The sequence below is a fragment of the Grampus griseus genome, assembly GCF_964374135.1.
Source record: "Grampus griseus genome assembly, chromosome: X".
Classification (NCBI taxonomy): domain Eukaryota; kingdom Metazoa; phylum Chordata; class Mammalia; order Artiodactyla; family Delphinidae; genus Grampus; species Grampus griseus.
The window spans coordinates 111,126,814-111,198,902 of NC_138999.1; the positions used below are offsets into that span (position 1 = coordinate 111,126,814).

The 72,089-nt window shown below is 37.9% G+C and overlaps 1 protein-coding gene across 1 annotated transcript; it reads right to left on the bottom strand.

Annotated features, from left to right (window-relative positions):
* Window positions 1–492: 492 nt before the first annotated feature.
* ZNF280C (zinc finger protein 280C) lies at window positions 493–44,087 on the bottom strand (the record flags this gene model as incomplete). Its single annotated transcript, XM_082681465.1, has 18 exons — window positions 44,051–44,087; window positions 43,882–43,928; window positions 39,456–39,602; window positions 36,774–36,833; window positions 36,538–36,674; window positions 30,727–30,838; window positions 27,653–27,826; window positions 27,394–27,503; window positions 25,597–25,817; window positions 21,911–22,068; window positions 21,126–21,226; window positions 20,215–20,361; window positions 14,407–14,538; window positions 9,973–10,268; window positions 9,370–9,510; window positions 4,918–4,980; window positions 930–1,048; window positions 493–533 (listed from the first exon to the last, which is right to left on the bottom strand). The coding sequence occupies exons 2-18, from the start codon at window positions 43,910–43,912 to the stop codon at window positions 493–495; spliced, it is 2,190 nt and encodes a 729-aa protein (XP_082537591.1). The 5' UTR covers window positions 43,913–43,928; window positions 44,051–44,087.
* Between the last annotated feature and the right edge of the window lie 28,002 nt (window positions 44,088–72,089).

Below are 72,089 nucleotides of genomic sequence, written 5' to 3' on the forward strand. Positions count from 1 at the left end.
AGCAAGTATAGCAGAGAAAAACACAAATTATTTTAAGCAAAGCAAGAAAAGACCATAGCAACAAAAGTTATTTTTGAAGAGAGCCAACTGGAGAGAAAAACATATGTTAAGATATGTTAACCTGACACAAAGATAAGGTGGAATAAGACTCTAGTGCCATCTGAAAGCTGAAAAGAGCTGAATAATGAGAACTAGTGTCATGAACTTGGCTGTTTAACCGCCTTCGTATGAGAAAACACTTCAGAACTTTGAACTTAGGAAACTGCCTTTGTGTAAGAAAACACTTCAGAACTTTGAACTTAGGAAATTCCAACTTGTCTTGCACCAGGTTGCACGAGCTCCATAGAGCAGGAATCTATTTCAACAAGCGGCTTTAAAAACAAAAACAAAAACAAAATACTTTAATATTTTTCATTTCTATTAATGATACATTTAAAAAATGCAACAGTGCTAAAATCCATCAAAGAAAAATGCACTAAATGAATATTAAACTTACGCAGAAGTGGGTCCAGAAGCTGAGATACTCCCAGGAACTGAAATTAGAAGAGTTTTACATTTAAAATAGAATATATGAGGAATGAAAAGGGGAAAGGGAGGAAGGGATAAATTAGGAGTTTGGGATTAGCAGATACAAACTACTATATATAAAACAGATAAACAACAAGGTCCCACTGTATAGCACAGGGAACTATATTCAATATCTTGTAATAAACTATAGTGGAAAAGAATCTATGTGTATAACTGAATCACTTTGCTGTACACCAGAGACTAACACAACACTGTAAATCAACTATACTTCAATAAAAAAAATTCTTAAAGAATATATGAGGAATGAAACTGTCATTTTAATATGTAAGAGCCGTATTGTGGCTGATCAAAAACACTGGAATAAGTATCAGAAATCCAAAGTAACACAATTATATACGTACCATTCTCTATTATAACTTGGCAAGTATGAGTTTTACGTTGACTTAAGTGTTTAGCCATAAGATCTAAACCAGAAGAATCAGTTAGGAAATCACATTTAAGGCACACCAGAGTAATGCCCCTATGAAAAAAAGAAGACAGAAAGAAAAGGTTTTTATCTTTTATGAAAATCCATATACAAGTTCAATCATTATTTTTCCATGTAATAACTTGACTTGTTTTTTATGTGTCATGATCACCATTTGCAAATTTTGTTATATAAACCCGATATATATGAAATGGTATAACCATGTCTCTAGAAAATGGTATAGCCATGTCTAAATTATGCTAGCATTTAGTGCTCTATAAGCTTGTTCCCTCTGATGCCGGTGTCCAAAAGATATGAGTGAAGAGAACTAAAGCCCAGTCATGACTCCACTAACTTATATAACTTGTGCAAGGTACAATCTTTCCATGCCTTTGCCCACCTGCAAAGCAAGGCTACAATATTCATCCATTCAATACACATTTTCTGAGAACCTTCGTTACATACTCTGTACTACTAGGTCTTATGGATACAAGAGTGAACAAAAAAGGATACACTCTGTGAAGTCTACAATCTAATGTCCTATTTAATTGATGATGAAGTCAGAAAAGAAAGGAGGCCTTAAAAATAAATCATGCAGGGAGTTTCAAGATGGCGGAAGAGTAAGAAGTGGAGATCACCTTCCTCCCCACAAATACATCAGAAATACATCTACATGTGGAACAACTCCTACAGAACACCTACTGAACGCTGGCAGAAGACCTCAGACCTCCCAAAAGGCAAAAAACTCCCCACGTACCTGGGTAGGGCAAAAGAAAAAAGAAAAAACAGGGACAAAAGAATAAGGACTGGACCTGCACCAGTGGGAGGGAGCTGTGAAGGAGGAAAGGTGTCCACACACTAGAAGCCCCTTCGCGGGCGGAGACTGCGGGTGGCGGAGAGGGGAAGCTTCAGAGCCACGGAGGAGAGCGCAGCAACAGGGGTGCAGAGGGCAAAGCGGAGAGATTCCCGCACAGAGGATCGGTGCCGCACCAGCCCGAGAGGCTTGTCTGCTCACCCGCTGGGGCGGGCGGGGCTGGGAGCTGAGGCTCAGGCTTTGGTTGGAGCGCAGGGAGAGGACTGGGGTTGGCGGCGTGAACACAGCCTGAAGGGGGCTAGTGCACCACGGCTAGCTGGGAGGGAGTCCGGGAAAACGTCTGGATCTGTCTCTTTTTGAATTATGGTTTTCTCAGGGTATATGCCCAGTAGTGGGATTGCTGGATCGTATGTTAGTTCTATTTGTAGTTTTTTAAGGAGCCTTCATACTGTTCTCCATAGTGGCTGTATCAATTTACATTCCCACCAACAATTCAAGAGGGTTCCCTTTCAGAGCCCATATTCTTAAATGTGACATGACACCACCTCGCCACCTTAACCCAGGTTATCTTATTAAATCAGTGTTAACTACTGCAATAGTCTTAACCAGTCTATGTGCCTCATGTAGCTACAACTCACCTTGTATACCCCTCCAAATTGATCTTCTTTCAGTACCCTTGATTCTACACAAAACCGCAATGGCTTTCCCAACATCCTCAAATTAAAATTACGTCCAAATTCCCCAGCCTTTTTCAAGGATTCCACAATCTGCATCTCAGCTCAAAACCATTTCCCCAGACTCTGAACTTAATGCTATGTTATATGAACTTCATGCTCCATTCAAACTGTACTACTTGCCATTCATTGTGTATGTCTTCTGCTTTTTTCCTGTCTGCATTTTTATTCATGCTATTTCTTCCAACTAAAATGCCCCGTGCCTCTTCTTCTAAGTAGAAAACTTTCTTTCTTTTGAAATCAGTAACTCTCATTGCACTTATTACAAACCTCCTTGCATTAATTTCTGTAGTTATTTATGTTCACACCTTACTGTAAATGGTACATTCCTTGAAGGTTGGTACCAAGCCTTCTTCATCACTGTCATCTTTATAGGACTTGCTACACTGTGTTATACATAATAGATGTACAATAAACAGTTAAAAAATGAACACTGCATTTTAACAAAATATTAATTACAAAATTTATTTTGTAAAATTACAAGTATGAAACCTCCCATACACAGAAAATAACCAATTTTCTGTTTAAATTTGAGATCCACCCAAGGTAAGAAAAAAGCACCTCAGATCTTTAAAGTCATACAGTTAATTTAAGAATCAAGCACACAACTGTGTTTGACAATAGTGAGGTAAAAATCAAATTAAATTCTCATCTTTACAAATCTTTTTCATTACTATAAAAATTTTTAGTACAGGTTAATACCTAAATATAGTTTATTAGAATCTTCTAATGCCCTGAATTTAGTAATATTTTAAAAATAGCACTAATATATTTTAAAAATGGAATCAAACTTTCCTCTGCCTATGAGCTATTTGTCTATCGTCCACATACTCCACATATGTCACTTTCAATATTAATTTGCTCAACAAATATTTATGGAATGCCTATCATGTGCCAGGCACTATTCAATGCCCAGCAAATGTCTGGCATAGCTCAGTATCTGAACTACACACATTCTAGTGAGAAGATATAGACAATAAACAAGAGGGTGAAATACACAATATACAATACATTGAACAGTAAAAAGCTGCCATGAAGTAAAAACAAAGCAAGAAAGGGAAGAGAGGGAGTGCTGGGGGTGGGGCCTGGGGAAAGGATGCTACTTTATTATTATTATTTTTTATTTTTATTTTATTTTTTGCAGTACACGGGCCTCTCACTGTTGTGGCCTCTCCCGTTGCGGAGCACAGGCTCCAGACACACAGGCTCAGTGGCCATGGCTCACAGGCCTAGCCGCTCTGCGGCATGGGGGATCCTCCCAGACTGGGGCACGAACCCGAGTCCCCTGCATCGGCAGGTGGACTCTCAACCACTGCGCCACCAGGGAAGGCCGGATGCTACTATAAATGGGGCGGTCCAGGTAAGGCTCACTCATTGGAGGAGAGACCTAAAGGAGCTACCTAAAGGTAGCTACCATGGGAGCTAGCTACCCATACAGATATCTGGGGAAGAGGAAATGAGGCAAAAGGAATAATAAAATACAAAGGTCCTGAGACACAGCATTCCCTCTTCTACTTTTCCACTAACCCAAAGCATCAAAACAACTATTGGCTAAACTTAAGTCTATGTCTTAGCCTCCTGCTACAAAGATCTTGACACTGGTATTTCAAATAGCAATGAGAACACGAACAAAATAATTAAAGGAATATAGAGTGAAAAGGAATTAGAAGAATGTGAAAAAAATGGTTCTTAGTGGATTCTGAGCTAAGTGTGTGTGGTATAACCAAAATGAATTATCAATGCCTTTAGAAATGTTCACAATTCCTCTGAACAGTAAACAAGTTGTGTACTTTTATTTCAAAAATAAAAAAGCCCCAAGGATTATGAAGGCTATATACTGATCACAACCAAAGTAGTGTTAGTCACTTTACTAGGTATCTTAAAAGTCTTAAATTTTCAAATATTGCTGGAGAGCCTTATTTTTTTAATTTTATAATGCAAATTCATGAAAGTTTCACCTTAATGCCTGACATCACTGAAACAAGTTTAGCTAGAGAATACAGGCAATCCCCTCTTTGAGGTAAGGATATAAAGTACAGAACTCTATTATGTCTAGTAGCAATCACTTCATTTTCCAAACTAGGCACTCCAGCATCAGGTTAAAAAGCTACTATAATTTTTCAGTAGAGAGAATGAAAAAAGATCAAGTAGGGCTTCCCTGGTGGCGCAGTGGTTGAGAGTCCGCCTGCCGATGCAGGGGACACGGGTTCGTGCTCTGGTCCGGGAAGATCCCACAAGCTGCGGAGCGGCTGGGCCCATGAGCCATGGCCGCTGAGCCTGCGCATCCAGAGCCTGTGCTCCGCAACGGGAGAGGCCACAACAGTGAGAGGCCCGCGTACCGCAAAAAAAAAAAAAAAAAAAGATCGAGTAGTTACCTGAGAGTTCCAGAATGCTTCTTAAAAAGATAAAACCGTTTAGTTGGCTGGTTGCTATGAGAGCTGGAGAGACAAAAGACAAATGAGATTTTATTATACAATAAGTCATTAATTTTATGATCAGTTTTCAAGCCTATGCTTAGTTTTGAATAAAAGACCATGATTTAAATTATAAAACTCTATTAGCATCTCTGTTTAATTCAAGATTTTTATCTTACATTTCATTTTCCCTGTGTGTTTTCGAACAACATATTTCCCTGAGAATAATCTTAAATGATCATACCTCACCATTATAAAAAAAAAACCTTTAGAGTTAAAAATGCAAAGAGCATCAAGTTAAGTTTTTCAACTGTTAAGAGTTGAGAACAACTTAAAAGGTATTGGCTAATAATGTATTTTGCTATAATATAAATTGTTATGAATAATAATTATTACTTTCTAATCTTGATATACTTAGCCCAGGGGACCAATCTGAATGATCCTGGAAGTAAATGTTTCTTGGGCTAAATGACATTACTTACCATCAGTAAAATGAAACATTTAAAGAATCTTTTGCAATTACTAGGAGAGCTTTTAAAGAACGCGAATTAAAAACAGAGCTCATGAGTTAAAACAATACTTTCTCTCCGCACAGAACAGAAAACCACTAACCAAATTTTGCAGCCAATGCTAATAGCTTTTATACCCCCTTTTAAACTGATAAGGAAAGCTTTCCTGTATTAGAAAGTCAGGCAGAATTAGCTGGGATTAGTGTAGCACAGTATTACTCAAACTGTGGTCCATAGACCAGCAGCATCCGTATCACCTGGGAGCTTATTAGGAATACAAAGTCAGCTCCCACTCCAGACTTACTGAATTAATCTCTGGTGGTGGAGCCCAGAAATCATTTTCAACAAGTTTTTCAGATGATTCTTATGCAAGATAAAGTCTGAAAAGTACTAGCCCTAGCTTGCACTGACAGACCCAAACCAGACAACACATCAAGTCAATGGTTACCCTTAGACACACAGTAACTATCATCAGCATACCACGTATACATGGGAAAAGAATGGCTACCTATAATGCCAAGAAAAAATCCTCAGAATAGGTGCTATGGTGAATACAAAGAACTGCTCTCTCAAGTAGGTAAGACAGACACGTATTTAATATGAGGCAGAATAGCTGAGTAGTACAGAACTCAAAGAAACAACTGATTCCTACGAGTGGCTGTGGTGATCAGATACTTCACAGAAGGTAAAATGAAAGGGAAGGAGAAGGGCATTCCAAAGAATTAAGGAAAAGTCACTTTAGATATTGAATATGGGACAAACTATACATTGGGGAAGATTAATTAATCTGGGAGGCTTGACTTCTGTATGATTACAGAGTTGGTATGGGCTGAGAATAAAGATACTCAACCTCTGAGAAAAATGAAGCTTCTGTACATACAGAGCTTAATCCTATGACAAAAGTCCACACGGGTCGGAGTGAGGGTATCCAATTAACGGAGAGGTACTTGAGGCAACCAGGGAAGCAAGGCACCAATGAAGTAGGGGAAACAGAAGAGAGAGCTTCAAGGCCCTTAGAAGAGTAAAAGTGGAAGATTTCAGTTCTGTATGAGGCTAACGATGAGTAAGCAGTCAGTGTGTGTGATGACAATGCAGTGCAGGGTTGGGGCTAACTGGAAATTAGAAAAAGGCTATGAAGGAAGCCTGGAGCCAATTGGGAATATTTTGGGATAGAATGGGGTTAGAGGTCCTACAGGACAGTTGAGGAGCCTATGGAAAATGGGAAAGGAGAGGACAGAATGATCCATGGGTTTAAGAAACACCAAAGATAACTTCCAATTTAATCTCTTGGAAATTAGGGGCAGAATTAAAGCCCCACTGGGGCAGCCATGTGTTAGGCACAGAATAAGAGACCAGCATTCTCCCCAGCAGTATACTGAGAGAAAGGTTGGCTGTGGTCTGGTTTGGAACAACTGAGGTATGGGTGCAGAACCACTGCAGTAGTTGTGAGGCAGAGTGGTAAATTACAGAAGATGGACTTTCAGGAAGCCATGATGAATGGTGGCAGATCAAGAGAACTCCATAGGCTTCAGAAACTTAAAGTCTATTATTTCCAGGTGATGCTCCACATTTATGGAAATAATGCGTGGAGACAGACTGAGCTTAAAGGGTATTGGGGTGATAAGAGTTTGGATCCTAGACAGACAAAAATGTTTGACTTATTTGTGTCCTGTATAAATGCCAGTGAGTTAAAGGTGAAAATATCTATCAAATAGTTAGAGATGAAGAGTTGGATCTCAGGAAAACTCAGCACTGAAATTGGAGGATTTACAGTTGAAAGGTAAAAGATAAAACTCTGAGAGTGGTTGAAGTACCAAGAAAAGAAACGTAAAGAGGCAAGAAGAGCTGAAGAAAGAAAAGGTAATGAAATAGAGGAGTAGCAAACAAGAAAAAAATGGTGGTAATAGTTTAAGAGAAGTTGAGAAGAGTTTCAAAAGTGAGTGATCAAAAGTATCAAATACTCTAAAGAAGTCATGGAGGAGTAAGAATGAAAAGCAGTGAGTACACTGAGTGATTAGGACATGACTGATAACCTTCAAAGGGGCAGCTTGAACTGATAGATGGGGGTGATACTCAAATTACAAAGGGTAAAGAAACGACAAACAAGATAGTAAAGAATACTCTTTACAAATGTTGACAGTAAAAGGAAGATAAGAAAATATGCAAAGTAAAGGCAAATCTCCCTCATCCTAAAAAAAAAGAATACCTGAAAATATTTGCAGGCAGAAGGAATGTGGTAGAGAGAAAAATGAAATGAAGGTGCATAAGATTATGGAGGAAATGGAGGAGATGAGGGGCAGGATTAACTTTGAAAAAGAGGACATATCTTTTTCTGAGATTAATGTTTGGATGAAGGAAAACAAAAACGAGGTAGAAAGAGGTTAACCTTGGGAAAAATGAAAAGGATGACCTCTGAGTAATTAGTAGGCAAGGTTAACAACTGAGAGACTAGAATAAAATCTTGAAGGTACTGAAAAGGATTTAAACATGTTGTAGACAAAAACAAAGAGGTATTTTTTAAAAGACAGGACCACATTAAGGTTAAAGATCAGAAATTCAGAGCTGACTGAATCAAGCACAGTTTGGTGGTCTAGAATTGAGCATAGAAAAAGATCAAAAAGGATAAGAGAGTCAAGGATAGCAAGGTTAAGCATGATTGAAGATGTAAAGGATTCTAGAACAAAAAACAAAGCAACATTCAAAACAGATGAACTTGAGGGTGAAGTTGACTATACAATTGGATTGGTGATGCTGGACTGGAAAGAGGGGTCAAGACTGAAAGTCCTGGGGTAATGAGATTTCAAAACGAATGAATATTGTATATGATGAGGTAAAATTGGATGGTGGTAAAGAAGCGGGTACAACACCTCAGAGGTGGATGTGAAGTGCTGGCATTAAAGAAGTCAAGGCAACATGATGACAGGCTGATCATCAAGGGGAAACAAAAAAACTGAGAGCTAAGTTCTGAAGGCATTAAAAAATGTGGGCAAATCCTTGAAAGTGGTAGTTAACTATGACCATAAAGTAACGTAGAGGTCTTGTTATGATTTGCAAGAGAACCACTTTTATTGGTTATACCTTATTTTTGACTGAAAATAAATGGAACTACCTCAATCTGAATAATCAACTTATTTATATCTGAATAATTTTTGTCTATTAAAAAAAATCTATCCCGAAGGCATAAAGTACCAATGAGGTTCAAATGAAAGTAATGAGGGCTCTGAAGTCTTTCTCTAGCAATAGAGTACATGGTAGGTGCTCAAATAATGTAAATAGAATTGATATATGAAAAGAAATTCCAACAGTAGCGTCATGACCGGAATATCCCTGTACTCTCTCATTTCACATTCATCAAATGAATGCAAAGATAGATGGCTTGAAAGACAAATGGACAGACAGACGGATGAGAGAGAGAGAGAGAGTGCGAGAGAGTGAGCATGTGAGCACCGATGATGTTCCTAGCGTCTTTGACAAAGCTGAAGTCTCTAAAAGTTGACTGCTTTGAAGTGGATAACACTCACGTGGTTCCATGTATTTATTTGATAAATATTTTGGAAAAATTTTAAATTTTATGGACCACTTTCTGAAAGACTTTGAAAAATAGTTTCCCTAACAAACCTATTCTAATTTCATTAGTCTAACTGTTCTTAAAATTTTTGTTCCACTAATTTCATGAGTTATTATGCTGGAAAACAGTATTGGGTAATATCCTAGAAGTTCCCTGTTGCTAGATCTTTTTAAATCCTTGATGTGACAAACTGGCTTTGTTTTCAAAAACCAAATATCTAAATATTAAAAACGCATGAGAAATATTTTTTAAAAATAAAACAAACAAATAAAAAAAAAACCCAAACCAAATATCTTGAATGGCAGTTTTGACTGGCAGTGTACATGTTTAACTCACCTCACCATATGATTTATAAAGGCTTTGTTACAGTTTGTTTTGTATCTGCAAAAATTACAGTGGATATATATTGAAAAGTGGCTTGCAAAATCTTTTATTTTGGAACGACACTCAATGCACTTGTGAACTCCCCGAAGACACCTTATGGAGACAGGAAAAAATATATTGTAAAACAAAATAATATGGTAAAGTCTTATTAATGTTTTATTAATTGAAGCCAAGGTGTTTAAATTAAACCTTTAAATAGAGACTTATAATTTGAAAATCTGCTTGGAAACAACAAGCTAGAATAAGTAAAAAAAGTCTAATACCAGTTAATGTTTCCTTGGAATAAAAAGGATCACGTTAACAATTCAACTATCACAAGATATAAGCATAAAATATAAGATTAGTGTAAAAGATGACAATTATACAATAAACTCAGTAATTCAAGTTCTGTTCAGCAGTTGTAGAAAGTACCTTTTTATTATCTTCTTGGCCTACATGCCAGATAAGTGATTATCATGTAAATGTGCATACCTAGTGATATGCTAAGCTATATTAAAATAACCTTTAATATTTACTATTAAATTAGGATTGTATATCAGGAATAAAAGAGATTACCTTAAGTTCTTCAAAACTATGCCGATTTTATTCTTCTTGTTGCACTCTTTCTTTTGCTTGTGATAGGTTTTTGCTTTATATTCAAATACATCTCCACCTTGACTACTTGCAGTGGACGTAGTTGCATAAGACTTTCTTGTCTTATATTTACTTTCATAAGGTTTTGTAGGATCTTCAGCAGTTTCACTTGTAGACTTTGAAGGTGAGACCTGAAGAGAAGAAGTGCTTGGAGTATCCTTGGAAGATGTAGTTGATAGACTTGAACGAACAGGTCCAACTGAAGCTCGAATAGTAACCTATAAAAATGAAGGCAATATATATTTTTAGAAAATTAAGCATCACATTAATATTAAAAAGATCAAACATTATGCAGGCCATAATTGGTTTTTGACAAGGATGCCAAAACAATTCAGTGAGGGAAACAATAGTATTATCAACAAATGGTGCTGGGACAACTGGATATCTACATGCAAAAGAATGAATTTGGACCCCTACCTCATACTAAATACAAAAATTAACTCAAAATGTATCAAAGACCAGACTGTAAGAGCTCAAACTATAAAACTCTTAGAAGAAAACATAGGAGTAAATCTTCATGACCTTGGGTTAGGCAATGATTTCTTAAATATGATACTGAAAGCACAAGCAACCAAAGAAGAATAGATAAATGGACTTGGTAAAAATTAAGACTTTTGTGCTTTGAAGGACACTATTAAGAAAGATAAAAGATAACCACAGAATGAGAGAAAATATTTGCAAATCATATCTCTAATAAGGGACTTGTATACAGAATATATAAAGAACTCTTACAACTCAATAAAAAGACAAATAACCCAATTAACAAATGGGCAAATGATCTGAATAGACATTTCTTCAAAGAAGATATACACATGAAATAAGCACATGAAAAGATGCTCAACATCATTAGTCATTAAGGAAATGTAAATCAAAACTCCAGTAATGTATCACCTCAGACCAACTAAATGACTATAATGAAAAAGACAGGTAGCAGCACGTGTTAACAGGATGTGGAGAAACTGCAGCCCTCATATATTGCTGGTGGGAATGTACAGTGGTGCAGTAGCTTTGGAAAACAGTTTGGCAGTTCTTCAAAATGTTAAACATAAGAGTTATTATATAATCCTAGGTGTTCCACTCCTAGCAATTCCACTCAAGAGAAATGTACACACAAAAACTTGTACATGGGCTTCCCTGGTGGTGCAGTGGTTAAGAATCTGCCTGCCAATGCAGGGGACATGGGTTCAAGCCCCGGTCCGGGAAGATCCCACATGGCACAGAGCAACTAAGCCCGTGCATCACAACTACTGAGCCTGCACTCTAGAGCCCGCGAGCCACAACTACTGAAGCCCGCATGCCTAGAGCCTGTGCTCCACAACAAGAGAAGCCACCGCAATGAGAAGCCCGCGCACCGCAACGAAGAGTAGCACCCGTTCACCACAACTGAAAGCCCGCGCACAGCAACAAATACCCAACAGAGCCAAAAATAAATAAATAAAAATAAATAAAAATTTTAAAAAAAGAAAAACTTGTACATGAATTTTCATGAGAGCATTATTCATTACAGCCAAAAAGTGGAAACAACCCAAATGCTCATCAACTTATGAGTGAATAAATAAAATATGGTATATCCATACAATGGAATAATATTCAGCCATAAAAAAGAATAAAGTACTGATACCCAAGTACTAATACAGCCTTAAAAAGGAACAAAGTACTGATACAAGCTACAATATGGATGAACCTCAGAAACATTATGCTAAGTGAAAGAAACCAGTCATAAAAGACCACATATTGTATGATTCCATTTGTATGAAATGTCCAGAAGAGGAAAACCCACAGGGATGGAAAACAGATTAAAGTTTGCCTGTTGCTGGTGGAGGGGAAATTGGGAGGGACTACTAATGGTTATGGGGTCTCTTTAGGGGGTGATAAAATGTTCTAAAATAGATTGTAGTGATGTTTTCACAACTCTGTGAATATGCTAAAAATGCTAAAAACCCCTGAATTGTATACTTTAAATGGGTGAATCGTATGGTATATGAATTACATGTCAATAAAGCTGTTACCAAAAAAAAAATCACTGCAATACAAAAAGTTAAACATCAGGGTATAAACTACAATCAGGTAAGTCTCGCATTTATTCTAAATGGTCATACCAATTAAATGAAATTTACCCTCAGTATTTATTTACTGTTGTAATACTAGTTTTGTATTGATAGCATTTATATGTTAACACAGATAGTAATGGGTCAGAAGAGCACATTCCATGGCTATTTTATGCTCTGATATAACTAAATAGCTTTGGTAAATATAGAGGTCAAAATTTAAATCTCAAATCCTGAAATAACTCTTTGGTAACTATAAGACAGATCTCCAGAATCACTGTTAACACCTGAAACTTATATAATATTGTACATCAACTATACCTCAATTAAAAACAATAATGCACCCCCCCAAAAAAACCAGATCTCCAGTAAATGTGACCTCTCTCTGGGGGTTCTTTGGGCAAAGGTTACTGCGGAGGTTACATCAATTCATCATACAGCATGGAGAATTTAATAATATTCAGAATTTTCTTAGAGCGAACTAATATAAAATTTCTAATTTAATATTCAGAAAAAGAAATGTTTGATTATACCCATTGGTTGATAATGAAAAACAGTCACCTATATATTTGGTATCATACAAAAAGCACTGAACTAGGAGTCAAAAGACCTGAGGTTAAATTTCAGTACTACCTCTTCCTAGCCATGTGACCTTGAGTAAGTAACTTATCCTCTCTAAGCCTCATCTGTAATATGGGAATAATACCTGCCTTCTCTACCTCACTGGTTTGCTACAGGGATTAAATAACAGAATGTATGAAAAAGCAAATGGAAAGCTTAATTCTGAAGTGCTAACAAGACATTTAGTCTCATTTATTAATAATATCATAATTATAGTATATAATTATTACCATTATTATTAATAAGGGAAGATACGAGAGAGGATTGCACTGCTTATGTTAGTATTCTGCGTGTCTTGTTCCAGCATGGAATGAATGGACTACAGGGAAGGATACTGGATAGCTTCTCTCCCTCTAGAGCTTCAGAGCATTGCTTTACATTATTTTAATGAACTCAAATAGCAGACATACTCACATCAAAGTTTAGTACTCAAATATAAGTACTAAATGTTTGGGAATTATTTCACTTTGGATTGTGCATCCCTCTACTGGAGCAAATAGTCAAAAGCTGACTTTACATAGAAGAAGTCAAAGAAAACAGATGTACATAAGGCAGAGGGAAAATGAAATTTGTCGTCAGATGTGTGTTTGCTCACTTAACAGTGCAATGCTAATTAAGAGAATTTGCTTCTCTAAGAGTTGACTCAGTAATACCAACTTCAACAAACTACGGCATTCAAGGCATTATGACAGATGTTGGAGACACAAAGATAAACATGATTTCTCACCAGCTGAAGCAGACATGTACGCTGCCAACTGGAAAAGCTCAAAAACAGACTATAGAATATTTTTTTAAAGTATTTTTTAAAATTAATTAATTAATTAATTATTTTGCTGCGTTGGGTCTTTGCTGCTGTGCAGGCTTTCTCTAGTTGCGGCAAGCGGGGGCTACTCTTCATTGCGGTGAGTGGGCTTCTCATTGCGGTGGCTTCTCTTGTTGTGGAGCACGGGCTCTTAGGTGTGTGGGCTTCAGTAATTGTGGCTCACGGGCTCTAGAGCGTGGGGTCAGTAGCTGTGGCGCATAGGCTTAGCTGCTCCGCGCATGTGGGATCTTCCCGGACCGGGGCTTGAACCCGTGTCCCCTGCATTGGCAGGCAGATTCTTAACCACTGCGTCACCAGGGAAGTCCCCAGACTATAGAATATTGGAACAACACAATAACTCAGTCTACAGTTAATATAGTTGCACTCACTGCAAAGGAATATGCTCCAATATAGCACATTTCAATCAACTCAAAAAACAATGGATAGGGCTTCTGCCTGCCAATGCAGGGGACACGGGTTCGAGCCCTGGTCCGGGAAGATCCCACATGCCGCGGAGCAACTGGGCCCGTGAGCCACAGCTACTGAGCCTGAGCGTCTGGAGCCTGTGCTCCGCAACAGGAGAGGCTCCGACAGTGAGAGGCCCGCGCACCGCGATGAAGAGTGGCCCCTGCTCACTGCAACTAGAGAAAGCCCTCACACAGAAATGAAGACCCAACACAGCCAAATAAATAAATTAATTAATTAATTTAAAAAAAACAATGGATAAAAAATTTTCTTTCCAAGCATAAGAATGATAAAACCTAAAATTAAAATTTTAATGACAACCAGAAGTCAATTTTTAATATTATATTGAATAGATTAAAACAGGCAGGGGTTTATTTCTATTATCATACAATGTTAAAACACAACATATTTAAAACTCACTTTTGTACCAGGAGGCAATCCTTCTAGCTCTTTAGGCTTTATAAATGTCCGATGCTGGGTCCTGTGATCCAGTTTCTCTTTGTAGGTCAAAAACTGTAGTCTGCATTTTGTACAACGATGAACTCCTTTCTTCTGTTTACAATAAATATTAGAAATAATATTAGAAAATAATTTCTGCCACCACAAATCCCGAGGCCTGAAATTGCTCTTAATAGCTAAAGAATTTTAAAACCAGAATTTTACCACATCCTATCATAAATAATTCCAAAATATTTCATTTTTTACAAGTACTTCTTGCATTAGTATTTGAGTTTCAAAAGTATTTGTTATCATACAGGCAATCAATATGATAATTATATCAATTAGATTACAATGGGACAAGTCCTATACTATTTGTAGTGTGAGTTTACTTAATTATTAATTTGAAGTATAAACTATTCAAACATATGATATCATGAAAATGAGCTATATTATACTTTTATTCTTGGAAAGATCAAATAATTTTTGTTATTTCCATTTGTTTCACAAGTTGGTAACATATATTGAACTTTCTAAAACCAAACAAATTTAACCAGACACTCCCAAGAAACTTATGTTATAGAAATGGTTGTATATGTCAGTGTTTGTCCAACAGAACTTTAAACAGTGATGATAATGTGCTATACTGCACTGTCTGATATGGTATCCACTGCCACATGTGGTTACTGAGTGCTTGAAATGTGGCAAGTGCAACAGAGAAATCGATTTTAAAATTTCATTTAATTTTAATTTTAAATTAATTTAAATTTGAATAGACGCATGTGGCTAGTGACTGATATTGGACGGCATGGTTACAGAAGCATAAATCAGAACAACTGATCTGAATTTACTATTTGAGAACCCCTTGACTATGTTCCTTCTGAAACCTGGTCATATTATTACTTTACCAATAGGAAACAGGACCGAAGAGAGATGTAAGGCACTTGGCTCATAGCTAGTTAGTGTTCTTTCTACTACATACTAGCAACTGCAGTTTTTTTGTATATGCTGTCATCAATTAAAATATGTATTGTACATTCATCGGTAAATTTGGAACAACGTACAAATATAAAAATGTTTTCTCTAAAGCTGTATCTCCACAGGTTCATCACTATTTGCATTTAAAACACAAATAAACATTTAGGAAAAATCAAATGAGGTAACATACATTAAAGTACCTAGCCATTACTGGTGCACAGCAGGCATTTGATAAATAAAAATTCCTTACAAAGTTCAAAGCAATAGGTAAATATAATGTACTTGTATTACTATTTTAGTTTCATCTTAAGAAGTATGGTTAATTGGATCATATCATAGGTACAGCCAACATAAACAGATTCACCTATATGTACTCAAGAGAGGGGAAAGAGGGGGGAAAAAAAACTCAGTCAAGAAGCTGATAGCAAGGTAACATGACAGAAAGTTCCCCAGATATAGGTCCCAGAAATCTTTTCTCTACCTGTACCTATATCTCATCCAGTTTCATGACTTTAAATAGTATTCATCCAACTGCCTACTCAACATCATTACTTGATATCTAACATGCACTTCAAATCAACATGGACAAAATTAAACTCTAGATTTTCCCCCATCCACCCTTAAAAAAAATCTGTTCCTTCCATAGTCTTCCCAATATCTCAATATATGGGAACATCATTCTTGCAGCTGCTCAGGATGAAGGAATTTGGTCACTCTTAACTCTTTCTCTCACACCCCACTGATAAAACCTTTCAGCTCTACCTTCAAAAGCATAATCTTTCCACTTGTCATCACCTCCGACCACTGCCACCAGATGAGTCCAAGTCACTCACCCGCACTCTCTCACAATAGCCTCCTACCTTCTTGTTTCCACTCTTTCCTCCCAACAGTCTATTCTCTCCATAGCAGCCAGAATAATCTCTCACATGCCTAAACACTCCAATGGCTTCCCATAACCCTCCAAAATCCTGACTCTGGCTTACAAGGCCATATACTATCTTCCCCGCATTCTGTTGCTACAACCTCATCTCCTACTACTCTTTCTCCCACTTGTATACCATGCTCCAGGCACACTGGCCTCCTTGTTGCTTCTTGAACATCTAGATATATGCTCACCTCACTGCCTACTTACTGTTCCCTCTGCCTGGAACATTCACTCCCAGATAGCCACATGGCTTAATCCCTTATTTCCTCTGGAGAGACTTCTTTGACCACCCCACATAAAAAAACAGAAGCTACTCTTTCACCTCCTAAGCCCTGGCATTCCCTATCCTCATGTATTTCCTCCCTATGGTACTTATTACCAGCTGGCATACAGATACATTCAGACATAATACATATTCTCATTCTCTCTCCCACCTGCCACTATAATGCAAATTCCAGAGAGCACAAACTTTGTTTTGCTCACTTCTGTAAAACAGTCCCTGGCATATATTAAACAGTAAATAAGTATCTGTTTAATAACCAGTAAGGCAGGCAGCAAGAGACTGACAGAGAGTGCACATGAGAAGCAAGCACAATTAAACTAGTTCAAAATGTCTGCCATTCCATTCAATGAGCATTTGTCCAGAGCCCTGAGATGGGGACATTAACCTACTATTCCCTTAGATGGACTCAAGTCTTTCATATCTCTCTTATGCATGTATACCTGTGATGTGCTGAGAATAATACAGTACGTTTTTAAAATAACATGATGTTCAACCAAAAAAATGGTGACCTATTCCAAGGATAGAGACAAAAATTGTGTTGAACTCTTTGACAAGGATACTATATCTTTTGGGCGATTTGAAGGTTTTCAAGGCTAATTCTGACTCTCTGTAATATCTGCCTTTAGACCTAATGTCAGTGAAGAATGACTCTGAGGTAAAAGCTTGGGCCCTAGGTCAATTTTTGGCTCTGCCAACTATCAGCGAATGTGACACTCGGCAAGGTAACTTACTTTCTATAAAGCTTTGTTTCCTTATCTATGAAATGGAAATGATCGCATACCTGCTTTGTAGAGTGGTTGTAAGGATCAGACAAGATAATGCAAGTAAAAGCACTAGTGGCTGTCGTACAGCAAGTGATTAGTATATGTTAACTGCTTGTTATTACTATAAAGATCTAATGAGGCTATTTAACACATCTGAAATCCTTCATCCTTTCTTAAAAGTTGTACAAACTGTCCTATTAGCTCTGAAATCACTCAATACATAATAATCTATTCTTTTAAGGAAAAGGTTACAACCAAAGTCTTTAAAAAGAATAAAATGAGCCACAGACTCAACAATTCTTATGGTCTAAAATTGCCCTAATATCATCTCAATTACAAGCTTATAATCTTGCTCAGCTATGGTTTTTGAGTATTTTGTGAACAATTATATTCAAACTGAGAGTCTTCCTCTATTGATTGCTGACTGCCTACCTCTTAGGTACTCCAAACTTACAAAAAAACTGGGCACCCATGGTGTGTCAGTAGTCCCAAGACTACTCTCCGGTTTGATGATTCAATAGAAGGACTTATAGGGCTTAAAAGCTGTTATACTCACAGCTCTGATTTATTACAGTGACAGGATACAGAACAGGATTAATAAAGGAAAAAAGTGCATTGGGTGAAGTCTGGAGGATACTGGCACCAGTTTCCAAGTGCCCTCTCCCAGTGGAGTTGCATAGGACATGCTCATCAATCCCCCAGCAACTAACTGCAGCAACAGGTATGAAGTTTTTTGGTTTTGTTTTGTGTTGTTTTATTTGGTTTTCCAGGGAAGCTCTCTTTGAGTCTTAGAGCCCAGGTTTTTCATGGGGTTCAGTCACCAAACCTTCAGACTCCAGAAGAAAAGCAGGCATTCACCATAAACATATTTTTGCACAAGACCTAGAAAAGCTGGTACCACATGGCTCAAGGTTCCAGGCGTGTAAAACACTCATCAATTAATAACAAAGGCTCAGTTTCCAGAGTTAGCCAAGGGCTAGTTATGCAAGTAGACTCTTCTGAAAACGTGCATATTTGAGCAACTCAGACCTGCTGGGTTAACTAACGCTTTCCTATATATGTGGCAAGTTAAGACATACAACTCACGGTATGAAGAGTGACTACAGATCAGGTTAAACCATTTAGGAGACACAGTCCACATAGCAAGCCCATCCATCTCTTTCTTACCTTTCTAAGCATCTATTACTCCCTCCACATCTACACCTCACTCTGGAGCTTAGTAAAGCACAAGAGAAAGAATTACGTTAAAAGCTTCATAATAAAATAGAGCTACTGCTTTATATCTCATTCTTTCTTTCAAAATCAAAGGTCAAAGGATGAAATACAGAGTACCAAGATCAGTGTTTCAAAAACTCTATTCCTAAAGAAATGTTAGTATGTGTTGTGCAAATAAAGGATTCAATGGTCAAATAAGTTTTGGGAACAACATATACAATATCACTTGCTTGGAGATTTATGATCTTTAAAGCATTTTTTAGCATGTTAAAAGCTCTGAAAAATCCTATCAAAAAATAAACAAAAAACTATTCATTTTGTAAGTGCAGCCATTTACTGAATTTCTTTTTCCAGGAACAATTTTAGAGTAGAACATCTATTTGACGTCTGATGGAACATGGGGGAAACTCTAGAATAGAAAGATTTTGCCAGAGTTTAACAGTGAGGTGACATACCAGGATAAAAAAATAAGCATGTTGCCATAACACAGGTGATCTTGAATGCATCTGGATATTCTATATTTATGATTTTTTCCAATTAACAACTATAAGTTGATTTCATGATTATCTAATGACTGGAACTGAAAGCAATGTTAGCACAAGTGCTGAATAAAATGGCCATGATAACGCATTCAATAATAAGGAAATGTAATGAGCTGATCAGTGAGGAGGCAAAACCTCATTACATAATCAGATTCAGTAAATTCATTGACTTCTGATTTTGGCAAATGTATGACTGCTCTTTCAAGCACTCAAGAATAGGCTCACTGTTATCAAGTTTTCAGCCCAAATAAAGGATGGTCTAATTGTGTCAGGAAAAGAACCAGCAAGCATAAAATGAAAATTCAAGGGAAAGGTGCAAGCACTAGTACTGATATTCCAGAAATTACAAAAGCAGAACTGGTAAAAGTCATCTAAGAAACAAGTTATAACCTAAACACTGTTCTTTGGCATAGTTCACATATCTAGAAATGTGTCATTGCTGTTTACTTTGTCACTGTCTGCTACAAGAGACCATCCTGGATCACTGATGACAACCACATGTCTTCTCATAATAAAAAGTGGGCTAGGGAATTCCCTGGAGGGCCACTGGTTAGGACTCTGCGCTTCCACTACAGGGGCCTCTGGTTTGATCCCTGGTCAGGGAACTGGGATCCACAAGCCGTGGAGCGCAGGGGTGGCGGGGGGAAGGTGGACTAGAAAGTGGAGATAAAGTTTGAAGAGAAAGAGGAAAACAGAAGATTGTGAATCCTCAATCTTATCTTCCTTAGTTCAAACTTATCCTTTTCCCTGCTCTTTAAAATCATTCCCATTCTCACCACTCTTAAACCCTTGAAATGTCCAATATAAATATTCCACTCATCTTTCCTCTTCCCCTCCACACTAGGCTCCTATTTGTACCTACCTTTCAGAATTTTCACTATCCATGAGCCTCATCATCACCAGGAAGCAGACAAGGAGAAGAAGTGGAAGTTTCACAAGTATTTCAGCATAAATTATGAATTAATGGTGTCATTTGGAACAACTTTGCTTTCCTTCTAGAACAAATCTAACCAATGTTCTAAGTTTATATATATAACCTTTTCACTAAGACAAAATGAACAAATAAGAACTGCTAAACCTCACCTGATGCTTCATGTAATGATTCATGTAGGGGGTTGCCATTCTACTAACTTTGAGGCAAAATGGACATAGCAAGTTCTTAGTATTTTCATGGGATGCTCTAAAATGAGTTTCTACATCAGAAAATGTTGATGATCTAAACTGGCAAACCTAGAAATATAAAGAAGATTTAATTTAACTTGAAAATTTGTAACCGATACGCAATTATATCAAAGTAGCCACAATAAGTCATTTGTTTAGAGTAACATGATGTAGTACTAATTCAGCTCTGCTGCCTATACAACCAAGGATCCTGATACTGCAAGTAATACAGATAATCTCTGAAGCAGAAAAGTTGTCTTTCAAAGTTTAGGGATATTCCTAAACATCAGTAGATTCCCTTCTTTTCAGATCTACTACCCCCCATCCCCATCCTGACTTGAATTTTCAAAGTCTGACACCTCTTGACCAATAAAGTTTTTCCTGTTACATCAAATGAGGATCCTCTTCTTTGGATTTTAAATAGCATCCAGGCTGTAACAGAGGCAATTTATCTTTATCTTGCTATCTTACTGGGGACCACTTGAAATTCTGGAAAAATACTGGCTCCAAAGCCTTTAGTTGAGTTCCCCGTAACTAACAGTATTTCCGATTTCTCTAACACGTCTATATTCTTCCCTACAGGGTAAGAAAGTCAATATGTTTGTCTTTCTCCAGCAGGGCTTTTTGTTTGTCTAGCAGAGGGGTCAGCAAACTATGGCCCACAGGTCAAATCCAACCCACCACCCACACATACATGAGTTAAACCAAGAGTTTCAACTATTGAAGAGGGTCTTCATTTTAGTAATTCATTTTTATTTTTAAAAAAAAGAACAATACTATTTCATGGCATGTGAAAATTAAACACCTAAATACACAATAAAATGTGTGTGTACCTGGCAAACATATGGCATTTCACCGGGTTTATGAGTGTCCTTCATATGTTGTAAAAGAGTATGTTCTGTTTCAAATGATAATTCACAGATTTTACAAATAGCTGAAAGTGGAAAAAAACACATTACATCATTTTAAGGATGTATAAATCAAAGATTCAGTTTGCACATCCATAACAACAGCAGCAACAAGTTAATAATAATAATAGTGGTGATGGTGGTTCCAACAATTCTAGTGTGGTTAACTTTGTAACGCTGTTCTAAGGACTTTACTTAGTATTAGCTTGTTTCATTCTCATACCATCACTGAGAGCTGTACTGTTAATTTTTATCCCCATTTTTTCAGATGAGGAACCTGAGGCACAGAAAGATTAATTAAGTTGACTGACATCTCACAGCTGTATTAAGAGGCAGAGCTGGGATTTGAATCCAAGCTAACTCCAGACTCTGTGATTTTAACTATCACTGCAGTTACTTTTCTTATTAGAGTGTAAATGAAGACCATTAATTTTATATTTGCAAACCAGGGAATCTGAGTTTTGTAATTTACTTCCTACATACAATGCGTAAGTTATGCCAAGGAAGTTTCAATTTACAAGAGGGACTTCAATTTTAGTAAGTAATTTTATTGAAAAGTTTATACAAGTTAAAATATGCTTTCAACTTTGCCTCCAAATTACAAAATCTATTTCTTATTCTTATTTTTCCATCAGAATTCTTAAGGATTCCTCATAGGTTAGATAATCAAAATCATTAATGTTCAGGATTTTAATAAAATTGTGACTTACTAGAAAACTCATGGGGAGTGTGTGTGCTCTCAATGTGACACTGCAGCTGGAATGGTGTGGGATACTGACGGTAGCAGTGCTGGCAGGTGGTGTGGTTTTCCCAGCTCTCAGTGTTCTGCTTCTCAAGTTCCAAATGATGTTTCATGTGGTTCATAAACCTATAAATGATTGTGAACAGGTTCAAATATTCAAATTTATAACCAAAGACAAATCTCACAAATAAGTACCTGAACCTAAATGTTAAAAATGCAGTTGTATTACTCAAAGTAACACCTCTAAAGCCATATAGTCCTCTGGAAAAGTGTGCAATTCAAATGATCACTTTCATTAAGTGCATCAGTGAACATTCTTCTTTGCATCTTTGTTTTAAAATAATCCATTAATATAGTTAATACGAAATACTGCTAATTTGCTTCCTCACCATTATTTCAGATTAAAATTTTTTTGTAAAGAAAAACAGCAGGCTTCTTTTCCATACATGAAATACTATTTACATTTTAAAATAAAATACTTAAAGGAAACTCTACCACCAAGAGCAGCTACAGAATCATGAGAGAAATCTTTTGACGGCCTTGTGATATACAATAGCTTTCAGCTGCTTAAAAGACAAATTGTTAGTATTTTTATTTGTGTCTTGGTTTCTACATGCATGTAATAGCAATTTTAATACCTATAATTACAAGAATCTTTTATTTAATGATACAGGTTTACCGTTAGCACAAACAGTTCATTTTAACTCACAGACTGTGCCCTTTGTAGCACAGTCCATTTTTCAGTTCTACATTCTGCTATGTCAGATTCCCTAAAAGGCTTCTTATGAGAAGGAACTATGACCTTTAATGGCAGAGAGTACAATATAAACAGGCATATCTATTTCAAACGGCTTACTGAAATGTTTTACTGAATTTCAAAGTAAAGTTATTTAATCAAAATTACAATCTCAAGTCTGGGTCAAATATTAATAGCTAGTCACTATGAGTCCCTAAAGGAAATAATCTTGAAATGAAGTAATAATGTCAGCAACCTAGGCAGCACTTATTACAGAGGTTTTAACATTTATCTCTTCACACCTCCAAAACACCACTTATCTTTAGAGCTGCTTATGGTACACTTTGAAATATCTTTTTCCCCCTTTCATTTTAATATCATCTCTATTAAAATCTATTTAAAAATCCTAGTCTTGCCTAAATATTTACATATAAAGGTCATGAGCCATTAACCTTTCAGCTCACAACTTTAGTAAAATGTATTTGTATAAAATAATCTGTTAACTACCTATCTCTCAGTTATTACCCTGCCCCCATCAGCAGCTCACACCTCTTAAACCAGTAGATGGAGATGTGGAAAAAAGGAAACCCCTCACAAGGCTATTCTCAGAATAAAATAACCCTAACTGGTTTTGGTGACACTCGATGTAGGGAAAAATATACTACAATATGTTGACAGGGCTGAGAGGAGAAATCTTGAGCTATTAGGGTCTACCATCCCTTAAAACCACCACCTTTATCACATCAGATAATTATAATTTCTTTTTTTATGGTAGGAATAATTAAGATCTAGTCTCTTAGCAACTTCGAAGTTTATAACACAGTATTGTTGTCTATAACCATTATGCTGTGCATTAGATCTCCAGGACTTATTTATCTATAAAAAGTTCCAAGTTTGTGCCCCTAAATAACATATCCCCAATTCCCCCATCCCTGGTAACCACTGTTCTACTCTGTTTTTATGAGTTACAGAGTTTTTTGTGTTTTTTTTTTGCGGTACGCGGGCCTCACACTGTTGTGGCCTCTCCCGTTGTGGAGCACAGGCTCCGGATGCACAGGCTCAACGGCCGTGGCTCACGGGCCCAGCCGCTCCGCGGCATGTGGGATCCTCCTGGACCGGGGCATGAACCTGTGTCCCCTGCATCGGCAGACGGACTCTCAACCACTGCGCCACCAGGGAAGTCCTGAGTCACAGAGTTTTATCGTAACACTGTTTCAGTGTTACATAGCAAATAACAATTTCTCTTCTGTTAAGCTACTGGGACCATTAGCAATTGATGGCTGGTAGGGCTTGATAAAAGGAGGTAATGAAGTGTGAAAACTCATATGAATAATATAAGTGAAAGGTCTTTGAAAACTATAAAACGCTACCATAAATGTAGCATTCACAAGTGTTTTAGGCTTATATTACAGAGTATTTCAGTGTTTTTCTATGTACTTCATTTTGGACCCAAGAATTCACCAGGAAAAATAAATGCTGAGCTTAGAAATGACCTACCTATAGAATGTTTAAGAATGCTAGTTATAAATGATGGTTTTCAAGGGTAAATATTTTTAAAAGTTTATAAGCGTGTTATGTGTCACAATATAGGTACAGACATACATATGCATATATGTATCTGACCTAAGGGAAGTGCATTGATGTCTGCAATTTACTCTGGAAAGTATAAAAAACTCAGATGGATCTATGGATAAACAGATATGTAGTAATGCAAGTAGAGTAAAATATTAATGCTGGAATTGAGGTGGTAAATATATAGAGATGTTCACTGTAAAATTTTCTCAACTTTGCTGACTATTTGAAATTTTTTATAATAAAATATTGGAAAAGCAATGTCAGGCTATATAGCCAATTAAAAAATACCAATCAATATATCCCGTTACTTTGTTCTTGTTATATTTCACTTAGGATGATAGATATGTAATATGCCATATAACTCAAAGACTGCAAAGTATAAGCTCCTAAAATTTGAAGCATACATGTATAACTCCTCAGAATTCCATTGAGAATTGAATCTCTACTTTGAAAATCTGTTAAATTATAAAATCAAAGCAGACATGTTGCACAGAACTGGTACTTCTGGGCTTCCCTGGTGGCGCAGTGGTTAAGAATCTGCCTGTCAATGCAGGGGACACGGGTTCGAGCCCTGGTCCAGGAAGATCCCATATGCCACAGAGCAACTAAGCCCGTGTGCCCCAACTACTGAGCCTGCGCTCTAGAGCCCGCGAGCCACAACTACAGAGCCCACGTGCCACAACCACTGAAGCCCGCGTGCCTAGAGCCAGTGCTCTGCAACAAGAGAAGCCACCGCAATGAGAAGCCCGTGCACCGCAACGAAGAGTAGACCCTGCTCGCCGCAACTAGAGAAAGCCCGCGTGCAGCAACAAAAACCCAACACAGCCAAAAATAAATAATAAATTAAAAAAAAAAAGAACTGGTACTTCTCTAGATGATCCAAAAAAATCACTTCTTCTGTAAGGAAAATGTACTAAAATTATAAATATGAACTGTAAAAGAGAACATTAAATAAAACAAACATGGAGGAGGTAGAATTGGATAAAGTGGTTCTTCTTGTGATAGGAAAAATAAGATTCAGAAGCAGTTAAAATTTTAATAAAAATATCTCACGGAAATTCCTAGTTCAATGATAAATACAGAGAAAAGAATGATTTTCCCCTAGCTTAAAATAAATTTTGTCCTTTCTTAAGCTATCTGAAAGAAATACAACTAAAGTGGATCCAAGTGTCAAACTCCTAAAAATACAAGAAAAGATAAAAGCTTTTCAACATGAAAATCTGCCTTTATTCTTAGTAGAAAGTTAAAATTGCTTATCTAGGATGGCACAGAAAAAGAAATACAATATTTACATCTGTAGCATCCCAATTTTCAAATAGAAATAGAAATAAGTATTTACATACCTAAGATTATTTTTAAGAACTTTCAAGCAACTGAAGCATTTAAATGTTGTATAAGTCTTCTCTTCCTCATCAACAGCTCCTTCATGTCTTCCATAGTAAAAGTCACTAACTAACATAATCAATTTTCCTTTCTCTGCACCAGTCTCATTTTTATCTTCAGTACTGGAAAGTTCCACTTTAATCATTCCCAAAAATGCATTTACCATGTCTGGACAACAACGCTGAAAGAGAAAAAAATATATAAGCCTTATTTATATTTCTTTAAAAAATTAGACACCAAAAAATGATTCTGTGTTTATAACTAGGGCCAGCTCATGTGGAAAGACAGTCTCACATAGTTTTAATCACAAACAATAAATAAAAGCTACATTTTAGAAAAAGTCTGTCACTTTCTCCAGGTGCAGAAGTATATATAACATGCTATGATTTGTGTATATTAATAGATGGAAAATAAGAACATTCATGTGTGCTGGTATACACAGGAAGAAAATCAAAGAGGATACAAAACAAGTTAATAAAAAATGATTCCTTTGTGAGTTGTATTGAAAACTAGGCAAACAGGAGTCGGGGTGAGATTTTTTCACTGTATTCCTTCTTATACTTTTTGAATCATGTGACTATAATTACCCCAAAATTAAATAAACTAAAGATAACTAACAAACTCATTCCTTTCTTTTCTCTATCTATGATGCAAAACATAAAAACATCACTTGATTGTGTATCTCTACACAATATTACATAAATAGGAAACCTGAAAGCATTGTAGAAGTTACTTCTTACTTTTAAAACCAAAGCCCAAAGTCCAGTTAACAGAAGTCACACTCAGGGAGACGGAAATAGTGATAGATCAAATACAGTTTTGCCGAAGAATAAAGAGACTGTAATTGGAATTCCAGGATGCTCCTTTTCTTTCTACATTTTTTTGTAAAATGCTGAATTTCAATGAAAAAATTGCCAATCTTTGAAATAGTGAGCAATAACTTTTACTAAATAGTTTTCTTTACCTTGTATTCTTCTCATCCCTTCTTTTCTGCATATATCCTACACTACCTTTTTTCTTGCCTCCTTCCCCCCTTCCTGCCATTTATACTAGGCATACAAAAAGAATATGGACTATCTTTCCACAGACACAAAGGACACTGTAGTATCTACTAAAATATTTTAAAATATTTTCATTAGTACTTTGAAAATTACCTAAAACCTAATTACAAGAGCTTCTTACACCAATATAAATCTAGAATTAATTTATAACAACTACACATACTATATTCTGGATTGAGTTAAAAACTATCATTTCATATGAAATGCTCCACCATTAGGAGTTTATGTCTAAGTGCTAAAAATTAAAATGCAAGGCTAAGATTTTCATTGAGTAATGTGACATGCATATATCACCATGGACAAAAAATAACATAAAAAAAGAAATTAAGTTACATGAAAGATTAAGCACCTAATAAAATGCCTGCTTTACAAGAAGTTTGAAGAATGGCATGACCTAGTCAATAAAATATCCCGATTAATATATTATTTCATTAAAAATTAAAATATAATATGTAGTGTTTGTAAACTTAATTTTAATAATTTAATGATTGGGAAGGATTTTAAAATCTCTTATAAAGTTAATCATTATGAGTATCAATTTTTACTTAAGTTATATGAAAATACCAATGAGAAGATTTCTTATCTAAATATCTGGATAAACTAGCATTTACTATATATCAATCCTTAATATTTTAATATTAATATTTTCAGAGATTTGTGAATATTTTTAAAAATCAAATTTTGAAAAAGTTTTACCTTCATGTGAAATTTCAAAGGATCCAAAAGATTGAACTGAACATTGCACTTTGGACAAGATCTTACAAGAGGTGTTGCAGTTTTATGGAGAGTTGGTGAGGTATTTGTACCTAAAATAAATTAAGGAGTTTTATGAGTCAAATTCTCCTTTTTTAACCTTAAACCCAACCAGTAATAACAGTTTTAAACTTCATCACAATTTCTGAAATTTATGTATAAATAATACCATTTCTTTTTTATACACCAGATTCATATTTACCTTTCGATAGCAAGACAGGGGAGGATGTCACTGAAGGAGTGTTCATTAAAGACAATGAAGCACAAGGACTTATGTCAGAAACTCCTTCGGTGATCTTTGGCTTTTTTGGACTAACAACGTTTTGTTGAGAAAGAGAACAATATTCCATTATTATAGGCGGAGACTCTTCTAGATCTACAATGATTAAAATAGTGGGAAAGATATTTGAAATTGCTTTAGTATAGAATATTGTTTACAAATGCTACTAAAATGGCCTTACATTTAAAATTCAGTAAGAATACTTTGGAGATAAAGGTAATATAATTGAATTACCATATCATACAACTGACAATAAAGAATGACCAAAATTTATATGATCAATAGGTAGAAAGAAACCGCACAAATAACCATTATGGACAACACAGTTTGAACAATTCATGAAATAAACTTTTTATGCAAGAAAATTCTAAAGATGCTTTCAAATTAATATATAAATAGGTATCATGAAAGAAGTCGGACCAAAAAAACCCAAGCCACCCCCCCACCAAAAAAAAGGCAGAAGAGAGAATACTCTAAAAGCTCAGTTCCAAAAAATGAATTTCTCTTCAGATGCTTCAATGCATTTGAGCTTGTAAACAAAAACAATTTATATTCTAATCTAAAAACTTAGAGAAACTCCTTAAGATACTTGAAAAAAAGTCCTAAGATATCTAATGGAAAACCAAGTTGGTTCTTTTCCCACTTAACAACCTGATGGGTAGTTTAAATTATCTATTTAATTCCTACATGCAAAGTAGAAACAACTAATCTTAAATATCTTGAATGACAATACCTCACTTATTCATATGAAAAGGTTTGGAGTTAGTATGATGGCTTTCAAACTATGTTCCCCTGAGCCTAATGGTTCTGTTTTAGGGAATTCAGTGGGCATGTCAGACAGAGAAATTCTCATTTTACTTTAAAAAAAAAAATGAGACTTTTACATAAAATTCTGTTTGAATAGAGATTTCATTGCTGAAAATAGTTTTGAGTTTGAAAACCATCACTTAAAGGCTAAAGAATTATGCAATTCAGGGTATTTGCAAGAGAAGTGGGGCTATTTAGGCTATAACCAGACCCAGAAAAAGTCCCTTTTGAAAATAACACACAATTGTACTTTGTGATAAAGATTCTAAAACTGCACATGTTTTAATGCTCCCAACTGTATACTAATAGGAGAAGCAGAATAGGTATATGCCAGGAAAATAAGAGTATTACACCAGTGGGCTCCTCTGTCAAATCTGCGTTTCATTCTTTGAGATAACACAGAAATGATTTTTTTCCATCTTCAAGCACATGATTACTGACAGCTATATTACAGACACTTAGGACTGATTTCTGTGTAATCACACTAACATTCTTCTCAGTTGCTTAGGTTCACTGAACAACCAATGAGTGCTGGTATTTTGGACTAGGCAACTAGTTATCTAATAGGCTGTTTTATATATAATTTTTAAAGCATGCATAAATCTCCAAGTTAAATAAAATCACTCTGAGCTCAATAGTTTTAAATTCTGATTCTTCAACTTATTTATCTGTGTTGCCTCTGGCTTGTGCTGTTCGCTATCCTCAACAGTGCCAATAAAAATCCCATTCTCCTTCTTTAAAATCAAGTTCAAATCCAGCCATCTCCAATATCCTATGATGATCCTAGACAGGAGTCCATTAATCATGCTTCTGAACATATAGTCCATATTACTATTCATAATTATCATGCTAACAATGTTTATTGTCAAGTCTTTCAATGCTTTAATGAATTTTTCACTTCTCACTTATCTCATTTGAGCCTCAAAAAAGCCCTGAGATAAACAGAGCAAGAATCAAAATTATATAGCTAAACGGCTGATTTCAGGTCTAGAAAATGAATGCATTATGTGAGAAAAATAAAAATATCTATTTTAATAATATGAGAAAATTGAGGTGTAAAGAGGTTAGGTGATTTAATAAAGGCTACAAAAATATTTAGAATAGAGACTCAAGCCTATATCTTCCTAATCAACTATAAACCTATTTACCATTAGGGCAAAGTTCCACTCTTTGCAGTATAACAACTTAGAGAGAGAGGGAGAGTGGAAGCTTCAAGAATTCACAGATTTTTTCTATGAATAAAGACTGTGTGCATTATAAAATCAGACTTCAGACATCTATTTCATCTTATTTATTTTGGTTCTTGGTTATTTTACTCACTAGATAAGTGGCACCTAGATAAGTGATTATCAAACCAAATATTATCAAGGAAAAATGTTTTTGGCACACATATTACTATAAATTTCTTTCTATTTTGGTTTTGTAAATATATACTAATTTGTGAGTAAACAATTTAAATATTCACAAAAATTTTTGTGTACCTTTCTCCAGTTAGTGAAATACATCAAATTTGCTAACATAGAAACAATAATTGCTTTGATAACAGGGAATTTTTCAACTAGATAAAACTTCATGGCATACTATTTCAGGTTAATGAAGAACTTTGTTATGGTGTACAATCAAAGAACTATAATTCTTCTTTAACTGGAAATTTTCATTATTCCTTCAATGGATATTTACTGAGTAGTTACTATGTGCAAATCACTTATTTCTTTAGTATTGCCATTTTATACTACTACCCTATAACCATATTTAACTATCACATCTACAACATTAATTTTGATAGAAAGACTCTAGCCTATTAAGAAATCAACTATAACCATGCATTTTTTCTCATACTAATTACCAAGTAATTAATACTTTTTTTTTAAACCATAGTATTAGGGTATCAGGGGACTTCCCTGACTCACAGAAATTATATTAAGATTTTTCAGTGCATGGCTGGCTCCAAGTGAGAATGAGCTCAAAGAATATGTTAGTCAACTTAATAAAAAGAAATAAAATATTCTATCATTAAATACGATTTTATATAAAATCACCCAAGAAAGACATTCAGGAATGATTAGCTTCCATTTTACAATATATGAAAAACATAGCATGAAGATACAGGCTTCAAAATAGAAATCCATCGTATATATATATTCATCAAGTCTCTTTTTATTATATTTATAAAAACTGCCAAACCAAACCTATATAAACTGTTGTTCCATGTTTGCGTAGTGGTGTTGAATCCTGGGTCAAGTCTAACACCAGATCTGAAGAATCATCCGATTCATCTTGTGATGAAGTCTTTATAAAATCCTGTAATAAGTTATAATTATTTTGTTTTACAAAGTTTTATAAAGGTAAATTTAACTGTATGTCAATACTATAAAGATAACCTTAATGATTCAATTACTAATAAGTTATAAAACACAAAGATATTTATTACTTGCTGTCAAAATCAGCATCTACTAGGTAAAGGGTACATGAGAACTCTCTGGATTATTTTTGTAATTTTTCTGAAAATCTAAAGTTAGTTTTAAATAAACAGTTAACATTTAAAAATAATGATAATATTACTAGCAAAGTAGAGGTTATATTTTGGTACAACTTTTCTGCAAGAAAATTTTGGGAGTATCTATCAAGGGCTTTAAAAAGTTCATATCCTTTGATCCAATTATTCTAAATAGTCCATTTCCAAGACTTTATGCTAAGGAAATGAAAATATTTAATGGAGAATTATTTATAATAGCAAAAATTAAAAACCTGTATGTCCAACAATGGTGGAACGGTTAAATAAATTAAATAATAGACTATCATGCAACATTTTTTCAGAAACAGCCAATGACAAAGAAATGTTTCTAATATAAAGTTCAGTGGAAAAAAGAGGACCAGACACCTGTGTATAAAATATAGTCCTGATTGATGTACTCTATATACCACACTAACCATCTGCAGAAAACAAAATTCTCTTCCGTTTCTTTTCAACCCCTGTCCCGCTCTGCACCAAACCCCATACATATTACCTTTATCATGGGAATATAAGGATCCTGCTTGCGTGTTTTGTGCTTACAAGTTGAGAGAGACAATCATGTATTAAGAATTTTACTTTGCTACTAAGTTTTCTGTTGACAGAGACTTGTTATGGAGACAGATATTGAAGTGACACAAACCATTCTATTCCTAGAATTTGAGGCATAACAGGCAGATTTCTGCATTTGAGCTTTACCATGTATTATATAAAATCAATAATAGCTATATGACTTAATTGTAACCAAGCACAATCTAACTACAAGGTAAATATTTGCACTTAAAAATGGAAAATATTTACTAGCAATTCCCAAAATAGTTCTTTAACAGAAGTTCCTCCAAACAAACTTAACACTTTACTTTAAATCCTTTCCTAGGTGATAACTCTGGTCAATTAAGTACCACCGTTTCAGAAAGCAGATATATTATTAAACAAATAACTTGTTAAAATAATTCTCCAATTGGGATTTTTTAATATCTCATAAAGTAGTTCAGAAAGATACCAAATACAATGGTAAGGTACAAAAGGTGATAGACTAGGATTCGGAAGACTTGTCCATTTATTTAACTATGGAACCTTGGGTAAGTCACTTATGAGATTCAAGTTATTCCTTTGCAACTGAAATAGTAGCCACCAATTATTGTCTGTTTAAAATGTACTTGCCTCTTTCACAGTACACATGGTCCCAGACTTTCGATGGTTCAACTTACGATTTTCCATATTACGATGTTGTGAAAGCGATACGCATTCGGCAGAAACCATACTTCGAATTTTGATCTTTTCTCAGGCTAGTGATATGTGGTTTGATACTGGGCAGTGGCAGCAAGCCACAGCTCCCAGTCAGCCACGTGATCACGAGGGTAAGCAATCAATATACTTACAACCATTCTGTTTTTCACTTTCAGTACAGTATTCAATAAATTACATGAGATATTCAACATGTTATTATAACATAGGCTTTGTATTAGATGATTTTGCCCAACTACAGGCTAATGTAAGTGTTCTGAGCATGTTTAACATAGGCTAGGCTAAGTTATGACGCTTGGTAGGTTAAGTGTATTAAATGCATTTTTTTTTTTTTTTTTTGCGGTATGTGGGCCTCTCACTGTTGTGGCCTCTCCGGTTGCGGAGCACAGGCTCCAGATGCGCAGGCTCAACAGCCGTGGCTCACGGGCCCAGCCGCTCTGCGGCATGTGGGATCTTCCCGGACCGGGGCACGAACCCACGTCCCCTGCATCGGCAGGCGGACTCTCAACCACTGCGCCACCAGGGAAGCCCCCAAATACATTTTTAACTCAGGATATTTTCAACTTACGATGTGTTTATCAGGATGTAACCCCATCAAAGAAGTCAAAGAAGATCTGTACTACATGTATTCTGTTAAGAAGTTGTCACAGCAGTACTAATGAAGACCTAATATGATCTCCCATTTTATAAACAGGTAAGCTAAAGTATGGTTAAGTAAGGTTCCCAGTACAACCCAGCTTCTTACTGATGATGAAGCTGGAATTAGAACAAAGGTCGGCCTTATTACGAAGCCTGTGCCTTAAGCTATATCAGACTTACTTTAAAATGGATAATAATAATTATGTCCCTGCCTGCTGAAAAGAGTTATTGAGGTTAAAGAGAATGAAAAAGTTTAAGAATTTCAGAGAAAATTCCCTAACATAGGATTCTCAATTCATTTGAGAATATATGTCATCCTTAACTGTGGCTGCATAACAGAATCACCTGGAGATTTTTCTGTTTTAATCTATTATGCCCAGGTCTCACCCAAGACCAACTGACAAAAATCTCTATTTTTAAAAAACTCTCTAGGATTGGGAACCTGATTGAGTAACTTTGATGAAACAACCATGCCCACAGAAACAAAAAATTCTGAGTTTGGATGAGCTCTAGTTTCTAACTTTTCTAACATGAAAGATATCCCTCCTCCTTATTATTCTTCTTCCCTGGGTCCAACATAGAAATGATTTTCATCTATCTGTATTTAAATAATGATGTTTCCTTTATTGTTTTTCCTTTTTTCCCCCCTTTTTTTTGGCCTCACCACATGGCTTGTGGGATCTTAGTTCCCCGACCAGGGATTGAACCCAGGCCCACTGCAGTGAAAGCGCCGAGTCCTAACCACTGGACTGCCAGGGAATTCCCTGGTTTGTTTTTCCTAAATGCCAGACAGCTTATTACAGTATGAGGAAACCACTGAGTTAATCTGATTCCAGCTAAAATCAAATAATTTTTGCATTTCTTGTAGCCTGCAATTATCAGGTGCACCTATTAAGTTTATAAAAACATTAAGAACAGCCTGTGGATACTTAGAGAATCCAAGTTTGAGAGCCAGCGGTCTGGGTAAAGGTTGTCATTTTAGAAATGAAGAAAGTGAGGCCCACAGAGGTTGTGAAAATGCTCTACTTAGGAACAAAGACAGAATCAGCATTCAAGTCTCATTTTCAATCCAGGTTTCTTGGACCATTAGTCCAGGGCTATGATTGATAATAATCTCTGAATACAGATATAGGTTTTCCAAAATTGAATTTTTTGCTTGAAAGCTCAAATTTTATCATTGGCAAGAGTAGTATCAGTTTTCTTCCATGATAGGCATGCTTTGTATATTTCTGAGTACTGAAAAACTGTGTGTGGCAGATAGACTCTAAAGGTGGCCCCCATAACTTCCTCCTGATATTAAGACTTGTATAATCTCCCCTTGAGTGTGGGCGGGACCTGTGATTGCTTCTAACCAAGAGAATATGGCAAAAGTGACGGGATGTACATGATTATGTTACATAGGCCATCTTTCCCTTGCTGGCTTTGAGGAAGCAAGCAAGTCATGTTAGGAAGGCCTACACAGCAAGGAACTGAGGACGGTCTCCAGCTGACAGCAACAAGAACTGACACCTTCAGTCTGACAACCCACAAAGAACTGGATACTGCCAACAACAATGTGAGCTTGGGAGCAGTATTAACTGATACTGCAGCTCTGCTTGACACCTTGATTGCAGCCTGGCCCAGCAGAGGACCCAGTTAAGCCATACCCTGACTCCAGACTCATAGAAACCATGAAATAGTAAGTATATATTGCTTTAAGCTTCTAAGTTTGTGGTACTATTGTTAAGCAGCAATAAATAATTACTCCATGGTGCTTTATCAGTCATCCTTTCAAGTAAGAATGGCATTCTATTTAAAAAAAAACAGCTAGTTCAGCTTGCAATTCAATCTCACAAGTGCTTTTCCTCAAGAAAAACTCTATACTGCAGATAGAGAAATGCTTTATGATGCATACTACCCATTTCGTCACACAGAATATTTAAAAAGAAGTGTATTCAAGGGTTGAAAGTTAATAAAATTAGAAACAATTTATTATTTCCTCAAGAATATTCTTAAGTGAAAGTGAAATTTTTCTACTGTGAGTGCTTGGTGGCCACCGATACAAAAACTACTAGTAGGGTTGGGTGGCACTGCCTTGACTCATATTAAGGCACCAGCAGTTTCACCCTCCATTGCCTTTGTACCACTAGTGCAAATGTTAACAGAGTGAAAAGGGCAAATGTCTTAGTGTTAGTATGACAATGGTTTTGACCTCACAGACTACTGAGAGTCTCAGGGAACCCCAATGGTCTGTGAAATACACCACTGCTCCAAGGCAATGCTTCTATTTTTAAAAGCACATACTTAAATGTATGTATGATGTGTGTATGTGCATATTTTAAAAACTCTGGGCTAACCTGGATTGAAATCCCAGATCCATCATTACCAGCTGTGTGGCCTTGAGTGAATCATTTAGACTCTCTGAGCCTCAGTTTCCTCAACTATAAAATGGGGGAAATAACTGCGCTTACCTCATAAGAAAGTCATAAGAATTAAAAGAGATTAATTTATATATAGCATCTAGAACTAAGACTTACCCATGTTGACAGACTAACAAATGTTAAATATTACCATTATATATTATTTCTGTTAAAAGTTTTAAAAACTAAACTATGAAAGTATGTTTTCAAAATAAACAGCAATAATGACCTTGGAAAAATCTTCCCAATTAAGAATGCCTGGTTTAAGGGCTTCCCTGGTGGCGCAGTGGTTGAGAATCCGCTTGCCGATGCAGGGGACACGGGTTCATGCCCCGGTCCGGGAAGATCCCACGTGCCGCGGAGCGGCTGGGCCCGTGAGCCATGGCCGCTGAGCCTGCGCGTCCAGAGCCTGTACCCCACAACGGGAAAGGCCACAACAGTGAGAGGCCCGTGTACCGCAAAAAAAAAAAAAAAAAAGAATGCCTGGTTCAGTTTACTGTCTTAAGAATTTTGCCATTATGCAATTTTCATTACTGATTATACTTTTTTACTCACCTTTCGATAGCATAGTTTTCAATATTACACCTATTTAAGCATATTACCTGATTTATTGACAGGTTGGATAGTTAGTTCCTGCAGCTATTATTTTGGGTATTGGCTGAGCCATCATAAAGATGGTGACATTTTCTTTTTTTATACTCTAATAAAGATGTTAAAAAAATGGTATATATGTGTTAATCCCATTCTCCCAATCACAGACTCCTTGTTTGTAATAGCCCTTCCACTTTCCCTTGCTCCTTTTTTTTTTTAACATCTTTATTAGAGTATAATTGCTTTACAATGGTGTGCCAGTTTCTGCTTTATAACAAAGTGAATCAGTTATACATATACATATGTCCCCATATCTCTTCCCTCTTGCATCTCCCTCCCTCCCACCCTCCCTATCCCACCCCTCTAGGTGGTCACAAAGCACCGAGCTGATCTCCCTGTGCTATGTGGCTGCTTCCCACTAGCTATCTATTTTACGTTTGGTAGTGTATATATGTCCATGTCACTCTCTCACTTTGAAGATGGTGACATTTTCTGATAGTGATTATGTTTCTACTGGGATGGTGACTAACTATGATAGTCCACAATTCTGACTGGGTATTATAATATCCACTGTGTCCCTGATCTAATTCTGTAGTTTTAGAAACACTTACAGGTTTAGACATGCTCTGAACAGTATCAGAGCTATGTGAAGATTTAGATTCAGGATGAAGTCTAGGCAAGGCAGCCACTGGATCTGATGTCGGGTGTTTGTAGAATTCACTTGTAGGCTTGAAAACATCAGTAACACCTGTATTTTAAAATTACAAAAATATTGAATATTTCTCTACACAACCAATTTTGTCAAAATATTTCACTTTAAAATTAAAATAATACAATAATACTATACCTTGACTGACTGTCTTTAATTCCTTTGAAGATGAGCTGGGAGTACCTCTGTTCAAAATATCTGTAAAAATTATATTTATTTAAAAAATTTTTATTTGAATGAAATATATATTAAGATAATAGAAAAAACTTTCCAAAAATATATCCATATATAACCAATAGTTGAAGTATATTTTTTTCTCTTAATGGTGACAGGGTTGTATATAGACCTGGGTTATTGTGACTGGAAATCAAGTCCTTCCCCAATCTCCATGCCACATTCACACCCCTAAAAGCCTGGAAGCTTCATTATGGGCAAGCTGATGGATTATCTGTACCGTTACTCTTGACTTCTGAAAGGGATACCATCAGAGACTGCAGACTAAATTGAATCTAGAGTTTACAAAAGTATCTCATATCTACCTACTACACCAAAAGTCAATTTGAGCCTGACATGACCTTCTTTCTGTATCAGTTTAATATTGCTCACTCGTATACCCATGTGAACCCATAACTTCTAGGTTATTGAGAAATCAAATGAAAATTTAGAAAACTGCTAATCAGGAGAAGATACAAAGCAGACCAAAAAATCCCATAAGACATCAAAAAATTTCCTTTTTCCCCTCCTAGTAGAAAAGAACCAGATCTCATAAAATAATTCTATAAAGGGTCACACAAAAGTAGGGTTTCTGACTAAGCACTACAGAAGTCTTCTAGGAGAAAAATCTGCTCATTCAAACAACCTGGTATTGTTTTTGTTCAGAAATTCAAGGTAAGTATTTACCCAAACCAGTAAAGAGCTATTCCTATAGTACTTTTTGGTGACTGCAGTGTATCAAACACAAGTTTTTATCCCCCCTCTTACAGTGGTTCTTTTTAAATATTTAGCTCATGTTCCATATGCTAAAATATTTTATGGCTCACACATAAAACATCAATAAAATCATTTAAATTCTGAGTTATTTAGAAAAGAAATTTCACTGGGGTCAATTTTCTTTCTGACAGAATCACTTAAAACTAATACAGGACTTTCTTGGTGGTGCAGTGGTTAAGAATCCGCCTGCCAATGCAGGGGATAAGGGTTCGAGCCCTGGTCCCGGAAGGTCCCACATGCCGCGGAGCAACTAAGCCCGTGCACCACAACTATGGAACCTGCACTCTAGAGCCCATGAGCCACAACTACTGAGTCTGTGTGCCACAACTACTGAAGCCCGCACACCTAGAGCCCGTGCTGCACAACAAGAGAAGCCACTGCAATGAGAAGCCTGTACACCGCAATGAAGAGTAGCCCCTGCTTGCTGCAACTAGAGAAAGCCCACACGCAGCAATGAAGACCCAATGCAGTCAAAAATAAATAAATTAATTTTAAAAAACGGATATTAAAAAAAATACTAATACACATTATTCTAGTTGAGTACTAGTCATCTATAACTGATATAAATCCAATGTGAACTGTCATGCTTTCAATAAGATGATTTGAATAATATTGAAATATGGCAATATTTCAGTATAAAAATAATCACAGTGACTAGGGAACATTAAGAGAATATTCTGTTCCTCTATCGGCAGCAAATATGCCAACATGCCTACTTCTTTGAAGTTGCACTCCACTTAGCATCTCTCAATTTGCCACAGGAAGTGATACCGAGAATTAAACTAAATTAAATTATTCTACCTTTTATAAAACTGAATAGAAGTGCTATTCTAAGTTCAGAGTCAAGAGAAGTAAGAACTAGGCTTTCAGAAAGTTACAAACTTTTCTCTAAACTACACTATTATGCACTGCCATAGTAAGTAAGAAAACACTGGTATGCTGGCTACATTCTTTGGTAAATTCTCCTAGCTTAACAAAAGTAAGTATAATGAGAAAGAATCTGTTTCCTCATTCTCCACTGAAACTCAGTATGTTGTTCCTCTGCATTTTACACATTTCTGATTGGACATCATTAATATCTTCACTTTAACATTATAACAATGTCAAGTCTAATTACTCTACCAGAAATCCACAAAGGTACTGGACATATTCTCCTAGAAAGTGTGGATTAAGGATTAAGTGTGCTGACTGCCTGCATCATCCCAATATAGCAGCTGAAGATCAGGCCACTGTATATTCTTCATGAATATACAGTAATCAGGAGTTGCTGAAAGATGGGTGTGGCCAGAAGCTAATGGCCATGTTGGTACACAGACCAGCACCTTTTAATTTTTGTAGCCATGAATCAAGATGACTCTGATGAGGCACTTGCCTGGGTGTAAGAAACTCCATCAGAGACTAACACAAACTTATTTAGTAGTCTGATATTTTAAGCAAAGCATTCCAACACTTCCTTTTCCGGGTACATTTGGGCTTAAGGGAAAAAAAGAAAAATTAACAAATAAACAAGTAAATAGGCTACTTGGCTCCAATAAAATTATGATTTCTAATCTCAAAAGGCCTACAATGTTGTTAGGTAATCTTAACCTTTAGGTAATTTAGTTAACATTTTCCTTTTCTCTCATATGATATTTTTACCTCTCACATCTCCTTATTCAAGTCCCCAACCACATTCTCCCTCTGATTCTCACAAATTCTTATTGACCTCTATGCTCTCTCTCTCTCACCTCCAGCTCCTTATAGAGTAACAAGGACATATAAGACAGCCCCAGGTTTTCCATTAGAAGCAACATCTTATAAAACTTTGCTTCACTGAAAGTGAATGCTTACTTGAAATGGCTGGTTTTGAACTTTGTATCTCTCCAACAAAGATCAGCTCATCATCGTCTTCATCCTCAATTCCTTCTACTTTCTTCTGCCATGGTTCCAGATCTTCTTCTTCACATTCCATGAACAGTTCTGCCATTTTGGAATTATCTAATTTTTCAAAAAGAGAGAATCAAATTTTATTTTTTAAATACGTTTTTTTGCAATACATAGTATGATATTTAAGATGTACTTTAATATTCTGATAGCAATTACTGAACTGATATTTGTCAGTAAATGGTAACAGCAGTATGAAACTTGGAACTCAACCTCTAATATCTAAACTAGTAAAATTAATCTAGCTAGATAGATAATGGATGACAGTAGTTATTTACAGTGGCTAATAAATGTTAGGAACAATCAAATCCAATCAAAGTGAGTTTCAGTTTTATGACTAGAATATGATTATATCCATGAAAGGATTGTACCTATTATCTGAAAACCCCCCACAAACTTCTGTATTAACAAAAGGGAGATAAACTGAGAATAAGAAGCAACAGGTGGGAGATATGCTAGAAAAACTGAACCAGATTCAGGGATACCAGGCACAGGACAAGGCAGGGATGAAATGCTGGAACAAAAATAGGATAATTAAGTGAGGTTTATTCCATCCCAGAGCAGATTATGCATTTCTCACCTGAAGAAACTAAGTAAAGAACACACTGTGGATACCACCAGCCTACAAGTGCTGACCAATCACACAGAGCTACCAGGAAGCATTTTAGTGCCTCATTCTTAAATATGGATAGACACCCAATAAGCCCCAGAAATATGACTAAAATCTCCAATGTGAAAGACCAAAGTAATAAAATGGACCAAAAGATATTAAAGAAAACACAGATAATACAGAGAACAAGAGAAAACATTAGAGACTGTAATTAGCATTTTTAAAGAGATAAGATAAGAATGTTATAAAAAGTAATATTCTCAAAGCAAAAAGATTAAAAATAAAATAGCCAAAATTCAGTAAAGAAAAATAAAATGCCAAAATTGAGTAAACAGCCCGTAAGTGGAACTAAAAGTCAAAAAGTATACATATACTAAATAGAGAAGACAAGTTTGTTATAAAATCAATTTCAAAGGTACAACTCACGTAATAACGGCCCAGAAAAGAACAGAGAAAAAAGGGGATATAATCAAAGGAAAAATACAAGAAAAATTCCCAGTTCTAAAGGACATAAATCTCTAGATGGAAAGGATCCACCAGCACCTAGCACAATGATCAAGAAAAAAACCTACAGTAGATGGACAAATCATGAAATTTCAGAATGCTGGAAATAAAGAGAATATCCTAAAGTCTGAGAGAGAGAGAGAGAGAGAGAGAGAGAGAGAGAGAGAGAGAGAGAGAGAGAGAGGAAGAGAAGAAAGTTGGAATAATGATTTCAAAAGTCTTAGTAAAAATAATTTTCAATTTAGAATTCTATACCCAGCCAAGATTTTCGTCAAGCATGAAGTTACACATTCTTTCATCAAGAATAAAGATCCATGGGACTTCCCTGGCGGTGCAGTGGTTAAGAATCCGCCTGCCAATGCAAGGGACACAGGCTTGAGCCCTGGTCCGGGAAGATCCCACATGCCACGGAGCAAATAAGCCCGTGCACCACAACTACTGAGACTGCGTGCCACAACTACTGAAGCCAGTGTGCCTAGAGCCTGTGCTCCGCAATAAGAGAAGCCACCACAGTGAGAAGCCAGCGCACTGCAATGAAGCATAGCCCCCGCTCGCCGTAACTAGAGAAAGCCCATGCACAGCAACAAAGACCCAACACAGCCAAAAATAAATAATGAATAAAATAAATAAAAACGCAACCTTTAAAAAGAAAAAAGAATAAAGACCAGCAACATCACACAAAATTTACCTCCCATTCACCCTTTCTATCTTAGGAAGACCCCCATCAAAATATGAGACTTAAGGAGGAAGACAGAATGCAGAAAACATGACATTCAACACAATACAAAGACAAAGGGAAGTCCCAGGACAATAGCCATTCAACAGGTCTAGAGAGCAACCAGCCAGAGTAGAGACGACCATTACTCCCAGGAGGAATGTCTCTAGGAGACCAAACACACACACACACACACACACACACACACACACACACACACACAGATTAACAATCAAATTGTTAGATTACCTGACAAGTTTTACCATATAGAAAATCAACTTAAGAGGCTACAGAAGGGTGTGAGAAGACTTGGCTATAAATTTTAATAAATGTATCAAATTTTAAAAACCAAAAAATTTAAATTGCTGGATATAAAAAAAAAAAGAAAAAGGAAATGTATCCATAATATATTATTACCATCGTATCAATACTATGCTCATCAGCAAACAATATTTGTTATAGTCATCACAATAAAAACATCAAATATGATTTAACCAAAAATTGAGATATAACTACATTGGGAGGTGCTTGGGGGTGGTGGTTAAGTGTACGAAAACTAAAATCCTCCTATTTCTTAATGGAAAAATCATTAGATAATGGCAAAAACTGATGATTCAAGAGACAGCAGTACATATTTCAAAAATTTAGAAATATGAAACTAATTATTAGAAAAACAGCTAAACTATTCAAAGTGGATGCCTTGAAAAAATAGGGAGTACGTAGGCCCAAAACACACGCACACCTCTCTCTTGCTTGCTCTCTTACTTTTCAAGAATCTGTGGGTATGCAACCTATAAATTTCTGATTGTCTTTTTTAAACTATGTATTATTTTTAAAAATGCACCCAAATTAAAATAATAGCAATGAAGATGGATATAAGTGGCACTAGATATATGGAGTAAGATGTGGATGGGGTAACAACTTTGAAAAAATAAAAACAAAACAAAATAATAGCTCTAGAGTTCTGGCTTAGACAATGATATCCTTTTTTTATTAGACAATGATATCTAAAATTTATCTTTTAAATTAAATAATTTCTAAAGGTAATTTTACTAGATTAAAACAATGTCATTTCTACTTTTGACTCAAAATTAAAAGGTACTATGTGAATATAATGATTTGGGGATGGCATACAAAAGAAACACGTTAATAAATTGGTGCTATTTTCTAACAAATTTTTAAAATGTAGTTTCCCCTTCTATACAAATAATTTCTTAGCATAGTGTTGTTTAATGCTTAGTAGTTCACCTACCATAAAAGAAATAAAAAAATCTTCCACCCTCCCAAATGTAACCAATTTTAAGAACCTATCTCTTTTCTAAACCTTACTTAAAAAAATATATACAGAATGCTCTAAGTGAAATAATTAAGAGTGTAATTCATAGTTTAGCATTTGCATATTGTGTCCCTCAGAGCCCTCATTTGTACTGTTTTTTCCATCTAAAATACCCTTCCTCCTTACCTTATACTGTCCATATTATTCAAGTATAGTAGAAAGAGCATGGACTTGACATCAAATTGAATAGCTCAAATCTTCATTGCACCATTTCTAATGTAACTCTGGAGAAATTACTTGAATCTGTTTCCTCACCTAAAATATGGGTGTAATATCTACCTAATAGAAGTGGTAATGTAGATTTAGGGAAAAGCTATATAAGTATCTAACTTCAAGCAATACTCAACAAAATATTAATTCCCTACTCCTTCCCAACTCTTGGTTCAATTGTAACTCCTCGATAAACTATTAGACCCTGTTTTTCTTCCACCTTTTACTACACTGACAGCCTATGCCAGGCAACTCAGAATATACTATATATAATCTCAAACTGCTATTTCTTAATGTGTCTTAACTGTGCATGTCTAACTCCAAAGTAAGCTCCTTGAGAGTAAAGAACATATTTTCTTCTTCCTTTACATTTCCTTTTACACACAGTAGTCTACTGGATATGCAGTATGCACTTAACATATGGTAATCTAAGGGCTAAGGAACTAGGCAAAGTCAGGCAATGCCAAATTAAAAAAAATGAGAGACCCATGTATACTGATAATAAAGAAATTTATATCTACGTTAATACCATGGTCTTAATGCCATGTTGATACATAGGTCTTCCTCATTCTTTTTAACTGGGTACCGACACTGTCAATATATTCAAGATAGATGGTTGAGTAAAAAATTGTAAGGGCACATAATAGCATGTACAGTATGATCTTATTTAGAAATAATTTATTTTTTGTCTATGCATAGAAAAAAGTCTGTGATTATGTATACCAACCCAATAATAGTAGTTATCTCTGGAAATGAGGAAGAAACACTTCATTTCTACTTTACTGACATTTTTATTGTATGTATTTCTTTTATACTATGGTATTACTTTAATAAATTTAAGTGTTTTTGTGTGTTTTTTTAACGTGCCCACCTCTGTCTCTCTCACCTTTCCTCATGAAGTAAGGTTATCAGTACAAGACCCAAGTACACTAGTATCACTTGCAGCAGCAATACTTACTTTTTGGTTGAAAAGGGTTGTCGTTGTCCATCAAGTTGCAGAGTCACCTATGCATTAACACATGACATCAATCAATTTTATGAGTCACTTTAAGTAACACCAAATATACTGAAACATGATACTTGGGATTCAGAAATCTTGGGTCTAATTTCAATCTCCAGAAACTCACCATGTGACTTCAGACAAGGTAGCAAGGTAGCTCTTAGTTTTCTGCCCTATAAAATAAAGATACTTACTATTAGGGTGGATTTATTAAATTAAATGTACACACATTAAATATTTTTCTCTACAAAAAGTTTACCTTTTGAGTTTGATATACACATGCTACTCACTTTCCATAATTGGTTCATTCCTGAATGAATGCAAATTTTGTAAATAAAATGCTGAATGTAATAAGCATTTATTATTTGAAGAAATCTGAAACTATTAAACTACAAATAATTTTTGAAAGACACCCTTCTGTAAATGAGTAATCACCCTGTAATACATGCCTTCGTAAATCTGAATTTTGAAATGCTAAGTAACATTGACCTTTAACTGTTGCTCTTTACATTTCAGAAATAAATTAATATTATAAAAAAACACATTCAAAGAAATTTTTAGGTTTTGTTTCTTATCAACGCTAACTGAAAGGAACAGAAAATTAGTTGGATACACTTTATCATAGATTAACTCATTAAAAATAATTACTCATTGCCTCTGTACTCAATGGAATGTGCTCAGTTCTAGGGAAAAAATTAAGAAGAATAAATCATAGTCCTTGCCTTCAGAAGTTTACAATCTAATGTCTACGTTTCTTTGGGCTTTTTAAAAAGCTGTAACATTAAACATTTTCAAAAAAACATTTAAATTGCTTTCTTTAAAACAGGAATTTCTGTTCTGAATTCTCATGCACATACACATTTTTTTACATACAAGATAAACATGCTTAAAAAACTATTTCAGCTATTTTAAAAAGTTAAAACTTAAACATCAATACTCTAAAGTATTAAGATAAATAGAGTTAACCGAGTTTCCACATTTGTCATAATCCTCAGAGTAGCAAAAGCAAGCTTTCTTGCTTTTTCCAATTCCAAATCATTTAGACTGAATTAGGTCAAAGGAAAAAAACGACTTTAACTCCAGAAGAACTTACTGGTATAAATGTTTGAATTACTATTACAAGAATCTAGTGAATTCTGTACTTAAGTAAATTCCCCTATTTCTGAGGTTTGGCTAATTAAAACCTCTGAACTTAATTATCTGAATAGTTATTGCTTGTCCCTAAACGAGAATTAAGGTAATGCATATGTCAAGTAGATAAATACACAACAATTCTTGCTCAGCATTAAGGACCTACTGCTACGAAGAATATAGAACATTTTTTAAGTCACAACTGTACAGCATTTGAGACTCATATAGAATCCTTTTATTAAATGATCATATACAATATCTATTGGTACAAATACCCTAAATTGGTACTAAATGTACGAGTAGTCTATATAAACAAGTCATATCCACTGCCCATGACTACAGCAGTACCTTTTGAGGCTGATAGCAGCCACCAAGGAGCCTCAGTTGGTACATTCATAAACACTCTCAGATGCCATTAGATCCATAACTTCAGTCTAAAGCTGTGCTATCCAATAAGGTAGTTGAGCCCCCCCAAAACTAACAGTTTTGGTGGCAAGGCAAGGAATTCCATGGGACATTAAATCATCTGTTAGAGAAATGGAATATCTAGCAAAATATGCAAGAAGTAGCTTAGAATCCCTGTAAGGGCAACTCCAAAGGGTCTCTAGGTTCTGCAACTCAGAGTTGGCACCAAAATAAGCGGAAAAGAACTCTCCACCTCAGCTACTCACAAGTAACTGACTAATTCCAAGTAACTGACTAATGAAAGACCTCCTCCAGCACAACCCATTCAGTTTTTGGAGACTGCATGTATAAATAATTATAATTTACATACATATATTTTGTTTCAGCTTTTATACATCTAAAATTCAACTATCTTTTAAGAGTTAATTCTACAAAAATTAAAAAAAACATTAGTGGATTAAAATAGTTACAATAGTAAATTGTATGTTATGTGTATTTTACCACAAAATAAAATATTTTAAAAAGTAATAGATACAATTTCACACCCACTAGGATGGTTATAACCAAAAAGACAAACAATAACAAGTGCTGGCAAGGATACGGAGAAATTGGAACCCACATACACTGCTGGTAGGAGTATAAAATGGTGCAGACACTGTGGAAAACACTTTGGCAATTCCTCGCAAACTTAAAGTTACCATATGACCCAGCAATTCCACTCCTAGCAAGAGAGAATTGAACACGTATGTGTACACAAAAACTTGTAGATGAAAGTTCATAGAAGTATTATTGATAATAGCAAAAAGTAAACAACCCAGGGCTTCCCTGGTGGCGCAGTGGTTGAGAGTCCGCCTGCCGATGCAGGGGACACGGGTTCGTGCCCCGGTCTGGGAAGATCCCACATGCCGCGGAGCGGCTGGGGCCGTGAGCCATGGCTGCTGAGCCTGCGCGTCCAGAGCCTGTGCTCTGCAACAGGAGAGGCCACAGCAGTGAGAGGCCCGCATACTGCAAAAAAAAAAAAAAAAGTAAACAACCCAAATGCCTGATTAATGGAGAAACAAAATGTGATATATCTATACAATGGAATAATATTGTCATAGAAAGGAATGAAGTACTGATATATACTACCAAATGGATGGATGGACCGACCTTGAGAACATTATACTAAATGAAAGAAACCAGTCAAAAAGACCACATATTGTATGATTTCATTTATAGGAAATGTCCAGAAATGGCATATCCATAAAGGCAGAAAATAGAGTAGTGGCTGCTTAGGGCTGGGAGGGTTGGGGGGAAAATAAGGAGTGACTTCTAATGGGTATGGGGTTTCTTTATGGGGTGATTAAAAAAAATGTTTTTTTGTTTTTTTAAAAAATAAATTTATTTATTTATTTATGGCTGCACATGGGCTTTCTCTAGTTGCGGTGAGTAGGGGCTACTCTTTGTTGTGGTGTGCAGGCTTCTCACTGCGGTGGCTTCTCTTGCTGCAGAGCTCGGGCTCTAGGCGCTTGGGCTTTCAGTAGTTGTGGCTCATGGGCTCTAGAGCACAGGCTCAGTAGCTGTGGTGCACAGGCTTAGCTGCTCCGTGGCATGTGGGATCTTCCCGGACCAGGGCTCGAACCTGTGTCCCCTGCATTGGCAGGCAGATTCTTAGCCACTGCACCACCAGGGAAGTCCGAAAATGTTTTAAAATTGATTGTGGTGATGGGTGCACAACACTGTGAATGTACTAAAATCACTGAATTGTACATTGAATGGGTGAATTGTATGTTATGTGAATTATAGCTCAATAAAGCTGTTAAGCATATAATAAGCTGGTAGGATATAAGCCTGGTGGTGATGGAAGTCCCTATGTGGAGAAAGACTACCTAAGAAAGACGCCAACAAAGAGAATAGCAAAACCATAAGATTATGGAGTAGAGAAAAAGAGGGTAGGACAGGGAGACATTCAAGTTCTTTTGCTACCATTTAAACACCTAAGCCATGCTTGGAGGCAAAGTACCTACTAGAACTTTTCAGTTAAGAGAGGGAATAATTGTTCATTTCTGGTCAAACTACTTTGAGTTAAGTTTCTGGTACTTACATTCAATTCAAGATTAATAATACACTTTCCAACAAATTACCCCAACATTTTTGAAACTAACAGACCTCTAGGAAAATACTTATATTCCAGATGGTACAAGAAAGCTCTAAAACAATACATTGTTTTGCTATCTAAAATATTAACATAAGCATACTCCAAGGATCATCTGAATGACTACCTTAAAACGAAGCTCAGTTACATAATTTCAGTACTCACATTTTTAAAAACTGAGATATAACTGACATACATTATATTAGTTTCAGGTGTACAACACAATGATTTGATATATGTGCATATGCAAAATTATCACCACAGTAAGTCTAGTTAACATCCATCACCACATATAGTTACAATTTTTTTTCTTGTGATGAGAACTTTTAAGCTCTACTCTCTTAGCAACCTTCAAATATACAATAGTCTTATTAACTGTAGTCACCACACTGTATTACATCCCCAGGACTTACAACTGGAAGCTTGTACCTTTTGACCACGTTCACCCAATTTTGTCCCCCCTCCCCCAACCACCAATCTGTTCTCTGTATCTATGAGGTGTGTGTGTGTGTGTGTGTGTGTGTGTGTTTAAAGATTCCACATACCAGTGAGATTATATGTTATTTGTCTTTCTTTGTCTGGCTTAGCATAATGCCCTAAAGGTCCATCCATGTTGTCGCAAATGGCAGGATTTCCTTCTTTTTTATGGCTGAATAGTATTCCACATTTTCTTTATTTGTTCATCCAAAGATGGACACTTAGGTTCTCCCATGTCTTGGCTATTACAATAATATTATAACATTATATTACAATAATGCTGCAATGAACATGGGAGTGCAGATATCTTTTTGAGTTAGTGTTTTTGTTTCCTCTGGATAAATACTCAGAAGAGGAACTGTTGGATCATACCAGTACTCATTTTTTTGTCTGTATTTACTAATGCATTGTCATCAAGTACTATCACTTTTACTGCTGCTGGCTAATAATAAAAGAACAGAGGGAGGGAATATCTAAATGATGCATTTATACTAAATGCAAGGAAAATGACAGTATTTATGGTTAGCTAGAGAAATGAAGGTATTGAAAACGTTTAAACAGAAAAATCTTGCTACTGTTTAGACAGATATGAATCATGGATATGAAAAACTCAAAAAAGTAGTCAGTGACTTTGTTTCACCAAAATACATTATTCAATGTATTAAAGTTGATTTGAATGGCATTGATTTTGCAGTTTTGATTATTTTGTTTTATGATTGTACAAGAACTCGAATAATATTTAAACATTTTAAGTAAGAGGGTGTCTGTGAAAATGTTTTCCTTATAATAGGAATTAATTGGTACCGTACTCAAATCCAAGAAACACTGGATTATACCTTGGTTTCTTAGACAATTTCACTGGCACCTAAACAATTCAAACTCTCAAACCAGGTTTTGGGAATAAATCACATATAATTTAGAAGGAAAATATAGACTCATCATCTTTTCTTTGTCCAAGAAGCTTTTATATTGTGGAAATGATTTATTTTTTTGAAAGCCTGAACACACGAAGTCCAGGTACATTTTGGGCAGATTTTTAATAACTCTACTATTTCCCCCCTAATTTAAGTTCTCAACTTTTGTCTGTTGACTTTCATACTTCATCTATATGTAGAAAATAGCTAGTTGACGCTAAGGTTTAAAATTCATTAGCATAATACTTTGCAAAGACTGTCTATATTTTAAAACATTTTAAAATTAGCTCTTGGGACGGACCACCCCTCTAATAAAATTTACTTTCTGCAAAGTAATTTTTAGATCATATTCAGGGTAAAGATTTTATCTATAAGATGTTTTTATTGTAATTGATATGTAAAAGATATAACCTGGAGAAAAGACAAATGCATAATTGGCCTTTCAAAGACGAACTATATAATAAATGTTTTAATAAGTTTCCTAAGCTATTCTTTAAAAAAATTATTTATTTATTTGGTTGCACCATCTCTTAGTTGCGGCAGGTGGGCTCTTTAGTTGCAGCACGTGAACTCTTAGTTGCAGCATGCAGGTGGGATCTAGTTTCCTGACCAGGGGTCGAACCAGGCCCCCTGCATTGGGAGCACAGAGTCTTAACCACTGTGCCACCAGGGAAGTCCCTTTCATAAGATATTCTATAATCATTAATTCCTAAAGTAACTTCAGGGAGTATATATTCTTAATTAATTCACATTTTAGAGAAGTAAAACTGATCCACTGGGAAAATATCAAGTAAAAATATGGAGCACAATTATGGGAATACTGGACATAGGGGCTGAACGACTGAGTGGGAATTTGAAGTCTACCACTTTCTGGTTGCCAAACCTATAGGATATTTAACTGGCCTCTTTGAACTTAGTTTTTCTATCTGTAAAATGAAAACAGTAATACCTTCCTTGCAGCACTACTGGAAGGTTAAATGAAGCACATGAAAAATTACTGTACAATACTTTGCATTATTTTGCTCAACTTTTCCTTCTTTACTGAAAATCATACAAGTTGATGAATATAAGCACTAAAAAGAAACAAAATTCTAGTTCATGTATAGAACTGTTAAATACTGTCACAAATAAAGAACACCAGATCAGCAGTTCTCAAACTTTTTTGGGCTCAGGTCCACTCTTCATTCTTAAAACTTATTGAGAACCCCAATGAGCCTTCTGTTTATGTGGATTATATCTATTGATACTTACCATATTAGAAATTGAAACTGAGAAAAAATTTAATATATATTAATTTACTTAAAGTAATAATAATCCCATTACATGTCCATATAAATATTTTTTAATTAAAATAACCAATTTCAAAAACAAAAAATTTAAGGAGAAGAATGACAATGATTTACATTTTTGCAAATGTCTTTAATATCTGTCTTAACAAAAGACAAGTGGAGGGCTTCCCTGGTGGCGCAGTGGTTGAGAGTCCGCCTGCTGATGCAGGGGACACAGGCTCATGCCCGGTCCGTGCCTGGTCCGGGAAGATCCCACATGCCACGGAGCGGCTGGGCCCGTGAGCCATGGCCGCTGGGCCTGCGTGTCCGGAGCCTGTGCTCCGCAACGGGAGAGGCCACAACAGTAAGAGGCCCGCGCAAAAAAAAAAAAAAACCAAAAAAAACAGTGAGAGGCCCGCGCAAGTGGATTCTTTTATCAGCTTCTGGAATGTATTTTTTGTTCTTCTAAGTATATACAAAGACGTACACCATGTCTAAACACTTATTAAATACCTAATAAAACTGGTTTCACTATTTCTTTATTCTTATGTAAATTATTTCTAAAATGACTTATAAAAGATGAAATAAAAATTGTCCATTGGACCCAGATGGTACATAGGGATGACTACTTTTCCTGATATACTATTATTTAAAACACTCCTTAAAAGAAAACTGCTTTGCAATGAATGAATTTCAAAAGTCTAGACACATGTTTGATACAAATTACTGAGTAAAACAAGTCTTCTGGGGTCATTATTTAAAACAACCTGACTGAAAATCATATATATTTTAAGTCCTTCTCTGAAGCAAGAAGAAAAAATATTCAGGGCTACGTATTTAATTAGTGAATATGTCAAATATTTCTGATCTTTGAAAAGTCACTTTTGAAATAAAATACATTTTCAATATAAATTTCCAATACCCTATCTGTCACTAAAACTATGGGTTACTTTCTATTCACAAAAATTGCTATTCATTTAGGTATTGCCCCTGTCCAACTGGTATAACAAGAACGACAGAAAAATTTCGGTATGGATCTAAATGTCCTCTTGAATAAAGAAAACAAATTGGATAGAAGAGGAGGTACAGAATTATATATCCTTTCCCCTTACTCTCCTCTTCCACTAAGAAAGCTGATGCTGAGAAGTAAAACCCTGGGCTGAAAAAATCAGATTGGACTAGAAAACTTAACTGGGGAAAAGGGGTTGAAGAGAAGAAGCTGAAATTTGGATCCCTTCAACGTAGAACTTTTTTCAACTTTTCAACATGCTTGGAAATAATAACAATATTATTTAAATACTAAAAAAGTTGAAAAGATATGAAGTTTTTAAAAAATATTTTACTGAAGTATAGTTGATTTACAATGTTGTGTTGATATGAAGTCTTAAATATTTTAAATATAAAGGAAAAGAGAATTGAAAAGTGTTACTTATATATTTTAGGTGAGTCTCCATGCTTATTCTCCTTGACCACCTCACTCTCATAAAAAATGGATCACAATATAGTGAATTAAGCACTGGGTGAGGAGTCAGAAGACCTAGGTTCGAGAATTGGTTCTATCACTCCTAGCCACATGACCTCGGTAAAGTCTCCTCCTTGAGGTTGTTTCCTCACCTTCTAAACAGTTCTATCAACACCCCACAGCCCATCTCAAAAGAGGTGATAGCCATGAAATATACAAATGCAAGATACAACTGCAGTGGGACTTGTACAAATGTTAAAACATCAAGGGCACACAGCCTTAATTTTATAAGCAACCCAGTGTCTTCATAGGCTTAGTAAAGCTTCTGCTTAAGGAGACAGTTTGAGTTTTCACTGTAACCCCCCAAAGCAAGACACATCACAAATGCTAAGACCAGACCTCTGTAGTTAAAACTCTACTTCTTGGTTTTAATTTTATGTTTAATGGCACTAAAAGGCATTAAAAATCACAGTTCAAACCTGAAAATAATAAAAGCAAAATTTAAGTTCACAGATTAAAAAATCTTTGCAAACAAAGAGAACTCCTTGGATGTAGACCTCCTGTGCTTGTAGAAGCTGGTTCACTTGACATTTTCTGCTCTGATTTCTCCTTTTTTAAAAAAAGCATTAAAACTTGGGATGAGTTAAGAGGAACTCCCTCCGTGTCTAGAGAAGGATAAAACCTCAGAATGAGATAATTTTTTCCGTCTCATTAAGTAAAACCTGCAAAGATCACTGTTAAAAAACTGTGTCTCTAACTCCACGTTTCTCCTCAGGGCTCTTCTCTAGACAATAACGGAATGGAGCACGATTTCTATGACGGAGGAGCGAAGTCCCTTTGGCAAGAACAAGGGTGTGAGCATTGAATGACCAGTAACCTGGGTGGGGGGGAATCAGGACAGAAAGGAGGGGCCCAAGAGACCAGAAAGTTCGGAACCCTCTCTGGTCTCTATTCCCATGACTGAAGAGCCGTGGGGATGGGCGGGTCTCGCCAAACATCGGCATCATATATACAAAAGACCAAAGGGAGTTGCCTCCAGAAAGAAAAGCCAAAACCAGGCTGGGACCGACCGACACATAGGCCCCGGAAGGTGAGGAGGCAGCAGTGGCAACCGAGTGACCCCGGCCCTCAGGCCGCCAAACGCTGCCGCCAAGCAGCTACCTTTCCGAGATGCCTCCCCCGCCGGACTGGTGCAAGATGGTGGCCCACCCGCCACCGCGCCGCCAAGTCCGTCCCCTCCCCCGCGCCCTGGGCCATCCTGGCAACGCACGCCAGCATCCAGACCCTCGACCTGCAGTCCTCACGGCCGGGCCACCTCAGCTGCCCTCAGAGTACGGTGGCCATAGCCTCGCGGGAGAGCCCCTGCCTGCTTCCGCGCGGCGCAGGCGGGGGCGGGGGACACTTACCGCGAGCGGAGCAGGTCGGCCTGACTGGGACTCGGAGGAGGAGAAAGAGGAGGAGGAAAGGGAGGAGCGTGAAAACATTAGGCGGCGTCCACAGCCACAGCCTGGGGCGACTCTCAGCGCGGAATAAGCACCTCAGAAGAGGGTAGAAGTATATAACTACGCGCGCTGACTCATGGGTAGACGCCAGCTTCTCCCCCGCCCCCCAAACATCCGGGTTTCTTTTCTAACTGACCAGGGAGGGCGGGCGCGGACATGTGCGTGGCCTTACACATTCTCGAAGGCAGCGGTGCTCTGCCTGCGGGTGGTGGGCTGTGGGCCGCATTCCGCGGGTCAGGGCGAGGGTCTGGGCTGATGCCTATCTCCTCGGCCAGACCACTGTCTAGCCCGTGTTGCAATCCCGAAATCAGGGCTACACATGAAATGTGAGCACATGGAAACGTGAATTCTGGGTCCTCCCAGTGTGTAAGGGCTAGAAGGACCAATTAAAAAAAAAATACTGTACCCAACAGGTGAAGACATAAATCAGATGAGTAAAAGGAATAAAAATCAGGTTATTTTAAATAATTGGTTAATTTTACCAGATTTGTTTTTAAAAATATGATTTTGGTTGCATCTCTGTTATTCCTAACTCAGTCATATAGTCGTCTGTAATAATTATTAAAATGTTAAGAAAAAAATACATTTACAAGAAAAACACTTGCAAGATACTGCTTACACAAACATATTCTAAATGTGTACTAAACAGTATAGAAAATGTTCTCTCCCAATTTTCCTCACAAGGTCTATGGCACTAGTGTTCCTCCTCTCAAGACTTAAAATCTTGCCTCAGTAGTTCCTTAACACACATGTAAGTTCAATCAGCCACTGAACTCTACCAATTCTTCTATTTGAGCTAGTTTCTTCTTTCTCACCTATACTGCTCTTTGCTACTGGCCCTGATAGACAGAGAATGATCAAAATAACAAACTTGGAAAGTTTAAAGTTCCAAAATCTTAAAGTATTCATAGATTGCTCCCCACTTCTGGACAGGCTGATAAGAAAGCCCAGCTCCCTCTTCCATGTTGTCAGTAGCAAACTTAAAACTAGCAAATTTACAGTCCTGGCGCCTTCACCCTCGCGGGAAATTTCTAACTCGCAACTCTCCAGCCTGACTCCTCCTTGGGCGCAGGTGGGAAATTTAAAACTTGCAAACCTACAGCTAATGAGGGAGTGCTTTTCCCCAGTCCCCTGCCTAAAGACTATAAAGGCCCAACGCACTCCCTCTGCTTCTGTCTCAAGACAGTCCTGACCATTTTGGCCCCCCTGCTTTCCGTGGGGGTGTGTCCCTTGAGTAATAAAATTTCTCTCAAATTCTGTGTGTAGTGTCATGAGCCTGCACATCTGAACTAAAATTAGGAGGAGGAAGAGTCAATCTGCCTCAGAGGGAGGACCAGAAATTGTTTATAAAACAAACAAAAATCCCAATCCAATTTATTCTTTCTTCAGGAAAAATATAACAGCCAAGAAGACTGGAAAACTCTGGTCAGCAAATTATCTTTCAAAAGGAAATGTATATGAGAAGCCAAATTATAATAAAAAGGACGCCTGGTGAGAATGGAATCAGCACAAGGGAAATTGTTTGGATGATTTTGACTACTCTATCCTTAAAACTCCTCTTGACTAACTTGTCCACGTCGTCTTTTTTTTTTCCAGGACCACCATTCATCAGGATTTACTCCTGTATAGCCTTTTGTGGGCAATTTTTAATTGAGATAAGTTAACATAAAAATACACCATTTTTAAGTGTAAATACAGTGATTTCTAATATACTCACAATATCGTGTAACTATCTCCACTGTTTAATCAGAACATTTCCATCATCCCCCAAAAGAAACCCCATACTTATTAATAGCCACTCCCAATTCCCTCCTACCCACACACCGTGGCCTTTTTTAACCAGTGGAGGGAAATAGAATCAAGGGTATCCCACAAAAGATGCAACACTCACATGTTTTTCTACTTGAGTTTGGAATAATTTTTTATCAACTTTTTATCAACCAATTTTGTGTCTCTACAGATCTGCCTGTTCTGGACATTGCACATAAATAGGATCACAGTATGCAGCTTTTTGTGTCTAGCTTCTTTCACTTACCATAATGTTTCTGAGGTAGCTTCATCTATGTAGTAGCATGTATCAGTAGTTCATTCCATATTTATGGCTGCATAATATTTTATTGTATAGATATACCAATTTTTGTTTATCCATTCTTCAGCTGATGGATATTTGGGTTATTTCCACTTTTTGGCTATTATAAATAATATAGCTGTGAACATTGGTGTACAGACTTAAAAAACAGCTTTATTGAGATATAATTCTCTATTGAGATATAGACATATATTCAAATGAAAATAAAAAATTATTCCAAACTCAAGTAGAAAAACATGTGAGTGTTGCATCTTTTGTGGGATACCCTTGATTCCATTTCCCTCCACTGGTTAAAAAAGGCCATTTCTAAGCAAAATGGTGATACTGTGAAACAAGTTTGTCTGCTACTCCTTTTCCTTCTTCCCTTTCCATGTTTCTTCCCCTACTGCCAACACACTCCAGTACCCTGGAAATTCATGATGCCTTGGTGTGTTTATGATACCTACCTGAGCTTCCTTCTCCAGAAAGTGTCTCATTCTATTTCTTTTTATTCTTATCTGTTGCCCTTATTTTTCTTTGAAACCTTACTTATCTCTAGCATAACCCTCAGAGACTTGCTCTTTGCTAGGTAGCTATTGTAACTGACTGACCTGGGCTAATGGACTGGTTTTGCTCCTAAAGAGTGGTTGCACACAGAAAAGTATGGCAAATTTTAACCCTTGAGAGTTGGCCATGGTAGGAAAATTACTAATCAGGGCTCACTGGTTCTAGGAGAACTAATTTACCAACACAACACTGATTAAATTCTGTGGTCTCAATGCCTGTGGCCCAGTGCTTAACTAAGAGGTGCCTCAGGAAGCGCCTCATCTTCTTTTTAACCAAAGGAGCAACTACATGTTTATATTTTGAACTCCTACCTAATACTTATGTGAAGAACAGTTTCCACTGATATAAAATAAATAATAAACATTTGAAAACTACTGTTTTAGGCCAACCACTAATTTTGAAGATGAGTCAATGGAAAATTAGAACGGTTAAAAAGAGTTGTTCAATATCACACAAAGGACAAGAGAAAAATGGCAGGGCAAGTACTATAACCTAGGTTTCCCTATTCCTAGTCTAATGCTCTTCCTATTTTTACTTAATGGTCCCACATTAAAATTTCCCTGTTTTGTTTCTCATCCCATGAAAAAAACAAAGATGTCAAGTAGTGTATCTGATAGAATAACCAAAGTTCCCAGTAATGTATGCTGATTATGAGTGGGGCCTTCTAGAGAAAATGCCCCCTCAGAACATTTTAGTGAATGGAAGAAACTGAATGCAAGAAAGAAAGGAGAAGTAGCAGTAGAGGCACTGGGTATACAGTAATGATTACAATTGTAATTTTAAAAATTATAAAAAATTATATAGCACTTAGTGTGTGCCAAACACTGTTCTCAGTACTTTATAATATTAATTATTCAATACAACAATTCTATCGGGAAAGTACTCTTTTTATCATCCCCATTTACAGATGGCACAAAGATGGTAAGTACTTTGTTTGCAGTCGTACAACTAGAAAGTGATAAAGCCAGGATTTGAACCCAGGCATTCCTGCTCTAGCATCTAGAATCTAAGCCATTAGACTGACTTATCTCTTCAGATGTTCAATAAATATATGTTGAACGAATAAGTGACTGAATAGATAGTAGATACTGGGATCAGAGATTCTTGGGGACATATCAAATAACGGGAACATCAAACAATGCTGTCTTCACGTAGAATAAGTGCAACAGAGTAAGTCGAATGAATCTTTTATTAAGAAAAAGTCACTCTTGTCATAAATTTTGGTGGGGAAAAACAGGTTTAATCAACTAGGCCTCTAGGATTCTAGTTAAGCCTTTCTATGTCCCTCACATTTCTGATTGAACCACTTAGCAGTAGAGGGCTCTTGAACAAGTCTCAAGGATGATCAGCCCACTTATATAATTTCTAGGAAAAGAGTCTTCCCACTCCTCTGGTAACTGTATACAGAGACTGACTTAGCCCTTCAAAGTTGAAAGGTTTAAAATTTTGTAATCAGTACTTTTCATTATGCTATATGTTAAAGGGTGGGGGGGGATAAGGAAGTATACAACATAGACCCTTCTCTTATGGCATTACAATCTAATTGGCAAGCTAGGCTCAACACCCCACAAATGATTAGTGAGCAATGCAAGAACACTTATAATCAAGTGTGTGATTCAGACTGTCAAGCAGAGTGAGAATTTAGAGAAATGGGATATTAGAGCAGATGGAAATAGATGTGGAAGGCCTGGTCTGAAACTGAGTTTAAACTAAGCGGGGTCTTGCAGGATGAACACAACTTGATAAAGCAAAGAAGAGCATTTTAGGTAAGAGGAGAGACATGAAGGAAACCAACCATAGATAATGCTTCTATGACTCAATAAATGGACCACTTTGATTAAAGCAGATATTGTGCATCAAGGATAAGGGAACTGAGGTTGGGTATTTATTCATTTACTCATTCATTCATGGAGCAAATGCTAAGTGAGCACAATGTCATGTGTTGGGAATATTGTGATAAATGGGACCCAATCCTGGCCTTCAAGTTGCTTATATTCAAGTAGTAGAAACAGATTCATAAGCATAAAAGTGCTATGATAGAAGTATGCTCCAAGTGGGCTCCTGACTCAGCTTGGCTGTGTCAGGGAAGGCTTCATGGAGGAAGTGATGGCTGAGCTTAAATTATTGATAGGATTCAACCAATCAAAAGTGGGGAGGACAGTTAGAGTGGCAGAGAGAAGCATGGGCAAATCCTACATGAGTAGGATCATGTAGCAGCCATGGCAATAGTCTAATCAGATCTTCCTATGAGAGTACCTGCTGTGGAGATCACTGATGACAGACTCTAGCTACAATACCCTTGAATCCATTGCAGTGTTCCCATCAGGCCATGCTTCCCCCCAGGGAATTCTCAAAGACTGGGCATAGCAGGGTTACTAGTATCAGTCCATTTTTTGCCCATTGTGGGATTCTTTTAATGGGCAACTTTTGCTTGGGTACTCCCCGTCAACCTTGTCCAAGACTTTAGAACTTCATTGCAGTATGAGGCTCTTCCTACTCAATCCTTCTTTCCTCTCTTTCACAAGCGTCAGACCTGCATCATGGTTTCTAAGCTCTTCCCAACTACTGCTGCTCCCTCCCTTTCTATCCTTTACAAATGGTTCTTCCAATAAATATTTTGCATGTCCAATCCTGTCTTGACCTCTTCTTTTCTGAGGAATTAAACTGACACAAAGCATCAAAATATATGCAGGAGAACAAAACATCATGCAGTATTACTTGTGGGTAAGGGCCAGTGGAGGGAAATCAGATGGAGAGGTAGATGCGGGTGGGGGTGGGGCAGATGACTGAGGGCGCTGAATACCTTGCACAGGAACTTGGACTTTAAGCCTGTGGACATAGGGAGCCACTGAAAATTTTTATGGAAGAATGAAGTGCAGATTTGTGATTTAGCTTTGATCTCTCTGGACTCAAAGTGGAAGAGAGACTTGAAGGAGTTAAGGCTAGATGCATGAACAAGAGACCTGATTTTAAATCCAGCCTCTCCTACTTATTATGCATATTTGTAATATGGTAGCATCTGTAGTATTTGTAAGTAATTTACTCTGACCCTTTGTTTCCTCATCTTTAAAATGGGGGGAAGATCTACTCTACAGAATCATTTTAAAATAAAATATGATAATATAGTTAATACATGCCTAGCATAGTACCTGATACAGAGTAGAAGCTCAATAACTGGTATCTTTTTTCTCTTTTATTATTATTTTACACTTGTAACTTAAAAAAATTAAAGTATTGGCTAAGGATAACAGAAAAAAAGGCTAGATGCACGGAGACTAATTAAGATGCCTTTGTGGTGGTTTAGAAAGAAATAAAGACAGTGACAATAGGAAGGAAGAGGAGAAGAATTTAATTAATATTTAGGCAGAAAAACTGGGGAGACTTGGTGAATGTCTGGTTGTGGGGATTAAGTGTGAAGGTGGAACCTAAGATGAGGCCCAGTTCTGTAGTGTGGGCTTCTGTGTAGAGAATATGAGAGGAATCGTCAGCTTCAAGTTCCATTTAGGATATGTTTGGGTTGTTGCTCTATGGATCATGTATGGGACATTAAGATGTCCAGCAATTTGTCATATATGAAAGTCTAAAACTCAAGAGATAATTCTGAGTTGGAGATAAAGATTTGGGATAGGTTAGTGGGTATGTGAACTCACCTAGTGGAATGTGTCAAGTAAGAAGAGGAATGAGCTGAAGATGAATTTAAAAGTGGCACCCTTTGTATAAAAATATATGTTACAGAATACTCTTGGAAATATACTCAATGGAATCTGAATTCAACAGGGTTTTATATTCACCACCATCCATTTAAAAAATACCAGGAGACCCAGCCATTCCATTTCTAGATATCTAAGAGCAATGAGTATATACATCCACCATGAGATATGAACAAGAATATCCATAGTATTTTACTCATAATAACCAAAACCTAGAGAAAAACCAATCGTCCATCAGGAGTAAATAAATAATGGCACATACATACACTGGAATATTATACAGCAGTGGTTCTCACAAACCCTTTACACTCTTAAAACTTACTGAAGACACCAAGGAGTGTTTATTTCTGCAAGTTACTTATAATAATTTTTTTGTATTAAAAATTAATGCTGAAAAATTTCAAAATATTTATATATTAATTAATTTTAACAATAAATCTATTACGTTAACATACATTACATAATGCATACACAGCAATGATAATTATGGCTAAAGGTTGTCACCACAGATTCTACAGACGTTAAAGGTTAATAGGAAAGCACTGTAAATGACATCATGTCAACATATTCAACAACATGGATGAAAAGGACAAATTTATTGAAAAATACAACTTACCAAAACAGACACAAGAAGCAGAAAGTCTGAATATCCCTTTATCTATTAAACAAATTGAATAGTTTTTTTGTTAAAAAAACTTTTCCAAAGGAAAACTGCAGGGTGGTCGCTGCGGCGGGAGGCAGGGTCTGCTAGCACTCTAATTGGCACAGAGTTTACAACTTAAAAACTGGTTTATATAAGTCCATGCCTCTCTCTCGCTTTGTCACAGCTTACCCTTCCCGCTTCCCATATCCTCAAGTCCATTCTCTACTAGGTCTGTGTCTTTATTCTTATCTTACCCCTAGGTTCTTCATGACATTTTTTTTCTTAAATTCCATATATATGTGTTAGCATACGGTATTTGTCTTTCAACTGATTCACTTTGTTATAAAGCAGAAACTAACACACCATTATAAAGCAATTATACTCCAATAAAGATGTAAAAAAAACTGGTTTATACACTGTATAGTTTCTTTAGAGCTGCAAACAACAGCACTAAAATATTTATAAATATTTATAAATAAATCTAATTAAATTCCTCTACGTGGAAATTACAAAACAGAGTTGAGAGAAATTAAAGAATACCTAATACAGAAATATAGCATGATTCAATATTGTTAATGTGATAATTCTCCCCAAATCTATAGGTATAACACAAACAAAACTCCAGCAAGCTTTTTTTTTTTTAATGCTTAAAATACACCATTGAGAAAAAGAAAAGGCAAGCCAGATACTGGGAAAAAATATTCACAATACATACATCAAACAAAGGACTTATATCCAGAATATACACACAGACATACACACACTCAATAATAAGAAAAAAAACAGTAATTGGAAAAAGATTTGAACATACACTTGACAAAAAGAAGACATATATATATATATATATATATATACACACGTATAAATGGTCAATAAGGTCATGAAAAAATACTTGATGTCACTAGTCATCAGGGAAAGGAAATTAAAAGCCACAGAGATACCACCACATACCCATTAGAATAGATAAAAAGTTAAAAACTGACCATATCGGGACCTCCCTGGTGGTGCAATGGATAAGACTCTATGCTCCCAATGCAGGGGGCCTGGGTTCGATCCTTGGTCAGGGAACTAGATCCCATATGCATACCACAACTAAGGAGCCCGCCTGCCGCAATTATGGAGCCCACGTGCTACAACTAAGGAGCCCTGGAGCTGCAACTAAGGAGCCTGCCTGTGACAACTAAGACCCGGCACAACCAAATAAATTAAAACAACAATAACAAAACTGACCATATCAAGTGTTAGCAAGGATGTGGAACAACTGGAAATCTTATACTCTGCTGGTGGGAATATAATATGGTACAAACACTTTGGAAAACAGTTTGACAGTTTCTGAAAATTTTAAACATAAACCTACCATATGACCTAGCAATTCCACTTCTAGGTATTCACCTATGAGAGGTGAAAACATGTTCATATTAAGACTTGTACACAAATGTTCATAGTAGTTCTATTTGTAATAGCTAAAACTGGGAACAACCCAAATGTCTATCAACAGATGAATGGATAAACAAATTGTGGTATACAATGGAAATTGGGGTATACCCATAAAATGGAATATAGCAATAAAAAGGAACAATTATTAACACAAGGAACAATATAGATGCATCTTAAAATCATCAAGCTTTGTGAAAGAAGCCATTAAAAAATTGCATAGTGTGTGATTCCATTTGTTTAAAATCCTAGAAATGCAAAGTAATCTATAATGACAGAATGCACAGAATCGGTGAGTACTTGAGTTGGGGATGGAAGGAGAGTTTCACAAGGTTGAGGCACGAGAAAACTTTTGGGAATGATGGAAATGTTTTATATTTTTCTTTTTTCCCCTTGAACTTATATTTCCATTATACTTCTCTACAGAATTTTATCTTAATAAAATATATTTCTATTTTTGAAAGTAATTAAACATCCTCGAATACTTCTATGCAATAAAATCAGGGGCATATTCTTAATCTGATAAATTTTAGGGAAGAATTCAAAATGAAGCAGAGAATCTGGAAATTCTAGTTTGAAGATGATGGACTATAATATTCATTTGGCATTTACTACATTAAATTACTACATAACTTATTATCTATATGCCTTATTTGACTAATTAGTTCATTGAAGGCAGGGATGCATCTCAGATCTTCTATAGCACAAGACCTGTATAGCATACAGTAGATGGCTCATTGATTTATTTTCTTATTCATCCATGCAACAAAGATTTCTTGAGCATTTGTATATAAGGTGCTTACCAGGCCTTGGGCATATAATGAAGGGTACATGAAGGGCTCAGTAAATTCCTCTTGATAATTGATTGATAATTATTAGGTGCATCTCAGAAAGGGTGTTCTCTTTTCTTCTGTAAGTACAGGTGCATCACAGGTCCTATTAACCCTGTTGTAAAATCAAGGACTCTAAGACACAGAGATTGAGTGACTCACTTAGGGTCATGTGCTTCGTTGTGAGTGAAGCAAAGATTGAGACCCTTACAGATTCTTTCCTGAAGCAAGGTGCTAGAGGAATTCATTCAGATTGACTGGGGTTCACATTTCATTAAAACGCTCTCATTTCACTTCTGCTACATCCACCTTCTCAGACTCATATTTCTGAATTGCTTTACTTCCACTTTAGACACTGTCAGGATAAATTAGACACCAAGGGTCCATGATATCCTCGGAAGCAGAACTGCTATAAAACAAGGGAGTTTTGTATTTCTATATAGTGTAGCACTTTTTTGGAGATTTTTTCCCTAAGAGCAAAAACGGAAAAGAAAACTTGGGTGAATTTTGAAGCATAAAAAAAGAAAATAAAATTTTACTTTACTACATATCCTCCAGCAAGTGTAGCCAAAGGAGTGTAAGTAATAGTAAATATTTTATCGCCTGACAGTGCATCTACAAATCGTTCTGCTGAATAATCTGATAGATTTCTGACGATGAGCAGAGAAAGGAGAATGACTCTGATGATACATAAACTTGGATCAGATATAGGCTCCGTTTTTGCTGTTATCATCCATCCATGGCCTAGCCCACTCAGTTGACATGGCATATTGTTAATAAAGCATTAGTACCACAAGTACATTGCCCTACACTGTGTTTATCTTGTTGGAAGCTGTAACTGTGTGAAACACTGGCCTCAGTGAAAAATGTAATATGTTATGAATTATATAAAGATCAAAATAATTTAGACTAATAATAGTAGTTGTTCGTGAAGGATAAAAACATGGGTTATATACTGTGTAGAGTTTACAACTCAGCATTGCTCTTAGGTTTTATTTCCATTCTAGTCCCTTGAGAGAGCCATGAATTTCAAGCCGAGCCTTGTGGGAGAAACAAAGTTCCCCGACTAGAATGTGAGCTCCATGAAGGTGGGGAACCTGATTTATTTAGCAATATCTTCCTAGCACATTGTTCTTAGAACAGAGTTTACTATTTGTTGAATGAATAATGCATAAATGGGAGTGTAAAAAGAAAAACAACTTTCAGTTTCAAGCTAAGTCATTCTCTGATTTCCTCCAGGATGAGACACAGAAAATTAGAGTGAACCCAATCTCCAGGGGACTGTGGCTGGTGGAGGTGCAAGGGAGCTGAGGATACCACGTGGCACTCCTACATCCCAGAGTGGGACAAAGAATCCTTGCGTATAGAATCTTGGTAGGAAACAATAAAGCATGCTCTTGGCCCTTGCCTCCCTGCCCCCACTCCTGCCCCACCTCATAGAGTTTGAAAGAGTTCTTGCATCTTTAAATTCGGATTCCTCTGGGACTAAGAAAAGGGCTTCAGATCTCGCCTGATTCTCACTAATTAGTGCCAGGTGGGAAAGCCTGCAGGTGCGGTTCAGGGATCACTGTAACGGGCTAGAATAAGAGCAAGGTCAAGGATCAATCAGGTAGACTGATAGAGGGTCAGGCTTTGAAATGGATGGAAATTACCTCTCTGAGATAGTTCAGAATCTGGGTGAAGATAGAACAATTCAGAGGTGATTAAAAGGGAGCAGATACAGAAACATTTTGCAGTAGAAGGGAGTATGTACAAACATTTTGAAGTACAGGAGAGGGAAGGTGAAGGAACTTGTTGGGACCTAAGCCACAGACACCTTTCCTTATTTCTTTCTGGTAAAATTTCACGTTTGAGCCTACTGTGCCACATGTTCTGGGAAGGTGATTTTCCTCCTCAGCATGAGGGATGGATTATGAGTATTGTCATTACCTTGACAAGGAATGAGTTTAGGGTGGGTGTGTGACACAATTTTGTCCAGTGGAACCCAGGGGCAATTCTGCTACAGGGGTCCTGAAAGGTTTTTTCTTCCTTTGGGGGTGGGGGGAGAGAGAGAGAGAAGAGAGAGGAGAGAGAGGAGAGAGAGGAGAGAGAGGAGAGAGAGGAAGGGAGAGAGAGGAAGAGGGGGGGGAGAGGGGGAGGGGGAGGGGGAGAGGGGGAGGGAGAGGGGGAGGGAGGGGGAGGGAGGGGAGGGAGGGGGAGGGAGGGGAGGGAGGGGGAGGGAGGGGAGGGAGGGGGAGGGAGGGGGAGGGAGGGGGAGGGAGGGGGACGGAGGGGGAGGGAGGGGGACGGAGGGGGAGGGAGGGGGGAGGGAATATCCCCAGTCTTTGCTGGATGCCTTCATTTGCATGTGACATCAAGGAATGCTGAAGCCATGGTGTAGCCTTGCCAGGAACTGATAGGAAATATACCATCATTCTGAGGATGGCAGAGCAGGAAGAAGAAATCCACTTGCATCTTCAATGACATACTTGAGCTACCCAATTAACCAATCTTGGAACCATCTTCCCCCAAACTTATTTTATGAGCTAATACATTTCTTTATTTTTAAAAAGTCACTTCTAGGGACTTCTCTGGTGGTCCAGTGGTTAAGAATCCACCTTCCAATGCAGGGGACACGGGTTGGATCCCTGGTCGGGGAACTAAGATCTCACATGCCTCGGGGCAACTAAGCCTGTGCACTCTGGAGCCTGTGCATCACAACGAGAGAGAAGATCGCTGTGCCAGAAGGAAAAGATTCCGCATGCCACAACAGAGATCCCACGTGCCGCAACTAAGACCTGACAAGACCAAATAAATAAATAAATATTTAAAAAAGATTTATCAGAACACAGCCATTAAAAAAAAGTCACTTCTACTCAGGTATTCTGCTGCACTTGTACTGATGCCTTCCTTGATCCCTTGGAGTAAAGTAAGAAGTGAGAGTATGTGTGATAACTATGAGGTGTGGGATTTGAAAAGTTTGAAACAGATATTTCAGCTTTCACCTTGGCCCCCCTTCCCTCACACCATAGCTACACCACCTCCCACTGGACTCAGACAAGGGCCAGGAAACACAGGACTGGAGTCAGAGGATCTCTCTCTTCTGATGACCTGGGCTCTGCTTTTGGCTCAAGCTTATTGTGTATGGCTCCTTCTTCCTTGAGGACATGTTCTCTCCCAGGAGGCTCCTCAGTCACTGAGGTAATCGAACATGTCTGAACCCCAAATCACAGCTTAGGCTCAAGTGGGGGACCCCAAATTCAGCACCATTTTCTGCATTATCTAGAATGCTCTGCTGCCTTTGAGCATGAAGAGAGTGAATGAAAACAGCCCAGACTCAGGGTTGGGAACTGGCACAGCCTTGGGAGAAGGTCAGAGTACGCAGGAATCAGCATGGCTCCACTAGATTATAACGTCTATGAAGGCCACATACCACACAGCCCAAAATGCTGCATATACAGAGTTAGTGCTCAACAGATGTGGACTGAATTTATTTGAAGTTGACTGGTTTCTAAACTGAAGGTCAAAAGGCTTCTTTCTACTGAATCTTCATTCAGAGTGCCTTTTACCTGCCACTCCTTTCCCTCCCAAAAAAGAAACCTTCAATATTTTCACGTCACATATGTTTATTTTATGACATATTTGTGACATACGGAAGGATAAGAATAGTCTAATTTAATTTACGAGAAAGCAGCAAAGACACAAAGACTTGATCTAACTTGGCCAAGGTCCCAGAGGGTGTCTGTGGCCAAGCTGGAATCGCCCACTAAGTCCTCAGGCTCACAAGCCATTGTACTGATGGCCCTGTACGTAGTTCTTTTTTTTCCTTTTCTACTTTATTGGAGTATAGTTGACTTACAATGTTTTCTTAATTTCAGTTGTATAGCAAAGTGATTCAATTACACATATACATATATTTTCCTTCTTTTTTTTCAGATTCTTTTCCCATATGGGTTATTATAGAATACTGAGTAGAATGCCCTGTGCTATCTAATAGGTCCACGCTGGTAATCTATTGTATATATAGTAGTGTGTGTATGTTAATCCCAAGCTCCTAATTTATCCCTCCAACCCACAATTCCCCTTTGGTAAATATAAGTCTGTTTTTCAATTCTCTGCAGACAAGCACACTGAAGTTTTACTGAGCTCTGCCCACCAGACCAACCCCAGCTATACACACCAACACACCTTCCCACCAGGAAACTTCCGCAAGCCTCTGAGATAGCCTCATACACGAGAGGGTAGACACCAGTAGCAAGAAGAACTACAATCCTGCAGACTCTGGAACAAAAGGCACATTAAAGGACCTAGAAGAACTAAAGAGCAAACAAACACTGAGGAACACCACAATAGACGAAATTAAAAATTCTCTAGACGGAATCAACGGCAGAATAACTCAGACAAAAACGAATGAGTAACCTAGAAGATGAAATAATGGAAATAACGACTGCAGAGCAGAATAAAGAAAAAAGAATGAAAAGAATCGAGGACAGTCTCAGAGACCTCTGGGACAACATTAAACGCCCCAACATTCGAATTATAGGGGTCCCGGAAGAGGAAGAGCAAAAGAAAGGGACGGAGAAAATATCCGAAGAGATTATAGCTGGAAACTTCCCTAATATGGGAAAGGAAATAGTTAATCAAGGCCAGGAAGCGCAGACGGTCGCATACAGGATGAATCCAAGGAGAAACACGCCAAGACACATATTAATCAAACTATCAAAAATTAAACACACAGAAAATATATTAAAAGCAGCAAGGGAAAAACAATAAATAACACACAAGGGAATCCCCATAAGCTGAACAGCTCATCTTTCAGCAGAAATTCTGCAAGCCAGAAGGGAGTGGCAGGACATAGTTAAAGTGATTCAGGAGAAAAACCTACAACCAAGATTACTCTACCCAGCAAGCTACCACCTTTTAATTCATTGTTTGCAAGCCCCTCTCTAGAAGCAGACATCTCTAACAGGTGAATGACGCACACCAGTTTATGCGTCACGCCCTAGCTGGGTCAACTGCCTAGGCTTTTAAAAAATATTAAATAATAGAGAAAACAATTATAAGGGCATCATCACTCACTTATATATACTATTTCTATAAAACACCTCAGTATTTAATTTATACTACAGAAGAGTTACAGAAACTTTCTAAACTCTTTCCCTCCAGATAGTGGACTGGCTAAATAAGAACTGGTACATCCAGAAGATGCAGCCATTAAAAATAATCTTTGCCAGCTCTTTTCGGAGATACAGCTGACTCTAGGATTGGAGCAGAAAATTACAGTATGATTCTGGAACATCCTGTCATATCAGAAGTTAAACATCAAAGATGACTGGATCATGCTGAAAAGGACTCAGGAAGCAGAAAAGTTACCTGGGCTAGGCCGGGAGGCCAGGCGCGCCGCGGCGCGGGGAACGGGCTGCGGGGCGCGTCCTCTGCTCGCTGCGCGGAGGCTGGGGCGTGGAGTGGAAGCCGCAGACGCGGGCCGCTCGCCGAGCTCCCCGCTCCCTTTTGCAGGAGCCACGGGCACTCCTCAGAGAACACGCCCAGGGATGGCGCCCGGCCAGGCTCGGCCGCCTCGAGACTTCAGGACCGTTACTCGCCGCCAGGGAGGGAGCGCCGCGGGAATTCAGGACCGACCCGCCGCGGCTACCTTCTCTATCTATCCCGGCGCAGAGGCGCGCTAAGACTCCGGGCGCCCTGTGCTCGCCGCGCGGAGGCTCGGGCGTGGAGAGGAAGCCGCAGACGCGGGCCGCTCGCCGAGCTCCCCGCCCCCTTTGGCAGGAGCCAGGGGCGCTCCTCAGAGAACTCGCCCAGGAATGGCGCCCGCCCAGGCTCGGCCGCGGGACTTCAGGACCCTCGTGCCGCGGCTGCCTCCTCTACCCGGGCGCTGAGGCGCGCTCCGAGTCCACGCCCCCAGACCCTTGCCAATCTCGTGAGCCTTTAGATTTCCACTGAGATTTCCGCCTGGCTGTCTATCCCCCGCCCCTCCCAGACGCACCGCCCCCCCCCCGACCCCGCCCCCCCGCCGCCCAGGTCGGGGCACGGTGCTCCTGGCCCTCAGCCGCGTGGCTGGCAGGGTCTAGGGGCTTCCGCCAGGTGTCACGCCTGTGCCTCTGAGGTGGGAGAGCCGAGTTCAGGACACTGGTCCACCAGAGACCTCCCGGCTCCACTCCACGTACTATCAGACGGCGAAAGCTCTCCCAGAGATCTCCATCTCAACGCTAAGACACAGCTCCACTCACCGACCAGCAAGCTACGGTGCTGGACACCCTAGGCCAAACAACTAGCAAGACAGGAACACAACCCCACCCATTAGCAGAGAGGCTGCCTAAAATCATAATAAGGTCACAGGCACCCCCCAAACACAACAGCAGATGCGGTCCTGCCCACCAGCAAGACAAGATTCAAGCCTCATCCAGCAGAACACAGGCACGACGAGTCCCCTCCACCAGGAAGCCTACACGACCCACTGAACCAACCTTAGCCACTGGGGGCAGACACCAAAAACAAAGGGAGCTCCGAACCTGCAGTCTGTGGAAAGCAGACCCGCAAACACAGTAAGTTTAGCAAAATGAAAACACAGAGAAACACACAGCAGATGAAGGAGCAAGGTAAAAACCCACCACACCAAACAAACGAAGAGGAAATAGGCAGTCTCCCTGAAAAAGAATTCACAGTAATGAGAGTAAAGATGATCCAAAATCTTGGAAATAGGATGGAGAAAATACAAGAAACGTTTAACGAGGACCCAGAAGAACTAAAGAGCAAACAAACACTGAGGAACACCACAATAGACGAAATTAAAAATTCTCTAGACGGAATCAACGGCAGAATACCTGAGGCAGAAGAACAGATAAGTGACCCGGAAGATGAAATAATGGAAATAACGACTGCAGAGCAGAATAAAGAAAAAAGAATGAAAAGAATCGAGGACAGTCTCAGAGACCTCTGGGACAACATTAAACGCCCCAACATTCGAATTATAGGGGTCCCGGAAGAGGAAGAGCAAAAGAAAGGGACGGAGAAAATATCCGAAGAGATTATAGCTGGAAACTTCCCTAATATGGGAAAGGAAATAGTTAATCAAGGCCAGGAAGCGCAGACGGTCGCATACAGGATGAATCCAAGGAGAAACACGCCAAGACACATATTAATCAAACTATCAAAAATTAAACACACAGAAAATATATTAAAAGCAGCAAGGGAAAAACAATAAATAACACACAAGGGAATCCCCATAAGCTGAACAGCTCATCTTTCAGCAGAAATTCTGCAAGCCAGAAGGGAGTGGCAGGACATAGTTAAAGTGATTCAGGAGAAAAACCTACAACCAAGATTACTCTACCCAGCAAGCTACCACCTTTTAATTCATTGTTTGCAAGCCCCTCTCTAGAAGCAGACATCTCTAACAGGTGAATGACGCACACCAGTTTATGCGTCACGCCCTAGCTGGGTCAACTGCCTAGGCTTTTAAAAAATATTAAATAATAGAGAAAACAATTATAAGGGCATCATCACTCACTTATATATACTATTTCTATAAAACACCTCAGTATTTAATTTATACTACAGAAGAGTTACAGAAACTTTCTAAACTCTTTCCCTCCAGATAGTGGACTGGCTAAATAAGAACTGGTACATCCAGAAGATGCAGCCATTAAAAATAATCTTTGCCAGCTCTTTTCGGAGATACAGCTGACTCTAGGATTGGAGCAGAAAATTACAGTATGATTCTGGAACATCCTGTCATATCAGAAGTTAAACATCAAAGATGACTGGATCATGCTGAAAAGGACTCAGGAAGCAGAAAAGTTACCTGGGCTAGGCCGGGAGGCCAGGCGCGCCGCGGCGCGGGGAACGGGCTGCGGGGCGCGTCCTCTGCTCGCTGCGCGGAGGCTGGGGCGTGGAGTGGAAGCCGCAGACGCGGGCCGCTCGCCGAGCTCCCCGCTCCCTTTTGCAGGAGCCACGGGCACTCCTCAGAGAACACGCCCAGGGATGGCGCCCGGCCAGGCTCGGCCGCCTCGAGACTTCAGGACCGTTACTCGCCGCCAGGGAGGGAGCGCCGCGGGAATTCAGGACCGACCCGCCGCGGCTACCTTCTCTATCTATCCCGGCGCAGAGGCGCGCTAAGACTCCGGGCGCCCTGTGCTCGCCGCGCGGAGGCTCGGGCGTGGAGAGGAAGCCGCAGACGCGGGCCGCTCGCCGAGCTCCCCGCCCCCTTTGGCAGGAGCCAGGGGCGCTCCTCAGAGAACTCGCCCAGGAATGGCGCCCGCCCAGGCTCGGCCGCGGGACTTCAGGACCCTCGTGCCGCGGCTGCCTCCTCTACCCGGGCGCTGAGGCGCGCTCCGAGTCCACGCCCCCAGACCCTTGCCAATCTCGTGAGCCTTTAGATTTCCACTGAGATTTCCGCCTGGCTGTCTATCCCCCGCCCCTCCCAGACGCACCGCCCCCCCCCCGACCCCGCCCCCCCGCCGCCCAGGTCGGGGCACGGTGCTCCTGGCCCTCAGCCGCGTGGCTGGCAGGGTCTAGGGGCTTCCGCCAGGTGTCACGCCTGTGCCTCTGAGGTGGGAGAGCCGAGTTCAGGACACTGGTCCACCAGAGACCTCCCGGCTCCACTCCACGTACTATCAGACGGCGAAAGCTCTCCCAGAGATCTCCATCTCAACGCTAAGACACAGCTCCACTCACCGACCAGCAAGCTACGGTGCTGGACACCCTAGGCCAAACAACTAGCAAGACAGGAACACAACCCCACCCATTAGCAGAGAGGCTGCCTAAAATCATAATAAGGTCACAGGCACCCCCCAAACACAACAGCAGATGCGGTCCTGCCCACCAGCAAGACAAGATTCAAGCCTCATCCAGCAGAACACAGGCACGACGAGTCCCCTCCACCAGGAAGCCTACACGACCCACTGAACCAACCTTAGCCACTGGGGGCAGACACCAAAAACAAAGGGAGCTCCGAACCTGCAGTCTGTGGAAAGCAGACCCGCAAACACAGTAAGTTTAGCAAAATGAAAACACAGAGAAACACACAGCAGATGAAGGAGCAAGGTAAAAACCCACCACACCAAACAAACGAAGAGGAAATAGGCAGTCTCCCTGAAAAAGAATTCACAGTAATGAGAGTAAAGATGATCCAAAATCTTGGAAATAGGATGGAGAAAATACAAGAAACGTTTAACGAGGACCCAGAAGAACTAAAGAGCAAACAAACACTGAGGAACACCACAATAGACGAAATTAAAAATTCTCTAGACGGAATCAACGGCAGAATACCTGAGGCAGAAGAACAGATAAGTGACCCGGAAGATGAAATAATGGAAATAACGACTGCAGAGCAGAATAAAGAAAAAAGAATGAAAAGAATCGAGGACAGTCTCAGAGACCTCTGGGACAACATTAAACGCCCCAACATTCGAATTATAGGGGTCCCGGAAGAGGAAGAGCAAAAGAAAGGGACGGAGAAAATATCCGAAGAGATTATAGCTGGAAACTTCCCTAATATGGGAAAGGAAATAGTTAATCAAGGCCAGGAAGCGCAGACGGTCGCATACAGGATGAATCCAAGGAGAAACACGCCAAGACACATATTAATCAAACTATCAAAAATTAAACACACAGAAAATATATTAA